Source organism: Miscanthus floridulus, chromosome 7, assembly GCF_019320115.1.
Source record: "Miscanthus floridulus cultivar M001 chromosome 7, ASM1932011v1, whole genome shotgun sequence".
In the NCBI taxonomy this organism is placed as follows: domain Eukaryota; kingdom Viridiplantae; phylum Streptophyta; class Magnoliopsida; order Poales; family Poaceae; genus Miscanthus; species Miscanthus floridulus.
Genome location: NC_089586.1, coordinates 107,967,931 through 108,029,386, shown reverse-complemented (window position 1 = coordinate 108,029,386; position 61,456 = coordinate 107,967,931). Strand labels below are relative to the sequence as shown.

At 48.4% G+C, this 61,456-nt stretch overlaps 3 protein-coding genes and 1 pseudogene across 3 annotated transcripts; 2 read left to right on the top strand and 2 right to left on the bottom strand.

Moving 5' to 3' along the window:
- The first annotated feature begins 26,111 nt into the window (after window positions 1-26,111).
- LOC136464194 (uncharacterized) lies at window positions 26,112-27,869 on the top strand. The gene has a single exon (XM_066463153.1). It carries the CDS (start codon window positions 26,670-26,672, stop codon window positions 27,576-27,578), a length of 909 nt encoding a protein of 302 aa, XP_066319250.1. The 5' UTR covers window positions 26,112-26,669; the 3' UTR covers window positions 27,579-27,869.
- A 5,111-nt stretch (window positions 27,870-32,980) lies between these two features.
- LOC136466025 (uncharacterized) lies at window positions 32,981-34,973 on the bottom strand. The gene is made up of 2 exons (XM_066464537.1): window positions 34,902-34,973; window positions 32,981-33,499 (listed from the first exon to the last, which is right to left on the bottom strand). Exons 1-2 carry the CDS (start codon window positions 34,971-34,973, stop codon window positions 32,981-32,983), a joined length of 591 nt encoding a protein of 196 aa, XP_066320634.1.
- Window positions 34,974-49,438: 14,465 nt separating this feature from the next.
- Window positions 49,439-56,196, top strand: LOC136467500 (leucine--tRNA ligase, cytoplasmic-like; annotated as a pseudogene).
- A 1,234-nt stretch (window positions 56,197-57,430) lies between these two features.
- LOC136467501 (probable purine permease 11) lies at window positions 57,431-59,620 on the bottom strand. The gene is made up of 2 exons (XM_066466230.1): window positions 59,436-59,620; window positions 57,431-58,718 (listed from the first exon to the last, which is right to left on the bottom strand). Exons 1-2 carry the CDS (start codon window positions 59,503-59,505, stop codon window positions 57,637-57,639), a joined length of 1,152 nt encoding a protein of 383 aa, XP_066322327.1. The 5' UTR covers window positions 59,506-59,620; the 3' UTR covers window positions 57,431-57,636.
- Between the last annotated feature and the right edge of the window lie 1,836 nt (window positions 59,621-61,456).

The window sequence follows — 61,456 nt, the reverse complement described above, 5'->3', positions numbered from 1 at the left end:
CAAAGCCAGAAACAACGCAGGCCATATTGCGTTTTTCACGACGAAAACGCAGGGCACAGCACAAAAGATTGTCCGGAGACAAAAGAAACACAAGAAAGGATAAAGAACAAGCAAACTGCCCAACCTCTGGCACAGTAGAGCGCAAGAGAGGTCAACACCACATACACAACCAGCCACCAGCAGTACTGCCCAATGTACCCAGTGCTAAACGCAACCCAAATACATCCCTCCACACTAGCCTCCGCCTATTACCCAAACTTCCTACCAGCATGGCGGTCATCACCCCGCAGCAGCCTCCGGCGGGCAACTACAGGTCGGACGCAAGCTTGACATACATAAACCCAAAATCTCCACATATAACCTACCTTGAAACAAGCACACCGGAGCAAAACCGAATAAGGTTCGAGCCTTCGCAGCCACAACAACACATGCAACAATTGCCTCCGCCACCACCGCACAACCAACCCCAAACACCAAAAAATGAACCAAACCCAGAAAACCAAGTCAACCCTCATGGAGCACTGCCAACAATTGGCATGATATTGCTAATCGCCGGAGGATCATCAATGGAGTTTCGAACGAAAAAGCAGAAAAAAGATCACCTCTGCCTGGTAAACAATGTAGCAGTCCAAGGCCTGGCCAAACACATAGACTGGTCCAGAGTCCCAATCACCTTCACAGAAGAAGACCTCCAGCTAGAGAGTTACCCTCACACAGACGCAATGGTGATCAGGACAAACATAGCAGCATGGGAGATAAGCAGAATACTGATCGACACTGGCAGTTCAGCAGATATAATCTTCGCAAACACCTTCGACCAAATGAAGCTCAGCAGAAATCAACTACAGCCCTCCGAATCCCCCTTAATAGGATTCGGAGGCAAGCAGATACATGCATTAGGAAAAATCTCACTCCCAGTATCGTTTGGAACACAAGCGAATGCTAGAACTGAGTACATAACGTTCGACGTCGTCGATCTGTACTATCCATACAATGCCATCTTGGGAAGAGGATTCACAACCAAATTCAACGTAGCCCTGCATATGGCCTACCCGTGCATGAAAATACCAGCACTCCACGGTATTATCACAGTCCAAGGTAGCCAGAAAGAAGCAAGAAATATAGAAAAAGCTATCTATAGAGCCCAAAGAAACATCAATGCAGTCGAGTCGGCGAACAAAGAACTACAGCCTCCGGACATGCTCAAAGGAGAAACAGATATGGCAGGACAGGAAGAGACAAAGCTAATCCCTCTAGAAAAAGAGTTACCAGACAGAAAAGTGACAATCAGCTCAAAATTGTGCAAGGCAAAAGAAGAAGAGCTCATGGCAACCCTAGTAAAAAACAAGGACATCTTCACCTGGTTAGCCTCCGACCTCCAGGGAGTCAGCAGGGACATCATACAACACGAACTGGACATCAACGAAAACATGAGACCAAGAAAGCAGAAACAGAGGAAAATGTCAGAGGACAGAATCCTGGCAGCAAAGGCGGAGGTGCAAAGACTGCTAGATGCAAAAGTAATCAGAGAAGTCAAGTATTTAGAATGGCTCGCAAACGTAGTCTTGGTACCAAAGAAAAATGGCAAAATGAGAATGTGCATAGATTTCACAGATCTGAATAAAGCTTGCAAGAAAGACCCTTTCCCATTGCCAAGAATAGACGCCTCCATCGACAAAGCAGCTAGATGCCAGAGGTTCTCTCTCCTTGACTGTTTCTCTGGGTATCACCAAATCTGGATGAAAAAAGAAGACGAAGACAAAACAAGTTTCACCACCCCATTCGGGACATACTGCTACACCAGAATGCCGAAGGGACTCAAGAATGCCAAAACAACCTTTGCCAAAATGACAAAGGAGGTTTTGGGATCACAACTAGATAGAAACATCATAGCCTATGTCGACGACATTGTGGTCATGAGCAAGAACAAGGATGACCACGTCTCCGACTTATAGGAGACCTTCGCCAACCTAAGGACAGCTGGCCTCCGCCTCAACCCAGAGAAATGTATATTCGGAGTCACAAAAGGGAAGATGCTCGGTTATATCATAAGCAGCGAAGGCATCAAAGCGAACCCAGACAAAACCAGAGCAATAATGGCAATGGGAGAGCCCAAAAACAAGAAGGAAGTACAAAAGCTAACGAGAAGAATAGCCACGCTCAACAGATTCATCTCAAAATCAGCAAAACGCAGCCTACCCTTCTTCCATGCCCTGAGGGGCAGAGACAACTTCGAATGGGGGCCCAAGCTGTCCGAGGCATTTCACATCTTGAAAGAGTATCTAGCAAACTCATTGATGGTCTCTGTCCTGGAATCGGACAGCCACCTATTGTTGTATGTGGCGGCCTCCGACCATGCAGTCAGCGTAGTCTTAATCCATGAGCTAGAAAAAGAAGTAGGCAAAACTCAAAAACCAGTTTATTTCATCTCAGAAGCATTGTCCGGAGCCAAACTAAACTATACAGAGGTAGAGAAAGTTGCCTACGCGGTGTTGATGGCATCAAGAAAACTAAAGCATTACTTTCAAGCCCACGAAGTCTCAGTTCCAACATCGCTACCACTACAAGACTTGCTCAAGAACAAAGAAGCCTCCGGCAGAATAGGCAAATGGGCTACAGAGCTATCATAGTTTGGAATCTCATATGTCCCTAGAACAGCAATCAAATCACAAGCACTAGCTGATTTTGTAGCAGATTGGACACCTCCGACAGAGCCCAAGACACAACCACCAACTCAAGGCTAGATAGCATACACGGATGGAGCCTGGGGCCAAGCCGGCGCAGGAGCCTCCGCTGTCCTAACAGCACCCTCCGGCGTCAAACTGAAATACGTAGCAAGGCTAGAGTTCAAATCAACAAACAATACAACAGAATATGAAGCCCTAATCTTAGCGCCGAGCAAAGCAAAGGCCTTAGGGGCAAAAACATTGACAGTCAAAACCGATTCTAAAGTGGTCACTGGCCAAGTAGAGAAAGAATACACAGCAAGAGAGCCAGAACTCATCAAATACCTATCCGTAGTCAGAAATTTGGAGCGGAGATTCGAGGGTTTCACCCTGAAGCACATCCCAAGATCAGAAAATGCAGAGGCAGATGAACTGGCAAAGGCGGCAGCAAACAACCTACCACTGCCTCCCAACACCTTTTACTAGACATTAAAGACTCCGGCAACTGCGGAGACATCAAAAGCACTAAAATCAATACTTCAACTCCACAATGAAGATTGGAGAAAGGTCATAACAGAATTCCTAGAAGGCAAATCCACCGAAGAAGATGAAGCAAAAGCAGCAAGAATGCAGGCCAGGGCAAGAAACTACACAATCATAAACGACGTCCTATACAAGAAGGGAGTAGTCCAGCCTCTCAAATGCATATCGCAGAGCGAAGGCATAGAATTGCTTCAAGAAATACACTCAGGAATTTGCGGGTCGCACATTGGCTCTAGAGCTTTATCAGCAAAGGCAATAAGGCAAGGCTTCTACTGGCCAACACACATACAAGACGCAGAGCAGACAGTCAGAACATGCAAAGCATGCCAAACATTCTCTCCAGGACAGTCGAAGCCATCGTCGGAGACCCAGCTTATACCTCCGATATGGCCACTACAAAGATGGGGGATGGACCTAGTCGGCCCTTTACCCCCATCCCAAGGAGGAAACAGATTCGCAGTAGTAGCAGTAGAATATTTCACAAGATGGATAGAGGCAAAGCCACTGGCGAAGATAACCTCAGAAACTATCAGAAAATTCTTCTGGCAGAACATCGTTTGTAGATTCGGTGTACCAAGGATCTTGACAGTAGACAATGGAAAACAATTTGATTCAGAGAACTTCAGAGAATTCTGCAAAAGCATAGGGACAAAATTAGCCTTCGCCTCTGTATACCACCCAGAGTCCAATGGAGCAGTTGAAAGAGCAAACAAAATAGTCTTTTCAGCAATATCAAAGACACTACTGGGCCTACGCAAAGGAAGATGGATAGATGAACTACCTAGAGTTATTTGGTCACACAACACATCCATCTCAAGAACAACAGGATTCACACCATTCAAACTGCTCTATGGAGAAGAAGCCATGATGCCAGAAGAGATAAAGCACGAAAGCCTCCGCACAACAAGCCAGCTGATGATGCAAGATGAAGAGTACGCAAAAGAAACAATAGAAGCCACCAGACTGGAAGTAGTCGACAACATTGCAAAATATCAGTCACAGACCAAGAAGTGGAGAGACTCTCAGGTGGTAAGGAAAGATATAAAACACGGAGACCTCGTACTCAGGAGAAAACCAAACGCACAACTTGTCGGCAAGTTGCAACCGAAATGGGAAGGCCCATACACAGCAACGGCAGCAGGCCGACCTGGTTCTTTCCACCTGACCAACAACGAAGGTGTCACAACAACCCACACATGGAATATCGACAGCCTCCGGAGATACTACATCTAGGCAATGTACCAAAGGGCAACCTCCGCAAAAATATAAACGGAGGCCCCTATATGCAATTACCTAAGTTTTTTCTTACTTCATTCGAAACAAAATGTAAAAGAGCCTGCACTCTTTTCCTCACAGGGGAACTCCAAACGGAGGTGAGGTTTTTAACGAGGCAGGCTCAATGTAAAAATCCTCTATAAGTATAAAGAGGTAATTCCCCAAAACAACGCCTCAAATAACACAAAACCGAAAGCGGCCAGCTATGGCGCCTCAATATTCGGTAAACAAAAACAAACAGGTCCTTTCAAAGCGCCAGCCATAGGCAAGGGCAATTTGAAACGACCTCTACAGCCAAACAGGCCTTCGCTCTCGACAAAGACCTAACCAAAGTCAGGCATTAGGGCAAAATTTTCCTTTGGCTAACAAGGCCCCAGACCCTAGACAAAGACCTGACCAAAGTCAGGCATCAGGGCAAAATTTTCCTTTGGCCCAAAAGGCCTCCGACCCTTGACAAAGACCTGCCCAAAGACAGGCATCAAGGCAAAATTCTCTTCTGGCAAAACAGGCATCCAACCCAGGAAAAACGTCTCTGCCATCCAAAACAGGAAAACCAATAAATGCCCTACAAAACACTGCCGCCAATGCGGTGCCAGACCTATTTACTTCGAAAAGATCTCAAGGGGAACAAATAAATAAGGAAAGATACAGGCCATCAAAGCCAAGATATGTTCCAACTAACAACGTACAAAAATGTTAACCCACAAAGGCAACCAAGACACTATAAAAAGGATTCCCCCCATACCCCAAAGAAACTCAGTCGGCATAAGGCGCAAGGGCGCAAGGGGGGAGCAAGGCACAGCACAGGCAAAAGCCATAGTGATAGCCATGGAGGCAGGGGTCTCCTTAAATATCCAAGCCCACTGTAGATATTGTACGAAAACTCGTAAGGGCGGAAGCAACGGTAGATAGTCGGAGACAATGGGAAAAGAGAAAGAGCCTACGGCACGGTGATGACCGACGAAGGTCTCTGGAAGCAGGGGGATATCGCATGAAAACTCGTAACATCCCCCCGACTCTGGAGACCTAACCTGCCATCTCCAAAGATCAACCATGTTCCACGGGAGTACGGCGTCGGAGACCCATGCCTCCAGACAGCTAAAACACCCAGCTAATGAAACATCAAAAGTCTCCACCGTCTACACAAGCTGCGCCAAACCTCCAATTGAATCAAACAACGATCTGGCCAGCCTCGCTAGGTGGACTTCAAGTACGCCTCCGCCGATCGAAAAACGGCTGGGACTTCTACCCCGGCCATCAAGCAAGCACAGAGAAGGAGAAAAAACGGGGTGAAGGTCCTAGCCACCACCTCTGTATCGCGCTCGATCGCCGAGGTGAAGGACAATGGTGCGTGGGCTCGGGACTAGACGAGATATGTAAACCACCACGATGGGATCAAGATATCGCACAAACAATCAAGAAAGTGAACCTGTCTTGTATTCCATAAGGTGTCGACAAACATTCTTACAGGACGCCAACTTGAAAATAAAACACTAACTATTGTGGCGGAGGTCCACGCCAAGCAAGCACGCGAGTAAACTCAGCGTGCTCATCGTCTATGTCAAACCTAACTGACTCAAAAATGTCGTGCGCAACGCTGCGGGGAAAGGCCGAACGCTAATACTCCCAGAGCTCTCCGCTCACATAAAGACCGTCGTTGTAGAGAGTCAAAGGAGCAACATCTTGCGCAGGCTCCCGGTTCGGAACCTGCGCAAGGTTAAAATTTTCCACAAAAACATTCAGAAAAAAATATACTTTATTCATAAAAAGCCCAGTTGGACTGCAAGATACAAGCCAGTACAACTAAATGCTACAAAGGGCCTAGACCTCCGGCGCATCGGCCGCAGCAGAAGTCCCTGGAGCGGAGCTCATATCAATGGTGGGCGGGCACGGCCCCCGACCACCGCCTCCACCGATCGTAGCCCCCCCTGAAACACCACTGGCGGCGAAGGCCACAACCGCAGTCGCCGAGCGCGGAACCGACGGAGGCCTGCCCCCAAGACCTTTCTGCGCATCCTGCAACACAGGCCAGAATGTCAAGAAACAAAAAAGAAGAGGAAGCCATACTACACAAACTATAAATACCTTTGCCCTCTTGTCCTCCGCCAGTTTTCGGGCTGCTAATCTCCCAAATGGAGCCCAAAAGTGCCCGATGAAATTTCTCAAGGCTTTTCACAAACCAAGAGAAGTCTCACCGAGTTCCTCCGGACCAGGCAGCGCCCCCTCCGGAATACCTTCGGTGTGCATACACCCGCCGTGGGCCAAAAGTTTGGCATAGTTCGTCACTCCCGCCAGCGCCCCGTAGTCTGTGCAACCGTTGATCAGACCGGGCAGCTTCGCAAGATGACGTTTTAGCTAGGAGGCGAGGGCGTAAACGCTGTCTTCCTCTAGAGGAGCGGAGGTTTCGCCTCTGACCTCTGTGACGGTGGCCCGATAATGACCAACGGTCGCAGCGAGAACCCCCTTGACCGAGTCCAGGCGCCTCGTCGTCAGAGAAAGCTGCTCCTTCACTGCCGCTGCGGATTCCTTCTCGGAGGCAAGCTCTCGGCAGAGACCCTCGGTCAGCTCACTCGCCCTACGGGCCTGCTCGGTGGACAATGCCTCCGCCTCCCGGGCCTTCGCGGCATCGGCCCTTAAGCCATCCTTTTCTCGCTCTTTCTTCGTAAGAGACAGGCGGAGAGCCACGACAGAGTCCGACAAACCCCCTTTTTCACCTTCCAGGCGCTCGACTTCCGCCTTGAGCGCCTCAATCGCGACGTCATGGTCCACGACCTCATGGGTACAGCGTTCCTCCATAACAACACCCATGTGATACCCCTGCGGCCAAAAAAAAACAAAGCAAACAACAGCGAAATCAACAACAAGTATACAAGCGAACATACACGAAAAATAGTAAAAGAAGGAAAGGGGCAAAACCGCCAGAGACGAACTAGGCACTGGTGTTCGAGGTGAACGCGGAGAAGCTAGAAGAAATCCATATCCCTCAGACGCCGTTTAAAGCAATCTGTCCAAACAAGAAGAAACAAACACAAAACGATAAGGTGAGAAGCAGATCTCACGATAAACACACCGACAACCAAAGACCACCTCCGACGTCTCCAAGAACGGCAAGATAACACTCCTCCCTACCTGAGATAGAAGTGTCAAAGGAACCTACACAAAAAATACACAACAACAACAACAGCTCAGGTCAGAGAGCAAATCAAAAACAAGCCAGATGATGACCAAAGTAAAAACATTTTCTACTTACTCGGACCCGGCTCCGTCGGCCCCGGTTGCCCCGGACCGAACCTAGCGCCCCTAGCGGCCGCTCGTTCCTCCGGGGTGAGAAGCCCAGCCATGACATCATCTGGAAAGCAGCACACGCACATTAGTGGTACTTAGCCCAACACGCAAAGGAATCAGACAGGCGAAGACAATAAACACAAAGGTGTGCGCCAGATAGACTTACACATATAAAGCTCTGGTAGGGCACCTTCCTGCGCCCTCCGAGCAGAAGTCTCCGCCGTACCATGCGGCGAAGGCCCAAGGAGCCGGACTTCATCAGCCAGCGGCGCGGAGGACGGAGGACTCAAGGAAGCCCGAGCTGCCGGGGCCTCCGCGGCAGGAGCGGCGCCCAGCCGATCGACGTCGGCCACAGGCACGGGCGAAGGCGCGACAGCGATAGGGGATGAAGGAGCATGCCGCGGGATGGCCTCTGTGTCCTCTTCAGAGCTCGAGCACAGCCCGCCAAGAACGTTGGGCATAGGCTCGATGGCGCTACCTTCCGGCTGTTCGCCGACGCTCGTAGCACCACGCGAGGAGCGCGCCGGGGCAACGCCGGTTTTCGGCCGCCCGACACCGCTCATGGCTCCACCCGCTGGGCACACCAGAGCGACAGAAGCGCCGCGATCCCCTCCGCTCACAACTCGAGCATCCGCTGATGGAGCGGAGGAGCTCTCAACATCTTCGCTGCCGGCAGAGGCAGCGCCCGCACTGCCAGCAGAAGAAAAGGCCGGCGCGATCAGCGGAGCTCCGCTTTTCTTCCTCTTCTTCACAGGCGCCCGAGAGCCAACGACGCCTTTCCTCTTTCTGGATTCAGCCTCCGCCGTAACATTCTTTGCGTAGGCTTCTTCTTTTTCTTCTCAATCGAGGCTAGGACCTCAGCGGGAACCTCACGCTCCCGGTAGATAATCCCGACCTCCTCAAAAACTCGATTAAGCCACGGCATGGTGCCTGCCACAGCCATCCGAGACGTGTACTCACGCTCGGAAATCTTGCCGACCAACGCTATCGCGGCCTCCTCGACTTCGGAGATGAAACCGTCCTCCGTTACTCCCTCCCCCAAAGATCGATCGAAGCGGGGAAACAGAATCCCGGCCTTCGGCCCAAAAACGGGAACCTTCACCTGTTCCAGCTGAAAAGCTAGGTTGTTTTTGCCCAAGGGCCGATAGTTAGAGGCCATGATCTCCTCCACCAGATCGCGACCGCTAGAGTAGCGGCACGCGGCCGCAAAAGCCCGATCACAGGACTCCCACGTCGAAGACGCCACCTCCGGCGGATCCACGCGCGTGTGTGGCGCCATCTCCTCCATCCGAGAAGTCAGTGGATATTCCGAGACTTCCTTGCCATCCTCAGTTGTGCTACAGACCCCATAAGTCTTCACGTAGAACCATTGCTCGAGCCAGCCGCAGTCCCACTTGCCCTTTTGGCAAAAAGATATCTCCAGACGATCCACACCTTGGTTCCTCTTGGACATGAAAGTGCAACTACCATACTGATAGGTCACTTCCACCTCCTTGCCATCTCGCACCTCCTTCTTCCTCTTCGGCTGCTTCTGCAGTTCATAGTACGTGCAAAAGGTGTCCACATCTAGCTCGGCACCATAAGAGACGCACGCCCAGCAAAACTTGCTAAGAGTCAGGAAAGCAGTGGGAGTCAGATGATGGAGCTGAACATTGAAGGCCTCCAACACTCGGCGGAGGAAGGGAATGTAAGGAAATCAGAGGCCGTAGGTGAAGAAGTCCCGGAAGACCACCGCGTATCCTTCCTCCGGCTCCGGAACAGTCTGACCCGGTAGAGGGATCTTCACCCGGGAAGAAGGAAAACACGACTCCTTCAGCATCTCCATGATTGCCTCCTCAGTAATAGAGGACGGGCCAAAATCCCAAGACTTTATCACCATGTCCCCAAAGTCCGTAGCGACTAGGTCTCCGATGGACGCAGAGACGCTCCCCAAATCCTCCTCCACCAGCTTTTCCAACTCCAGCACGGAGGCAGAGGCAAGCATGCACTCCTCAAAGCGTGCACCCCAGCCGACGGCCCTAACACCAAGAAGGTGGCGGTAGGGACCGGAGAAGGCGGGCCAGTGAGTTTGGGCGGAAGCGGAAAGGAGAGCCACCGCGACAGCAACCTAAGCGCGAGATACGAACAAAAAGACGGAGCGAGCAAGGGCAGCGAGAGGCGAAAGCGAAGAGGGCAGAGAATGTTTTGTCGGACACAATGAAAGCGAGTGTGCGGTGTGTGGGGGGACCCCGCCACCAAGAGCACCCTTATATAGGCGGCGGGCACAATGGTCATCTCCGGAAGTTTCGCCCGCTGCACAACGGTCACCTCCGAAAAAATCACGAAGAACGTAACGGACACTGACACAGCGGAAACAACCGCGACGTGGGGCAACGGCTACATTTGTCGCCCAACGGCTATTCTCGATGAGACCAACGGCTACGCCAGAGCGGGCCAGGGGGGAATTAGCGGGGTCTCGGTCGAAGACGCCGAAAGTGGCCTCCGCCCCCGCGCGCGCCGCCAGCTAAAGCGTTTTGAGCTCAAGGCACGCTCTGGCGAACCATGGTCTCAAAAGGGGGGAACTGTTGTAGCATGGCTCCTGGCGGGCGGCGAAGGCCCTTGACCGCGGGGTGTCGCCAAGGCGTCTTCGAGCGGGCGGAGACCGGGCGTTGACTAGGAGATTTCTCGACCATGCTCGAGGGGTCATCACGAACTCCGCCGAGGACTGGGCACGCACTCCGCCGACCGCTCAGGCGGGCGTCTCCGGTATTACGGGCGGAGGCGGCCTTATCTCTAGACTAACCAAATGAACTATTTTGCCCAAGTGTGCGAAGGTACTCAAGCGCGGGCACCCGCGGTGGGCGCAAGCGCGCCAGCATGGCCCCTGCTCGGCCGGGCAGAGACCTAGCAGATGATGTCTCTGCCTGGACCGGCGGGGACCCTCCAAGGCAACGGCGCGCCACTAAGGGCGAAGGCCCTGAGGCCGGGGGTCGGGCGGAGACCAGCAGATGATGTCTCCGCCTGGACCGGCGGGGACCCTTCAAGGCAACGACGCGCCACTAAGGGCGAAGGCCCCGAGGCCGGGGGCCGGGCGGAGACCAGCTGGCGATGTCTCCGCCTAGACCAGCGGGGACCCTCCAAGGCAACGGCGCGCCACTAAGGGCGAAGGCCCCGAGGCCGGGGGCCGAGCGGAGACCAGCTGGCGATGTCTCCGCCTGGACCGGCGGGGACTCTCCGAGGCAACCGCGCGCCCCCGAACGCGAAGGCCAGCGGTGCGCGGAGAGCGTCTCCGACCGCCCGGCGGAGGCCCACCGAGGGAGCGGCGCGCCGTGGGGATGAAGGCCAGCGCCGGGGAGCCGGGCCCTTGGGCCGAAGACTAGCTACAGTGGGCCAACCGCTTGAGGAGGCCCATTGCTTGGAAACAGTGTGGCGGGACTGCCCCGCGATTAAAAGGCTAGCGACGGAATATTCCAGGAATGTACTGTAGCAGTTGAGGGGCATTGTAATAAATTCTGTTAGGTAGTAGTTGAGCCCTATAAATATGTGACACTTGTAACCGAGATGAGGGTTGGTGGATGAATTAATGAAACCCTAGCTTTCCGTGCCATTCACTCACTCAACACTCTCTCTCTGCCATTTCCTTCCCGAGCCTCCGCCCAAGGCCGACCGTCCGCCCGGCGGAGGCCTTGGCCACTTCCACGTAGTTCGAAACAGCAAGTTTCAATAGGTGAGAACAGGAGATTGCTGTGTCGCGCAGTCGTGTTATGTAATAGACCCCTACTGCAGCCCTGCTCTTTTTTTTTGTTTTTCGGGTGCGTTAACGTCTTGCTCTGTTGGCCACTCGCCGTTAGGCTTACTCTTTTCTAACTTCTCTTAATGAAATACACGCCTAAACGCGTTCTCTAAAAAAAGCGGATTCTCGTTGAAAAAGAAGCAGAAGTTGAACCAAACGGTCAAACTTATCAGGGCTTCTTTCATAAACGTGAAACTACATAAGCAAAAAGTTGGGGAAGAGGCTCCATCTCAGCTCCCACAACTTGTGCCTCCTTACGCCCCCATTCGTTCGGTCACCTTTGCCTACACCGCGCACCTCCGCTTCCCCTCGTTTTCCTGATGATATTCGCCTCCTCTCTCCCCTTACACACCCCTGGCTCCCTTGGGGCTCAGCACACCTCTACCATCGAGCTCCCTCTGTGGCATCCTCCCGTCTCATTCGATGCTGGCACTGGCGTCGACTTTGACCGCAACGCCGCCTCCTCCGCCGGCGCGACCTAGACACTATATGGGATCTAAGCAAGGCCATTATCTGCATCGGTGACACCATTTCACTATCTGTTTACAGGACCGTTCACTGCTGACTCCTCTAAAGTTTGTAATTCAGTGGCACATACCCTGACAGCCATGGGCTTCAGTTGTAAGAAAAAAAATCTTTTGATGTAGGCGGTAAAGGTGATGTACTTGAAGTCCTGAACATGTTGCTGTAGCGGTGTCCGGCGACTTGCCTGGCTGATTAATCGAATGTGTTTCCGTCTCTGCGCTCCATGGCGCTCATGCAATGCAAAATGTCCCTAACAGCACGTATAGTGCAAAGATGTTTATATAGTTTAGGGCAATGCTACGGTACAACTATTACCTCATAGGAGGTAATGACTCAAACGAATCTGGACCATTGATTTATTGAATTTTATAAAATAAATGAAATAAATGAATGAATAAATAATAATCTAAAAAAAGGAAAAACAAATCTCCCCAATCCCCTAATCATCGGATAGAGGTAGCTTTCCTTTCTTCGTGTGCACCAGCCAGGGAGCGGGGGCGTGGCACACGTCACGGAAGCAACAAACAGTCTTTGGCATTTAATTAAAAATTCCTTTTGATGCATACTAACGTGTATTTGGAATTTGACCATTGACACGATGGATTTTACTAGCTGACATTCTGACACATAAATAAAAAAACATGTTATACAATCTTATATTTAAACTTTTTTTTGTTAATGTCCGCTTCCGTGGTCTACAATGGCAATGCAACGATGATGCATAAAAAAGTGTATTGATGCACAAAAAAGTACACGTTAATTAGATGGATAAAAAAGATTTGTCATGACAAAGGAAAAGTACACATTACATGTATGTCAGGTCCAAAGTTCCAAGCAAAAAGATTTGGCACGCTCAAACATATTATGCATGTATCAATTAGATCTAAAACAAATATTTTTTATTCTGCAACTTTTCTTCTTTATCTTATTTTATAAAATAATAAATAAACAGTTATTCAGAGATAACAAGTCATCGTAACCGTTAGATATAGTTAAATGAACAGCTCACAGTTATTCAGAGGTAAGCTAGGACCGTTTATATAAGCATCGCACAAGAGCTGTGAACCTACAGATACTTAGAATGAGATTAAGAACCTATTGAAACGTCTCAGTTGGGCCAACAAGAACGTCACGGTGCCTGGCATGGACTTGGGACTTGGCGCCTTGCCCCAAGTGGCCGCTATATAGGCATGTTTGGTTGCCGTCCTTGTCTGGGCTTGCCTGCCACTCTGCTAGGCAAGCGATCGCAGCCCCAGACGATCGAAATCCAAATGCCTGGGGTCGCTGCCTGGCGTCGGAGCTGCCTGAGAGGCAGCAACCAAACATGCCCTATATCAGGTGAGCTCAGGCGCGCCTTCTTCGGCCTTCCCTCGCCCCGGTCCGGTTCGCATCCAACATGTCCACAAATGCTATTGCGAACACAAGGTTGACAAGTACCCTTGTGTGTTCGTTTTGTGATGAGTGATTGTCAATGTGATCCACGAAATAGGTTGAGTGGTGACTAACCCTACCATGGCGAAAGCTATGTGTGCGACATGTCTTTTGGCTTGTGTTGTGCAGGTGTGGAGCTCGGATGCGGTGGTCGACGGCGAGGTGAAGGTCAAGGAGGACGTGCCGTGCCGATAGACCGGGAGCGGTGAAGGACGGACATGAGGCTTGGACCGAGGGACCTAGAGGCCGGGTGACTAGCCGCGGTGGCTGACACTTGGGACATCGACAAGTGCAAGAAGACATGGAGTGACGGTGTTGACCGGGTCAAGACGGCGGATGCGTGAGTCGAGCGAGGCTCAGGAGGACTTGGCGGGCCGGCCGGTCGAGGACGGCGGTGACACGCGTCGGATGGCGGGGGACGCATATGGAGTACGCTACTCGCGGACGGTTTGATGGTTTGGACCTCAAAACCATCGGATGGACGGTTTACGGGTTTGGGCCTCAAAACCCGGGCGGAGGTTCCGAGGAGGGATGGACGGCACGTGGCGGCATCGGGGAGTTCGCGTCGAGGCGAAGCTACCGATGAGAAGGCGCGGTGGCCGTCGGATCAAGATTACACCGGGTTGGATAACAACGCCCTTGGGCTTAGCGGTTCAACTCATTTGTATCCAGGGGCAAAACTGGGAATATGTAATAGCCCTGTTAAATAGGATGAGGGAGCCCCCATCTCCCTCACCTCCTCCAGTTTTCATTTTCTCCTTTAGGGTTTCTTCCTCTAGTTTGCTTCCGTGTATGAGAGAGGTCCACAACTCAAATTGTGACTTGGTTTTGAAGGAATCGGTGGCCGTAACCACCGTATGCCCTCCGGGATTCATGATTTAGTTGTGTTCTTGATGTGATTTTGGTGTTCTTCATGAGCTCCTTTTGTCCCCTCTTGTTTCCCCTCTCGTTTCTTTGTTTTGGGATGTTTTTGGTTCGTTCTTGTTGCCTTGGATCGATCAATGACATGAGTAGAAGCTTTCCACCGAAGGAAATCCACTAATTCCTCATGAGATCGCAGATCCGAGCAATTTAAGTTCTTGACCTATTTTTTAGGGGATTCTTCAATTCCTTCGATTCACAGAGTTAGAGTTTGTTTCGGGCCATGATCCTTTAGAGGTTGCCTTTCTACTCGCTTGTGAACCCTTGTGCAAAGTTTCAAGTCATTTGGAGTTGATTTGATCAAGTTATGGCTTGATTTGATTTTTCCCGAGAAACTGCTCGTTCATACCGGACGTGTCCGATATGATCTAGCACGTGTCCGATATTTCTCACTTTGGAGTTTTGAGCTGAAATTTGGTGGAGACCTTCCCTTGGTGTCTAAAGAGCTATGGTTAAAATTTCATGATTTTTGGACACTATTTGACGGGGTTTTGGATTTTTCTCTTTTGGTCAGCTTGCTGCTGAAAATACCGGACGTGTCCGAGATCATACCGGACGTGTCCGAAAATACCGGACGTGTCCGATATAATACCGGACGTGTCCGATATTTGCAGGAGCGGTGCTGTTTTCTTTTAGGAGTTTGCTCGTTTGGGCTTCGATTTGTGTTCCATTTGCTCTGTGGTGACCCGCTGTGTTCTGAGGGAGCATCCACCCTTCTTTAGGGTCGTGGTCATCAAGTCTTTCGTGTATGCTTTTTGGGGATTGATATTGGGACAGTGGTCGAAGATTTCGAAAGAAATTTGAGGCTCCCATTCACCCCCCCTCTGGTCGCCGTTTCCGGTCCTTCAATTGGTATCGGAGCCGGTTAAGGATCATTCCACCTTAATCGGTCCGTGATCCACAAAGGCGACATGGAGCATGGTTCCGGCAAACCACCGCACTTTAATGGGTCCAACTATCCTTATTGGAAGATCCACATGTCTGCGCATCTCCAGGGGATTGATTGGCTCGTCTGGGAAATTTGCGAGGATGCTACTTACGTTGTGCTCCCTGTTGCGGCCCGTACCACCCAGGATCACAAGGATCGGCACAATGCAAATAGCAAAGCTCGCAGTGTGCTTTTCTCGAGTCTTTCGCTTTCTGAGTTCGAGCGTGTCTCCGATTGTACTACAGCTCGAGAGATCTAGGTGAGGCTTCAGAGCTATCACGAGGGGACCGCACAGGTCAAGACCAGACTCTACGAGACGTACAAGCGCGAGTATGAGAACTTCTCTCAGCTTGATGGCGAGTCCATCGATGCCATGTTTTCCCACTTTCAGACTATCGTCAACAAAATGAAAGCGAACAAGGCCAACTTACCTTATAGTGATCATCAGAGGGCGCTCAAGCTTCTCTATGCCCTTGATCGAAAGGTATGGGATGTGAAGGTGTCGGCGATCATCGAGTCGGCCAACTACGACACCCTCACCGTCGACGAGCTTTTCAGCAAGCTCAAGTCCACAGAGATCGACTACCAAATCCAAGCCAAGCTCAAGAATCCTTCTGCACCAACCATGGCTTTAGTCTCAGGTAGTGGTTCAAGTTCATTGACTAACCCTTCACAAGCTTCTTTCTCTTTGTCGTGCTTGATGTCAGTCATAGAGGAGCAGCTGGAGTCTCTTGGGGATGATGAGTTGGCACTCATCATCAGTCGGTTCTCTCGGTTTCACAACAACCGTTTGAACCGCCGACGCAGTGGTGGCCCGAAGGAGGGATGCTATGGATGTGGAGATCCAGACCACTTTGTCATGCACTGCCCCAAGAAGAAGCCCTTCACCAACAAGTACGACTTCGGCAAGCGCAAGGATAAGCACGACTACACCTCCAGCAAGCACAAGGCCAAGGGCGGCTTCGACAAGGAGGCAATCAAGAAGGCGTACCGTAGGAAGGCCAAAGCTCAAGAACGCGCCTTCCTCGCCTCCCTCATCGACCTCGATGATGACTCCGACGATGATCACTCTTCTTCTCCCTCGACCGACGATGAGTCCAAGAAGAAGCGCGAGGACAAGCTCAACGGTCTCTGCTTTGTCACCGGTGCAAACCGTGGTGGGTTTTGCACTATGGCGGTTGACGGTGGAGCAAAGCTCAAAAAGGACGTCGACGTCGACGACGACGAAAATGAGGTACCGCCCACACTTGACTCACTTATGCTTGAGCTTGATACTATGAATGATACATTGATGAGTCAAGATAAGTTGCTTAAGCGTGCTGCCCGCGAGAGAAAAGAGTTTAAGGACCAGCTAGAGGTTGCTTTAAAGGAGTTGGAGCTTGCCAAGAGTGGTGTAGTGGTGTCAGAGGAGGAGGAGTGCGATGAGTGCGCTATACACATGTCTAACCTCTCTGACTTGCAATCCAAGTATGCTGTTTTGCTTGATGAATGTGATGAGCTGAAGTCTCGTTCTGGGTTGCTCGGTGCATGCAAGTCCTGCCCAGGCTTGCAATCTGAGTTGGCAGAGAAGGTTGCCAAACTTGCTGAGTTTGAGAAGGCCAACTCAGATAGCACCACCACTACATGTGTTCGATGTGAAGCTTTGGTGTTGGAGCTTGAGTCCTGCAGGCACGACAAGATGGGAACCGAGGAAGAAAACACACAACTTTGGTTCATCTTGAGCTGGGTGTCATGCAGTGAGCCCCAGTTGGGCATGATGGTGAGCCAGTTCAAGCGGGAAACTGACTCATCAGGAGTAGGCTTTGCTATAGGTGGGAAGGGTGAGCATGTCTATGGCAAGGTTGGTGAACATAGTGGTTTGAACCCAAGTGAGAAACCCACCAACACTCCCAAATTGATCAAGATCCCTCCACCAGAGCCTACCAAGCCTATGATCAAAGATGGTGTGTTTGAAGAACCACCAAAAGCTCCACCATCCAAGCAAGTTTGGGTTCCCAAACCGAACCACTTTCAGAACTCACTCGATACTCTACCCAACATCTCTAGTGCACCCCTTCCTAAAGCCAAAAAGCCTCAGAGAGTGAACCACATCCACAAGAGAGTGAGTCAACCACCATCCAAGAGAGAGGTGAGGTACCACTGTGACTATTGCCATAGAGATGGTCATTTGGCTGAGTTTTGCTTTAGGAGGAAGAGAGATGAGCGGCGCGAGTACGAGTTGAATAACCGGAACATGTACCGTCCTCCCCATGGTGTACATGTACCGCCTGTTCAGAGGCATAGTGTTAGGCCTAGAGGTGCAATGCCTCAAGGTGCTAGGCCTCAGGTGGCGAGACCACGTGGTTGTCGTGCCCGGCGTGGCCCAAGTCATGATCTATATGACTCTGGACCTTGCGACGGTGGCTTTCAGTCCCACACTCCTAGCGGACCAGGTTTTCCCCCACGTGGTGATTGCTTCTCTCCAATGGGGCATGGCATGTATGGTGTTTTTCCTAACATTTTTCCAGGGCAAATGACTCAACACTGGTATTCTCCTCATTTCACTAACCCCAGTGTTGTGCCATTTGCTCACCCCCTGTCTTTCTATTGATGCAGAGCGGAGGCCTGGAGAACACGTGGCTTGTTGATTCTGGCTGTTCATGCCACACGACCGGAAGTTCCAAATGGTTCTCCAGCCTCGACCCCATGCAATACAAGGAGTACATCACATTTGGGGACAATAGCAAAGGTAAGGTGCTGTCTCGTGGGACCATTTGGGTCAATGAGTCTTTTATCTTGAAGGACGTTGCTTTGGTTTCAAGCCTGCATTTCAATTTGCTCTCTGTTTCGCAACTCCTTCAAGATGGGTTTGAGGTGCGCTTTAAGACTGGACTTTCTCGTGTGCTCGATTCTCAGGGACATCTAGTTTGTCAGATCGTTCCTTTCGGTCGAGTTTTCAGAGCTGATTTCTCTCAGTCTTTTGGTTCTTCTCGCTGTTTGGTTGCCGGATCTTCTTCTGATTTGTGGAAGTGGCATAGGAGACTTGGTCACTTGAGCTTCGATCTCCTAGTGAGGTTGAGTTCTCTTGACATGATCCGAGGATTGCCCAAACTTAAGTTTGAGAAGGATCTGGTATGCCATCCCTGTCGCCACGGAAAGATGGTGGCTGCTTCCCATCCTCCAGTGACTCAGGTTATGACCACGAGACCCGGTGAGCTACTCCATATGGACACTGTTGGTCCGGCTCGGGTTCGATCAGAGGGAGGGAAGTGGTACGTTCTTGTGATCATGGATGATTTTTCTCGCTATTCTTGGGTGTTTTTCATGGAGGGCAAGGACGAAGCGTTTTCTCATGCTCGTGACTTGATCTTGAGGTTGCAAACTGAGTTACCAAAGAATGCCATACGAGCTATCCGCGGTGACAATGGCACTGAGTTCAAAAACTCTTAGTTTGACACCTTCTGTGCTTCCTTGGGTCTTGAACATCAGTTTTCTTCGCCCTATGTCCCTCAGCAGAATGGTGTTGTTGAGCGCAAAAATTGGACTTTGGTTGAAATGGCCAGGACGATGCTCGATGAGCATAGGACTCCTAGGCGTTACTAGGCTGAAGCCATCAACACCGCCTGCCATGTTTCAAACCGCATTTTTCTTCGTGCTTTCTTAAAGAAGACATCCTACGAGTTGCGGTTTGGGCGTCCACCCAAGGTGAGTCATTTTCGAGTCTTCGGTTGCAGGTGCTTCATTCTTAAGCAAGGTAATCTTGACAAGTTTGAATCTAGATCTTCGGATGGTATATTCCTCAGTTACGCTTCTCATTCACATACGTACCGTGTGCTTAATCTTGAAACTAACCGTGTCGTGGAGACTTGTGAAGTCACCTTCGACGAAACCATGCTCTCTTCTATTTCTGTCTTTGAACGTGCAGGTGATGAAGAGATGGGTGACAACATTTTCGTTGAGGATGACAATGACATCGATTGGGATGATCCCAAGCCATCTCAACCAGCTGCCCCGATTGAGCCAGCTTTGACCACTTCGGCTCACGGCCCCGAGCCCTCCACCTCTACTTCATGGGGTCCGTGCGAGCCGCTTCCTCAATCGACTGAGGAGGCCCCAGCTATGGATGAGGGGGAGGCGACTTCGTCTTTGGGTGCACCTCGACATATCCAGCGACGCCATCCTCCTCAGACCATGATCGGCGACATCGATGAAAGGGTAACGCGTTCCAAGTCTTATCATATTTCCCATTTCGCTCATTCTGCTTTCGTAGCTTCTTTTGAGCCTCGAGATATTGGACACGCACTATCTAATGCCGATTGGGTTAATGCTATGCATGAGGAGTTAGAGAACTTTGAGCGGAACCAAGTGTGGGTTTTAGTTCCACCTCCACCAGAGTGCCACCCCATAGGTACAAAGTGGGTTTACAAGAACAAGCAGAGTGAGGATGGGGTGGTGGTGAGAAACAAGGCGAGATTAGTGGCTTAGGGTTTTTGCCAAAAAGAGGGAATAGACTATGAAGAAACCTTTGCTCCTGTTGCCGTCTAGAAGCCATTAGGATTCTTTTAGCATTTGCAGCTTCGAAAGGGTTCAAGTTGTATCAGATGGATGTAAAGAGTGCCTTCTTGAATGGGTACATAGAGGAAGAGGTTTATGTGAGGCAACCCCTTGGCTTTGAAAATCCAAAGTACCCCAACCATGTTTTTAAACTCCACAAAGCCTTGTATGGTTTGAAACAAGCCCCGAGAGCCTAGTATGAGCGTTTGAAAGCTTTCTTGCTTGATAAGGGTTTTAGGATGGGTTCCGTAGATAAGACTTTGTTCCTCCTCAAGCAAGGCACAAACATCCTTTTGGTTCAAATATATGTGGATGATATAATCTTTGGTGGCTCTTCTCATGCTCTTGTTGCTAAGTTTTTAGATACTATGAGCAGGGAATTTGAGATGAGCATGATGGGCGAATTGACTTTCTTCCTCGGGCTACAAATCAAACAAACTCATGAGGGGACGTTCATGCACCAAGGCAAGTACACCAAGGACATGCTCAAGAAATTTGATATGGGTGAGGCCAAGCCTCTTTCGACGCCTATGTCAACCATGATGGCCCTGGATGAGGACAAGGATGGAGAAGGCGTGGACCAGAAGGAATACCGAAGCATGATCGGGTCCCTGCTGTACCTAACGGTGACGAGACCGGACATCCAGTTCGCAGTCTGCTTGTGCGCGCGCTTTCAGTCTTCTCCACGCACGTCTCATCGTCAAGCCATCAAGCGGATCCTTAGGTACCTTCGTTTCACACCCGAGTTTGGTCTTTGGTTTTCAGCCTCCTCCTCTCTTTCTCTTTGCGGGTATTCTGATGCGGATTATGCTGGTTGTCGTGTTGAGAGGAAGTCTACTTTGGGGACTTGTCAGTTTCTTGGATCTTCTCTTGTGTCTTGGTCTTCTCACAAGCAGTCTAGCGTCGCCCAATCCACCACAGAAGCAGAGTATATTGCTGCTGCTGCTTGTTGTTCCTAGTTGCTTTGGATGATAGCTACTCTGAGAGACTTTGGGTTAGAGTTTAGGCGAATGCCTTTGTTTTGTGACAGCACCAGTGCCATAAGTGTAGCCAAAAACCCAGTCCTTCACTCAAAGACAAAGCACATAGAAGTTCGCTTTCACTTCTTGCGTGACTACTATGAGAAAGGTGATATCGATCTGCACCACATTGATACCCAAAACCAGCTCGCAGATATCTTCACCAAACCACTTGACCAAGCCTAGTTTGCTCGCTTGCGAGGGGAGCTTGGAGTTTGTTTCCCTTTTTAGAGGAGGGGAATTTTGGTTGTTGTATTCTAGTTTTGCTTTTCTTTGTAGTTTAGCCTTTGTTTTTGTTTTTATATCTTTCTTGCATATCATATCATCATGTATCATATTGCATCCTGAGCTTCATCCTTATAGTAGCTAGATTGACACTATACTCTTGTTGGGGATGTTATGGATATACAATGATGTGCTTTTGGCTTAGGCTCCTTTTGATCAATTGATACATGTTATGAGCTAAGCTTGTTTTCCAAACTGTGAACTTGATTAAAACTTGTTGAAACATGAAATGTGTTCACCACTACTTGTGGCACTAGCATGTGTAGAATGTGTCGAGATCTTTTTCTTGCTTCATGTATATGCTTAGTTGCTACGGCTCATACTTTGAGTTACACACTTGCTTGAGAAACTTGAATTTGTGCTAAAACTTGAAAATCAAACTCAGTGATTTGAAAAGATCGGGATGGGTCTGTACTATCCTATGTCAGAGTATCGAGACAGCTCCAAATTGTACTTATTGGTGAACTTGAGCTCTGTAATGGATACCGAGATCATTGTCTTAAGTTTCTGATTGCCTTTGGCATAGGCTTGACATGGTCGCTAAGTCAGGTTTTGATGGCACAGATAACCTCCCGCACACACTTGTCTGACAAACTTTGGTAATAAGCTGCATAACTCTGATAAATTTCAATTGGTGTCTAAAATTTAATCAAACCACAAGTTTGTCTCATGACATGATGCGTGAACTTTGTTTAGGGTAGTTCACTTTGCATACATGTGTAGCACAAGGTCGATCTCCTGTCTATTTTTGCTATGTGCTCCTTTGGTGGTGAACCCTCTTTTACAATTGCTCAAACTTGATCAAATGCCATATTTCGTCTTATTTGGTCACTTTGAGCATTTGCTAGCACTTGTATGTGTTGCTATATATATACATGACAGCATCAACTAGAGCCTCTTTTCAATCTACTTACTATAATCTTGAAGCTTCTGCATTCGTGCATTTTTGCATTCATAGCATGATTTAAGGGGGAGATGCAATCTTTAGGCTCTAGCTTGATAAGTGCATGTGTCAACAAGGGGGAGAAGTTTTCCACACTCACAATGACACAAGGGGAGAAATATTTAGAAAAGGGGAAGAAACTTCCAATTTCACTTAAAGTTGAAAGATATGCATTCATTTGAGAGAGATTGCACTTGTTCAGGGGAAGTTGCATTTGAGGTGTTTTGCTAGATGTGTTGAGCCTTTGCCTCTTTTGGAGGGTCTAGCAGTTTTTCGGTTTTTCGAGCTTTGCTAGTGGTGTTGAGCCCGTTGCCTCTTCTTGAGGGCTAGCTTTGTTTCACTTGGTTGCGTCGAGCCGTTGCCCATGTCTTTGGGGACCAAGTTTTGCTCATTTTCAAATGACCCGGTTCTTGGCTTTTCTTTGGCTTTTGGTCATTTGGGTGAGTTCTTTCTTTTCTCTTCTTCTTCTTTTTCTTTTGCTCAAGCTGTTCGTGTATTGGTGTTGACAATGCACTTATCAAGGGGGAGATTACGAATACAAGGTTGACAAGTACCCTTGTGTGTTCGTTTTGTGATGAGTGATTGTCAATGTGATCCACGAAGTAGGTTGAGTGGTGACTAACCCTACCATGGCGAAAGCTATGTGTACGACATGTCTTTTGACTTGTGTTGTGCAGGTGTGGAGCTCGGATGCGGTGGTCAACGGCGAGGTGAAGGTCAAGGAAAAGTACACATTACATGTATGTCAGGTCCAAAGTTCCAAACAAAAAGATTTGGCACGCTCAAACATATTATGCATGTATCAATTAGATCTAAAACAAATATTTTTTATTCGGCAACTTTTCTTCTTTATCTTATTTTATAAAATGATAAATAAATAAATAAATATATATATTTCAACCATTACCTTCTACGAGATAACAAGTCATCATAACTGTTAGATATAGTTAAATGAACGGCTCACAGTTATTCAGAGGTAAGCTAGACCTTTATATAAGCATCGCACAAGAGCTGTGAACCTACAGATACTTAGAATGAGATTAAGAACCTATTGAAACGTCTCAGTTGGGCCAACAAGAACGTCACGGTGCCTGGCATGGACTTGGGACTTGGCGCCTTGCCCAAGTGGCCGCTATATAGGCATGTTTGGTTGCCGTCCTTGCCTGGGCTTGCCTGCCACTCTGCCAGGCAAGCGATCGCAGCCCCAGGCGATCGAAATCCAACGCCTGAGGTCGCTGCCTGGCGTCGGAGCTGCCTGAGAGGCAGCAACCAAACATGCCCTATATCAGGTGAGCTCAGGCGCGCCTTCTTCGGCCTTCCCTCGCCCCGGTCCGGTTCGCATCCAACATGTCCACAAATGCTATTCGTAGACGTTAGTACGTTTTGCTTCAACCTACAGTAATTCACGACGCCATTCATGTCCGCGGCTGTCGTGGCCCCGCCGATCGACCGCCGTGGCAGCGAAGGCAATGGCAGCACCACATTTTTTCGAGGTTTGGATTTCCCAACGGTGGGGTGAATCTGAATCTGACATAGCAGACTGACAGAGGGCCGTGACGGATGGACAGGGTCAGGGATTATATTTATTAAGAACGTTGCGATGGTGACACTTCCCTTGCCTTGTCAGTTTCCTTCGCGTTTGGTTTTTGAACAACTCCGGATATATGCTTGCTCGTGACGATTGTGCAACAGCGTCACCGCTTTGATCTTTCCAGGTGGGGTGGTGCGACAGCGTGCACTGTCACGATTGTGCACTTGTTCCTCTCGGGAGATAGGAAAACGGCGTCACCGCTTTGATCTTTCCACGCCCATCCCTTGACGGGATCAGCAGGCAGCAGGCAGCAGGCAGCAGGCAGCAGGCGTTTATTTCCCTGATCGAGCTCGTCGGAAGCTTCGAGGGCTAGCGTGCGCGTGTTGCCTTTCTTCTCGCGACGAGCACGGGCGACCGCGGGAGGGAGCTAGCGCAAAGGAACCCGGCGGGCGGACGCGACGCCGCCGCGCTTTTAGTTTCCCGTGGGCGCGACGTGACGACCGAGACCGACGACGCCACTCTCTCTCCCTGCCGGGACGGACGAAGGACGACGACAGGCCAATCAAGTCGCGGACCGGTGGCGCCGCCTGCCCTTTCTCCATCTGCCGACCCGGTTTTCTAGAAGACGACGAGGCATAGCAGTTGGCTTCCTTCCCGTGCGCCTTCCATGTCCCCGGAGACGACTATCCGCGGAACGACGGAAGCAAGGTAAGGTCGCGCTCGCTCGAGAGCCAAGCTCTAAAGAGCTGATGTTTACTCGTCTCACGGGTCACGAGCGCAAAGGCATATCTCAGTCAGGGACGACGAAAAAGCATGGAAATGAGTTGCCTGGTTTAAAAATACACACGTGGTCGTTTCGTCGGCGAAAGATCCAGCATATAGTCGTGGGTCCGTCTACGTCTGCGTCTGCCCCTAAACAAGTACGGACGGAGTGCTCCTACTTCATGTTCCCAGCAAGACTCTGAATGTGTAGATGTAGCAAGCGGCACTTATGTAACAGAGAATTATGAACCAATGTTTTGGTCTATATGCGTCCAATCATAATGGATAACATTTGTAGATTAAGGGCCCTTTAGAACCCAGGAATTTCACGTACAGAAATTTTCCTACCGTTTTCTAAAAAAAAAACGTACACAAATTTCACAGGAATACGTTCAATTTCATAAAAAAACACATAAAACAGAAAAAGTTCTCGCAATCCAAAGGGGGTCTAAAAAGAAAAACAAGTCTTATCACTACGTGTCAAAAGTGTGGGCATTAGAAGTACTAGCAAGACTTAACATGACCGTACTCCATTTTTCTTGTTACGTTGTCTCTGCTAGTTTGTCCTAGACGATGTTAGCTAAAACTGAGTTAACAACCTAGATTAAGGTATGGTGGAGCCAATAATACTGTATCTACAATGCAAAGTTTTCATATATTACTGCTCAACAAATTGTCACATCGACCACTAGTGCATCTCCCTTTAAGCACTCGCGCCTAGCTAAGCACCTTGGCAACAAAAACAAAAGGCCCATAAAATAGTTGTACCATGTCGTTAGCACACCCTGTGGCATGTGCATACGACAAAGAGAAAAACGGTTTTCTTACGCAAGCACCAAGGAAACGGTAAGAAAAAGAAAATGCCTAGCATACGGGGTTTATGAATCAGGCCAGAGTTCCTCGCTAGTATCAAGAAGCATGATTTCTACTATTTATGATTGGCCGCCCATAAATTAGACAATTATTTTTTTGTGTAACAAAGGAACATACCAAAATATATATATAGTGATAATAATCACAAAAGAACAGAGGTGGCCTTGGTCCATGTTGGCCTCAAGGAAGCTTTGGCACCTACTCGAGAGTATCCAATATGTTCTTTCTTTGTATGATATAGCTCCGCGGCGTCATGTATATATGACGCGATTCTACTATTTATGATATTATCACGAAGAAATTTTTATAGTTCTAGACAACAAGCCATGCACCATATGCATTGCAAAATAGGGCGATACGTCAAGCTAGCTAAGGAGTTCAACAGTTCACACCATCGAGTCATGCTCAACGGCTTTTCTCCCCAGCAGTAAATATTGAATCTTAATTATTCGGCAACTTATATGTTTTTATGATAGTACTAATCGTAATTAATAATTACTAATTATGCGTGTCAATATTTGAAACAAGGCTTTTTTTTGAGTTGAAATGAAGAGCTTATCCAACGGACACCACATTACCACAACTCTCCCCGGCCTGGGCCGGTCCACAGTGCTACACGCCCACACGACGCTTCCCTCTGGCACAGGCCCACAGTGCCACACGACGCCTAATACCAGTGGCCTGTTTAGAACAGGAATTTCACAAGGATCGTTTAGGAATTTTTACAGAAAAAACACAGGAACGGAAAATATTTTCCGCATTCCAAAATAGGACGACCCGCTCCGATCCGGGCCATGCCATGAAGCCAACGCCGAATCAACTACCCAGTGACGAACGAAATCATGAGGTCTCGACGGCTCACCCAACTCCGAGGCCGGAGGTCCCGACCCGAAGCCACAAGCAAACGAAACGCCGATGCCGTCAAGCCGTCAAGCACAGCATCGCGCGGTCGCCCCTCCAGGCCGGCTGCCGCCGGAATCTCATCAATTCCTCATCCATCTCCTCCGCCTCGTGCCCACGTCCACCTGACCTGCCGCGAGCCGCCTGCTCCCTCCACCGCCACCTGCCCCCGCATCGCTTCTCTTCTCCGAAACGAAAAGATCCTCTCCTCTGCCTCCCTCCCATCGCACCCGCCCGCCCAAACGCACGCGCTCGGCGCACGCACGCCCACCTGCAGGCTGCAGCTGCCGCGTAGCCACCAGCGCCGTCGCAAATTTCGCTTCGCTCCGCTCCCGCACCCGCGCCCGCCTCGTCGTCAATCCGTCCACCCACCCATCTACCGCGCCGAGGGAACGTCCCGCGGCGGCTCCGGCGACGTACGCGGGGAGAGGAGAGGAGAGGAGAGGAGATGAGACGAGGCGCGACGGGGTGGGCGGCATGAGGTGCAAGAAGCACCCGTACCAGGCCGGCGGCGGCGTCTGCGCCACGTGCCTCCGCGACCGCCTGCTCGCGCTCGAGGCCGCGCAGAACGGCGACGCATCCCCGCCGCCGCCCGTTCCTGCCCAGGCCCCTCCGGTTCCGCCCGAGCCCCTGGCGTTCCCGAGGTCGGTGTCGCCGTACGTGTCCCGCAGGAAGTCGGACACGTCGGGCGCGCTCAGGCACCACCCGAGCCTGCTCTTCTTCCGGACGCCGCAGGTCGGGCCCGCCTACGGCGGCGCGTTGGAGGAAGGCGACATAGCCTACGAGTACGAGAAGCGGCGCGCCCGCAAGTTCTCCGTGCTCGCCACGCTCTTCGGCCGCCACCACCACCCCCACAGATCGGAAGAGAAGCATCACCATCAGCAGGAAGGCGGCGCCAAGGAGCGCAAGAAACATTTTTCTTGGTTCGCCGGGATCATCCCGCGCCGCCGCAAGAAGCAGCAGGCGGGGGCGGCGGCGGCCTCGGCCACCTCGCCACAGTCGGCCCCGCGGAGGCGCTCCTCCTGCCGCCTCGTGGTCAGCAACAGGGGGCTCTCGCCGGAGCGGGACAGCCACGGCGGCAGCGGCGACGAGAGCAGCAGCTCGCCCGCCGCCGCGGATACCCCGTGGCGGCCGTCCCCGTCCCCCATGCGGAGGACCCCCTGCCAGCGCCGCCAGACCAACAGCATGCCGTCGGGTTTTGCCGTCTGCCTCAGCCCGCTCGTGAGGCCCAGCCCGGGCCGCCGCCACCGCCACGGCGTCCAGCCGCCGGACCCCGGCTCCTTCTCTTGCGAGCTCCGGCCGTCGCCGCTCCACAGCCTCTCATCCGCCGCCTCCGTCACGCGCTGTCGCTCCAGGAAGCTCGCCGACGGCGGCCGCTTCCGGTGATCTTTGCTTCCATTTTCCTCCTTCCATTCCACCTTATCCAGATTACTAGTCCACTTTTTAGAATTTCTTTTTTCCTTTTTGGATTTATTACATTTTGCCTATCCGTGAAGAAGAGTCTGTAAGATTGGCACACCCAAACCAAGTCCAAACCACTCCGTTGACATATACTAGTATTACTGCTTGTCGGCCCAACATTTTGTGGCAATGTAACGAGCTGCTTGTACTGCTATCAAGTAACTACATGTTCATGTTTTGTACAGCTACCTGTGTAATCTCGAATTTCTTCTTTTGCAAAATCGAACTACTCTAACCCATGATTCTTTGGCCCTGTTTGGATACTCTAGCACAGCTAGAGGTTAGAGTTAGTTTCTAGCTCAGAACTAGCTCTGAACTAACTCTAGCCTAAGAGATGTTTGGATACAAGAGTTAAAATGATAATAAATGTGCTTTCCAAATCATTGGTGCGAGTAAAAGTAGAGAGAAAACAGTGGACCCCACCTCAAATAGCCCCAACTAGCCTAAATAATCACCTCTTTGGGGGATAGTTTTTTTAGGGTGGGCTAGTTGCAAATAACCCACTCTAGCCCTCCTGTTTGGCTACTTTAGGGCTAGTTGAGCTCCAACTAGCCCAAACTAGCTCTAACCCATGGATCCAAATAAGGCCTTTGTCAATGATGTTCGGATTAGAGTTAATGATGTCTGTGGTACATGTTCTATGTACAGAATTAAATGCTGCTGGAGATAGACAGCCTGTTCGGGAGGCCGTATCGTATCGTGGATTATTTTGGTGTGAGAGAAAAACACTGTTTCCGGTTGGAAATTTAAGAGAAAAACACTGTTCCCGGTTGAAAATTTACGATCATTTACGAGCAAACGAACAGACTGAGACAGATGGAGGAGAGAGACAGCATTCGCACGGAGATTGGTAAAAGAAGTTTCTTGATCGTTTTGTTTTGTGTCTGAATGAAAGAGTCTGAATCTGAACCCTATTTGGCCGATGAAAACGAGATTCTACCACTATACTAGTATATTTCAATTCAATTCCATTTGGTCAGAGGATTCACATGGCGGCAGGCAGCATATTGATGGTGGATGGATGCCCAGTCCCTTCATTACTCTTTTGCTGGTACACCAAACCATTCTATTCAATGTTCCCAACCCCTTTGTGCGTGCTGGAGCCGTTCACTTACCGCTGGCCTGCCTGGCCATTTGTTCATTCCAATTCCAATCCTTTCAGAGACACAGACAGGTGCAAGAAACAGACCATGGACACAACTCACAAGCAGTAGTACGTCTTCTTGAAAAGATGGGACAGTAAGATTTTCATGAAATACTCGCTTGAGCTTATTCAGCACTACTTTTCAATCATGAAATAATATTTTTTTTCTCACAACATTCAGCATAAACATCAGCGTAAGTCAAATTTCAGCATAACACTAATGGCAGACCGCAATTTGGAGGAGATTCTCCTCGCATTTGGGCCTCTCTTAGTGACTTCCGGGCTGTCCACGATGTGACAAATGTGTAATGACGATGATCGATGATGATGTATTCCTGTGGGTATTAACGTGACTGGCTGATGATGATGTGTGAACATACACACCAGTGGTGCCTTGTGCTGTGTCTCCGTGCTCCGGATCGACGGATCCCATTGTTTAACTTGCGCCTGGTGCCAGTGTGCCATCACCGTATCAAAGCACCAGTACTAATTGCTAAACAACGGGGGTTATCACAGCTCACAGATAGCTACTGCTACCAATACACTCAATATAAGATACTGTCGGTTTTGGCATGTTGTTGGGAGGTGTGGTTAGCTCGTGTTAAGCTGACCTGTTAAGCGTAGTTTATTAGAGGAAAAGGTTGGACTTTTCAGCAAAGCTTTGTTTTTTTTTTCCTATCCCCTCCGTGTTTGAAATGCCAGATACGCTATTGTTATCCCAAACAGACAGCAAACACATAGATTAAAGTTTGTACCGTTCCCAGCAAATGATTTGCTTAATCGTTGGAAATGTTGCTGCCGAGTTCTGATTGGTCGGGAGTTCCTCGGTTTCAACTTGTCTTGCGTCTACCCATGGGATGCTGAGATCTCTAGGAATTCTACGTAGGAGTGCTACGTATACGTACTCGTGGTTAAGGCTTACTCGTGGTGTCCTGACGCCTAATCATGCGGATTTGTGCGCAACTGGCTGCCGCTGCGAAGCGCGAAGTCAACCTGGATAATTTGGCCCCAGCAAAGCCAATCATCCGATGAAGCAGAACACAAATGTTCATATTGCATTGGACAGAGAGAAACTGAAGAAGCATCAATCTAAACCCCCAGCTTCATTGACAGAGAAAGGCAGACCATGAGAGACCAGGAGGATTGATCAGTAGCAATTCTACCTGGTGAACCGTGAATGAAAACAGAAACAGCACCGGTGGAGGGAGCAGGCAATCATGTCGCGCGCACTGCCGGACCGGCGGGGAGATTTGCCAGTCTGCCATGCCACTCGTGGAGCTTTCGTTTTTCGCTTCGAGATCACGCTTAATGCCGGTAGTTTTCGCGGGGACGCCGGCCCAGCTAGCCGTGACGGATGACGGACGTGAACGGGGGCCGATGGCACTATGGCAGATGACACCCCTCACCCCTGCGCTAGTGGTGGGTGGAGCGGAGGCGCGATAGCGATGATGATGGCCAGGACTCGGGCCTCGCCGGGCCCCGGGCACTCGGCTAGGCTGGGATCGGTTGCTCGCTACTAGTGCGGTGTGGCTGACCGGCCGCCGCCAGCGTGTTTGTGTCGTCGCTGCGGGCTGCAGCAGAGCCGTAACTCGCACACAACCCTGTTGCTCTAGGCTCTAGCTTCTCGTCCTCCCGTTCCGCCTGCCTTTTCCTTTCCAGGCCCCTTTCAGCTTTCAGGAGTGGTGGTGGGATTGGGCAGCAGGTGGCGGTGCCGGTGGTGGTGACCCCTGTCGGATCGGCCGGGTTGGCGGCAGATGCATGCAAATCCATCTGGTCTGGTCGATCATATCATATATCGCTGCTCTTGTTGTGCTGTTTTCCCTTTGCGGCCAAGGATAATTACTAGTAGCGGCACAGGGACTGCTTCCTCGCAACAAACTTCTGTTCAGATCTCGAGTTCCATGAACAGGTGATCTGGTGGCGAGTGTTGCTTATTCTTGCATGCAGCTCTATCTTTTCGGATCCAGTCTGGTTTCAAAGGAATGTTTCTCAGGGCAGTTCCAATGAAAAAAACTAGTAGTTTCTATAACATAGGATACCGCACTAAAAAAAGTACTGCTTTCCAACCCATGGTTTCTATGAGTAATAATTATTTTCTCTTTCTCTCTCCCAACTCTATCTTCTTTCTCCAATAGAAGTGCGACACGAGCTCCCTAGAAACTGGTGGTTTCTCCCCAATGGCGATTTCATGGTTTCTTGGTGCATTTGGTCAAGAGTAGACCTGATTTCTTCATGAAGAAACCATTTCTATGATTTTTGCTCTCTTTCTTCATTAATTACATTGCCATGTCAGCGTTTTGTCTACGTAGCAAATCATTTAATGAGGATAGAAACCATCATCAATGCACCATTGGGACTGCCCTCACTCGCTCGGGGATGGAAATGGAAGGAAGCGCCTGCCTGTCCCCGACTCCCGGTTTGAACGGGAGCAGAGTGGATGCGTCAACACGCGCCAGCGGAGGTGAAGCGGATGGCTCGTAACTGCGTTCACAATGAACCGAAGCCGCTTAAATGAAGTGCCGTTAGGACTTAGGACCATCGTCCGTGGTACTCTGGCTCCGTGCTAGCCAATCATGTGTACTCCAGCTTCTAACTGACGCAGGACCCAAGCGTGGTGTGCACAAGAGGATGGTCAGGTCGGTCACAGGGCTGACCTTCGCGGCGTGTCAACGCGTAGTGTCATGAGTGCATCTGTCAGTTTGTAGGGGGTGCTGACCGGTGAGGTACTGTCAAGTGATCCGTATTCCGTTAGTCGTTAGATAGATTCGGCCTGTCTGCTGGTTGGTTTTTGGGTTGGTTTGGCCTGACTAGTGCTGGTTTGGTGCGAGAGAAAAATATTGTTAGTTAACTGGTTTGGGCTGGCTGAAACTAACAAGCGAAGGCTGACTAAGGGGACTAAAAGGATCATGGGCTCATTTGACCCATGAACGCTATTGATGCTAGAACACGCCGTCACACGGTCACGTCACATGCTGGCATATGGCTCCTTGCTCGTGCAACCTGGTTTATGCCCTGTTTTTTATTCATTATCTGCTAATAGTTAGCTGGCTATTTTGTGTTAATAGTTAGCTAATAGCTCATATCTAATATTAGCTACCTATTAGCTGAAGAGTGTTTGGATGTATAGCTAATAAAAAATGCTACTAAGATAACTTTAGCTGTTGTTTTCTAATTTGGTTCAACTAGTGAGACAGTTATTATCTAGATGTACAACTAATAATTAGCTATTTTATTAGCTGAACCTGTTTGAATCCGAAAGAAATAACTATTTACATATAGCTATTATGTATAGGGATCCAAACAGGGCCTTGGTCGGTTTTTGCAACCTGGCCTAGTCAGTTTCAACTCAGCTTAACCTGCATTGACATACATGCATCCGTCAGTTTTGAACGCTCACCTGGAAAGCACCCTATCAGGGCAAGTGCAAGCCAGTGTCCTAAGCTTGATAGTTGATAGGTTAACTAGGATGTCTTTAAACATCATCAAGATGAGGAAGAAGAACAACGAGGGGTTTGGTTGATTTAATAGGGTGTAAAGTGTAAAATGAAAATGTAAAATAGATAAGTGGTCCATTTGGCACAACTCTAGCTCAGAGATCTATGTTAGCTCTATAGTTTGTAAAATAAATTCAAGTGGTTTAAGTATTTTCATTGTAAAATATAAACGAAATGAGTTATGTAAATACACTTAGGACATGTTCGCTTGTCTTATGAGCCGTACTATTTCAGCGAACGAACAGTGTTTTTCTCTCACAACAAATCAGCGAACAGTACTTTCAGCCATGGCTTTTTAGCAAAGCAAACAGGGCCTTAATATGCCTGTAGCTATCCAGGATTTCCTAGAACTACAGGTGATCAGTTCTCCCAGACAAGACCTAGATTACAATTTTATCAATTGGATATCCTCAATTCAATTTGTTATGTTCATATTTATTTATATAAGATGGAAAAAGGTCTTACACCATGTACAAGTTGAATTCCTTAAATTGTGTCAAATTACAACTCCAACTCAGATTGATTGACAAACTCAGCTAAGCCAGTTTCCAAACCCGGCTAAGTCAAGTTTCTTAAGCGTAGATTCTCTCAATGGTCATAACTCCCTCGTTCAGCGGGTTGCACGTATAAATTTCATTCGTCTCGATGAGAACTACGCAATAGCGAAGTACATATTACGATTTGAGACTTCACCTAGGCCCGATCGCGCCTCCATCGACGACGGGAGCCGCCGCCGCGGCCGCCACCAGGCATGCCCCCGCCGGATCCGGTGCTGGGACGCCTCCGAGCGCTCCCTCATGGGCCGCGCCGCCGCCGACGTCGGGAGCCACCGCCGCGGCCGCGACCGAGGCAACCCTCACCGGACTTGGCACAGGGGCGGCTCCATCAACGCCCTCACCGCCGCCACTGACGTCGAGAGTCACCACCGAGGCAACCTCCGCTGGATCTGGCGCTAAGGCGGCTCCGTAGGCTCCATCAACGCCCTCGCCGCCACCAACGTCGGGGGCCGCCGTCGCTGCCACCAACGAGCCTGCTGCCACCGAGGTGGTGAACCTAAGCGGCGGGCCCCCAGCTGCACTGTTGGCGCCTTCGGCCCTGTGCCTGCCCCTGCAGCAGTCCAACGGGCCTAGATCTAAGGACGTTCGACCTGTCACCAGGGGAAAACCCCCTTCATCCAGCTCGAGACGCAGCTGATGGTGGAAGAGTCGCTGGTGGTTGTGGTAGAACCACCCGAAATAACACAACTTCAGAGGCGCTCGTCTTCCACCAAACACTAAGCACCCCTAAAGCAAGCTACATCGGGTGTATTCCGTCGAGCACACCCCAAGGGAAAACTCGAATAATCCATATTTTTCCTCTAGGATCCAATAATGAGAACGAATTTATAATACTTAGTCCATTTCATACAACCATAGTTCTTAGAAATACATTATTACAGTACCAAGTTTAGAGCGCAGAAACTAAATAACAGAATTAAAATAAACATATATCGATAATATACAAGGATCCATCTGTGCCCACTAGAAGAATCATTCACACAATAGCTACTCCTCAAGCCACACCTGCAACATGGGTAAATAAACTCTGAGTATACAATATACTGGCAAGACTTATCCGACTAGTGGAAATAATTTCCCGACTCCAAGGGATATGATAAGCTTTATGGTTTGCTAGGTTACTTTTTACGGAAAGCAATACTAATAGTGAATCCTTATGTATGTTTATTATTAGCAGTCATAATTAGTTCATTATCTAACCATTCTATGTAAGCATATGTTCTACTTTCAAGCAAGAGTTGAGTAAATAGTTTCATTTCACCACCTTTTATCTTTTAGTTCTTACTACGGTGCTAGACTGTAGACAAGCCGTACCGGATTGCCTAACGATTCACGAATAAATGTGCCCAGCTAGGTACCTCGAAACACACGTCCTGCTTATACCCTAGACACAAGCAGGACCAACCCACCACTCTTCTGTCAAGGGGTCTAGGTCTTCGTCCAAACTTGGACTTCAAGCCCCCACACATGAGTCCCGGACTCACTGTGGTGCTTAGACCTCCACCATCCCTGCATCCAATCAGTCTGTCCGAAAAGAGCCAGAACCCACGACAAGAGAGCAACAAGCCTTTCCTACTCCCATAAACAAGTATGTGCTCGGAATAATAAGTCTGTGACTTGCCTAGAACCCAATGCAACGGTCGGTCCTTAACCGACATGGATAGGGAAAACAATATAACCAAGCTCTGTCCCGTTGGCTGCAGGACACAACCTCTTACACCCACCAATACCCATACCATATCCCTGCCCGGTCTCCATTTTTCTTTCACCATTTTATTATGAAAGTGATAATAATAATCATCTATTGTGAGTAACGGTAGGTTACTAACGCTACAAAAAATCCTAAGCATAGCAGCTACTCGACCTATGCTAGTAGGACTCATAGGTAGGTATATCTATGCATCTAGTTTCCGTAAAATGCCTGTAATGTAAATGCACATTATATATATATCTAGTGATCATTCAAAATAAGGGTTATGCATCGGGGCTTGCCTTGGGCAGGCGGGGTGTCAGCAAAGTCAGTCGCTGGTGGCTCCAGAGCTCCCTCCTGTACGAGAATCTCCTTCCCGTACTCTTCAATTACCTCTTCATACTCCTGCTCGCCGGCAGTCATGAACTCTACCATCTCGTTATCTACATGCATGAAATAATGATGCAACACTTAGTAATACGGCAACAACAACTCTTAAAATAAAAATACATCTACCAAGCCAACTCTAATGACTACGATGCTAAGCTACCCATTATTCCTACTAACAGGTATGAAATATTTCATGTATTATCTTAGCAACTAAAGGCATCCTTATTCTTATTACCGATTTAATATATATACTACAACAAGGAGTACTTAGCCACCATATTTCTCAACCTATGCTAGGGCTACAAAAATTACAGTGAGCACATAATAATCTAATGAACCTACTGTAAAAAATTCATGGCTAAAGCTATTACCAATTTGCAACAAAAAAATCCTACAATTATTAATCTAAATAACCTTAACACTTCCAAATGATTTAATAGACCTTAGCATCAACACATACATATATAAACTAACTATACTATCAGGTAGACAACATTTTTAGGAACTTAACAGAATTTATTTCACAATTTTTGGATACTTATATGAATTGATATTAATTTCCAAAGTTCAACTTAGAATGTAAAATGTAAAGCTATTTCTACCTTCTATAAAAATGAAAAACGAATTCAACTCGCGTGGCCCACTAACGAGCGGTGCGGCCCACACACGCACACACGCATGCACGCGTGACCCATCCACGCGGAAATGGCCTATGACGGGGAGGCCCACGCGTGCCGACACTTTTGCAAAAACACCCCCACTCTATCTGCTATTCACATGACTACTATGCGGCCTATTCCTACAGTCGACACTTAAGCAAAATAGCCCTCGAAACAACTCTTCTTTACAACGGTCAGGTGAAAGCTCTAGTTTGGTTTTGGTGAATTGATGAAACCCTAAGTACTAACCTAGTTTATCAAAGTGTTCATGAGATAGGTAGCACATTCCAAGTGGTGAAGCAAGCGAAGATCATAACATGACGACGGTAATGCCATGGTGATGATCAAGTGCTTGGACTTGAAAAGAAGAAAGAGAAAAACAAAAGACTCAAGGCAAAGGTATAAGTGGTAGGAGCCATTTTGTTTCGGTGATGAAGACACTTAGCGAGTGTGATCATATTTAGGTTCGATAGCCGTACTATTATCGAAATACGGTTATCAAAGTATCACTAGATGCTCTAACTCATTGCATATGCATTTAGGATCTAGTGGAATACTAACACCCTTAAAAATGTTTGTGAAAATATGCTAACACACATATGCATAAGATGATACACTTGGTGGTTGGCATATTTGAGCAAGGGTAAGAAACTTCACCGGCGGACAATCCGACGGTGCCACCGGCGCACTGTACAGAAAAGATATGGTTTCACAGAATGAGTCGGACGCTGGCCTCAACTGGACCGGTGTGTTCGGTCAGTGGAAGCAGTGAAGACGCTGGCGTTGGTCTTCGACCGGACGCTGGGTCACTTCATGAACAAACGCTGGCGGGGTGCGTCCGGTCCTGCTGACATGGTAGTGCACAGAGGAGATAGTGAGTGACCAGACGCTGGGTGAGTCCGATCGGGCATAACCGGACACGTTCGGTCGCTAGTGGAAGCTTATTGGAGATGACCAGATGCTAGGGTCCCGCGTTCGGTCATGATCTAACTGACGCGTCCGGTCGCTGCTGGAACCTTACTAAAAGTGACCGAACGCTGGGGTCCTATGTTCGGTCATGGCACTGTGCTGCGTCCAGTCATCACTTGATCGTTGGGATCAAGCGCTTAGTATTTGAAGAGAGGGATGACGTGGTAGCCATCCATTGACCGAACGCTGGCAGGGTGCATCCGGTCGATCTGACCAGAGCGTCCGATCACTTCGAGTTGTGCCCAGTGAAGGGGTACATCGGCTCTATTTCAAGGGGGCTTCTATTTAAGCCCTATGGCTAGCTCTAGCTCACTCCCTTGGCTATTTGTATTGATATAGCAACCTTATGAGCTTAGCTAAAGCCCTCTCACTCATCTCCATCATAGATTCAACATCTTTGTGAGATTGGGAGTGAATCCAAGTGTATTGCTTGAGTGTTTGCATCTAGAGGCACTTGGTGTTCATGTTTCATTGCGGGTTCACTTGTTACTCTTGTTGGTTGCCCGTCACCTAGATGGCTTAGAGCAGCGAGGATCATCGAGCGGAGGTTGGTGATTGTCTCTGGCTCCAATCATGGTAATTGTGAGGGGTTCTTGACCTTTCCTCGACGGAGAGCTAAAAGGTACTCTAGTGAATTGCTCGTGGCTTGTGTGATCCGCATCTTGTGTTGGTTGTGCGGCATCCTATTGAGGGTGTGGCGTGTGATGCCAATTAGCGCGTGAACCTCCAAGTGAGTGAATCGTCACAACGAGGACTAGCTTGCCGGCAAGCAAGTGAACCTCGGTAAAAAATCATTGTGTCATCATTTGATTCTGAGGTGATTGGTCTTTATTGATATTGATTCTTGTGATTGATTGGTTTATTCCTCGACTCGGTGGTATAACCATCTTGCTCTCTCTCTCTTTGCATTACCACAAACTAGTTATCAAGCTCTTTAGTATAGCTAGTTGTGAAAGCTTGTTAGTTTGGTTAGTGTGGCTCTTTAGTTAGCCTTTGAGAGCACACTAACTTAGTGTAGTGACATATCCATTGTGTGGTTAGAAACTATAAAAACTAGAATTATGGTAGGTGGTTTACATTTTTAGTAGGCTAGCGCAACACTTGCTTCGCCTCATAATTGTCTAACCTGTTTGTTAAGTGTTGTTGTAGAAATTTTTAATAGGCTATTCACCCCCCCCCCCCCGCGTGCACCGGTGTGGCGGCGATGGCATTGGGTAGCCACATCGGCCAACTGAGACCCGCCCTGACCCAAATAGCGGGCCGATCAGCACCCTCAACCCTAGCGCCTACACTAGCCAAGGTTATAGGAGCGGCGGAGCTCGCGGAAGTGGCGACCACGACGCGCGACCATGCGCGACAGTGGTGCGACCACGTTGGCTAGCCATAGCCACTGCAGGGAGAGCTAGCTAACGCTAAAGCATCCCTATCATACCCTAGTTGTGGCTGTGGTGATGGTTTGGCTGAGGATTCCCTGAACCGGGCTGGCCATGTGCGGTGGTGGAATACGGTGGCGCACTATGGTGACACGGTCGTGTCAGCAACCAAGGCGAGCCAGTAGCGACTAGGCTGAGGTGTGTGGGGTGAAGGAAAGATCTAGGTGAAGGTAGTGGTACAACAAATTGGGCAGTGGGCAAAGGTAGTGCCAAGCGCAGCCTTAACGGCTCGCCAGGGCAGAAACGCCAAATTGGCGCTTGGCCGGCCATCATCAAGGCTGCGGGTGGCACATGAGGTGAGAGGACAAGGGAGCGTAGGTGCGGATGAGACGAATTGAATAGTGGTGACTTATCTCTGGCGCACTCGTGGGCGCAAGGCGATGGCGGTGGCAGCGAGAAAAGTAGGGGCACGCGGGCGGATGGGACGGCAGCGGGGCTCGATCTGGATTCGACTGGTATGCATCTTGGCGGGGTACGGTTGCCATGACCGAGGGACGGCAGCGAGTGCGTCGGCGACAGGCCATGGCCCATGCGCTGCAGCGCCATTAATGGCGTAGCGATGGCATGCATGGCCACGTGCGGAAAGCATCCACCCGGCGAGGGAGAGGCAGCACAGTTGAAAGGTCCTAATGGCTAGAGGGGGGGTGAATAGCCTAATAAAAATTTCTACAACAACACTTAACCAAATGGTTAGACAATTATGAGGCGAAGCGAGTGTTGCGCTAGCCTACTCAAAATGCAAGCCACCTACCATAATTCTAGTTTAGATAGTGTCAATTCACACAAGATCAATGACACTACCCTATGTTAGTGTGCTCTCAAAGGCTAACTAAAGAGCCACACCAACCAAGCATGCAAGCTCTCACAACTAGCTACACTAAAGAGCTTGTCAACTAGTTTGCGGTAGAGTAAAGAGAGTGATCAAGAGGGTTATACCGCCGTGTAGATGAATGAATCAATCAATCACGAAGATGAATAACAATGATGACCAATCACCTCGGAATCAATGATGAACATAATGATTTTTACCGAGGTTCACTTGCTTGCCGGCAAGCTAGTCCTCGTTGTGGCGATTCACTCACTTGGAGGTTCACGCGCTAATTGGCTTCACACACCAAACCCTCAATAGGGTGCCGCACAACCAACACAAGATGAGGATCACACAAGCCACGAGCAATCCACTAGAGTACCTTTTGGTGCTTTGTCGGGGAAAGGTCAAGAACCCCTCACAATCACCACGATCGGAGCCGGAGACAATCACCACCTCCGCTCGACGATCCTCGCTGCTCCAAGCCGTCTAGGTGGCGGCAACCACCAAGAGTAACAAGCGAAACCCACAGCGAAACACGATCACTAAGTGCCTTTAGATGCAATCACTCAAGCAATGCACTTGGATCACTCCCAATCTCACTATGATGATGAATCAATGATGTAGATGAGTGGGAGGGCTTTGGCTTAGCTCACAAGGTTGCTATGTCAATGAAAATGGCCAAAGATGTCAGCCACAGCCGGCCATGGGGCTATAAATAGAGCCCCAATCAAATAGAGCCGTTATACCCCTTCACTGGGCAAAACGCGCTTTGACCGGACGCTGGCCCTCAGCGTCCGGTCGCCTGATGGACGCCACGTGTCATCGCCTTCAAACGCTGTTCATCAGATTCCAACGGTTATGACGCTGACCGGACGCTCCGGTCAAAACTGACCGGACGCTGAAGCCCCAGCGTCCGGTCGTTTCCAGTAAGCTTCTCGAGGCATGTTTTTTCGACCGGACGCGTTCGGTCCACCTTGACCGGACACAGACCAGCGTCCGGTGCTCAACCCTACCCACTGTGCCGTCTGACAGCTCGACCGGACGCAACCCTTCAGCGTCCGGTCGCTGAGTGACCCAGCGTCCGGTTAGTAGACCGACGCCAACATCAATTCGATCAACTCCATTTCAACTCTAACTTCTTCACCCTTACTCCAATGTGCCAACCACCAAGAATTTTGCATCCGGCGTAATAGAAAATAGACATTTTATTTTCCCGAAAGCACCTGTGCACATGTGGTAGCATATTTTCACAAATATTATCAAGGGTGTTAGCACTCCACTAGATCCTAAATGCATATGCAATGAGTTAGAGCATCTAGTGGCACTTTGATAACCGCGTTTAGATACGAGTTTCACCCCTCTTAATAGTACGGCTATCAAACCTAAATGTGATCACACTCTCTAAGTGTCTTGATCACCAAAACAAAATAGCTCATATGGTTTATACCTTTGTCTTGAGCTTTTTGTTTTTCTCTTTCTTTATTTCAAGTTTAAGCCCTTGATCATCGCCATGCCATCACCATTGTCATGCTATGATCTTCATTAGCTTCTTCTACTTGAAGTGCGCTACCTATGTCATGATCACTTGATAAACTAGGTTAGCACTTAGGGTTTCATCAATTCACCAAAACCAAACTAGAGCTTTCAACAGTGCAGCGCAGCGCAGGCGTGCAGATGTGACACGATGGCAGCGGCAGTGACATGGCAAGGCAGAGCAGCCATATGGCAGCGAATCGGCTAGGGCGTCGGGCCCGCGATGGCAATGGCACCGTGCGGCCAGGCCAACTGGCCCCCAGCATCCTGCCAAGCGTGGTAGTGCGCGCGCGCGCGTGTGTGTGCCTACGTACATGCGTCGGACGAGCCGACGCTGTGATGCCGTGCCGCCGATGCACGGTGATCGCGCCCATGCGAGGAAATCGACCGATAGCATTTTGTGCATGATTTTTAAAGCGTTCAAAAAATCTAAAACGTTGATCCAATCGCCAAACCACCTTTGCTATACTTAAGAGGGTATATTAGGCTACTAAAACAAGCCATAATACAACACCACTCCTTAACCCAATTTCTCTACAAAAAGTACCAAACATAGCTTTGTCAATCAGTTTTCAGACTTAAGAAATCGACAAGTCTTGAGTTGGATTTGCTTCAAATTTGATTTCCAAGCTATTAGAAATGTTAGCTAGTGATATCATTTTTCGATCGCAGGTATTTCATTGTCATCTATAAAGTTTGTACTTCAAGCTTTATTCAAGTGTCACATATATGTTCTATAGCAGTTTTGCTTAATAAAAATTGGTTTTAAACCCTAAGTGATATAACATGACTATGGAATTAACTTTCGTTAAGTATTTCCGTTGATCGTTTTGAGTCACGGAACTTGATATACACTCTATATTACATGCATTAACACATAAACATGATGCTCATGACATATTTTAGCAAATGATTTATAGTGTAACACCGAGGGTGTTACAGTGGTCGTCGTCGAGGATGTCTTGGATGATGAGGATGAGGATGATGATGTTACCGACGAACCTACCCATCGTTGGCACCGCAGATGTTGGGCCCTGCAGCCGCGGCCACCTCCCTTTGTGTGGATGTCGGAGTCGAGATGGGCGCCCCCTAGATGCGTGCGAGCTCCATGGGTAGGAGCTCCACCCTATCACCTCTCGCCACACCTTTCTTCCTAGTGAAGTAGTCTACAGGTAGATCCAAGGCTCTATGATGGATGGAGGACTCCGATGACTCTAATTTTGACTGCACGTCCTCTGCTGCATAGTCGCCGTACCTAGAAGCCACTTGTTGGGCCATTAAGGTGATGGCCTCGCCCGTGCCTGCAGCGCCATGTGAGGGAGAGGCTCTGCCCACGTCCGGTCGTCATCACCAAGAAGAGGCGGTGGTAGTGTCGTCGAGCCAGTACTATGGACACCGACGGTCCTCCAGCGATGTCCCTACACCCGACTGCTAGGGTGCCCGCGCACCAGTGGCTCGGCCCACAGCCGGTCATGCATTGTCCTGTGCACCCGCGCCTCGGCCCGCGGCCTAGGGCATCGGCGCTTAGCGGTCGCTATCGTCATTGTCGTGAGCCAGGCCCTAGGTTCATGATGAACACTAGGCGACCTCTAACGTCGCTGCATGTCCATCCTTCAGATGCACTTCCTCGATGCCATGTTCCTCGAGCGTCCGTGCCTGTCGATACCAATGGCTTCACACTTGTTCAAAGCCATCGGCGCTGGTGGCACCATGCCCCGCCTCACCCTCATCACCAGCGGTCGGTGCCACCTTCGCTCGTCGATCTCTACTTCAACTATCTGGCTAGGGACCACATCACTGCCCGGTGTACCTTCCCATCCTACTCCCTTTTCTACCGCAGCATGGAGCACCGGGTGTGGAACTGCAAGCATGGTTGCTCGCCCCGGCGCCTCTCCCCGGACCTAGTGTAGGAGCCTCCAATACGCGGTGCACGGCGTCGTGCTGCTAGAGGCAACCATGGTCGCTTTGGCTCGTGCCCGTATTGGCTCTGTCTTGGTCACCATGGCAAAGATGACAACAATGGTGGTGACGGCTAGGAGGGTGTGCCGGAGCCGCAGCTTAAGCCTGGGTAGGACAAAACTTTTCAACAAGAGCCATCTATCATTATCGAAGAGATTGTCTGTCCAGCCCAACCGTATATCAGTCCTTCATCGTCTGGGCCACGCAGGCAGTGCCTACTGCTAAAGGGGGCGCAACGTCACCAACACTCATCACATCCATTGTCGTCTTGCCCCTACCAGTCACCTGAGGCCTCCCATGAGTTTGAAATTCAAATTCTATCATGGCCTCCACCCACCACTTCCATGGATGGATCCGATGCTTTGTGTCTCTGACTTGGACGCACTATTCATGCACAACAAAAGTTCATAGCCTTAGAGCAACTGTTTTCAGACTTGGAGCCAGACATGGCGTGGCAAAGTATCCCTCCACAGGCGTCTTGGGCATCAGGGCTATTAACACACACAGATAAGATCCGCAAGCACATGGATACCGATGTAGCTTTCACCCAGAAGTATTCCAAGTATCGTATCCACAGGGAAACATGTGAGACTAACTATGATCTAACTTAATAAGGGGTAGCAACAAGATTAGGATAAACAGGAGCATAAAGAGGATAACTAAGGTTCTCTAATTCTAACTTGGGTAAGCTATGCCTTCTATTGTTCAACTAGGTATATTACAAGAAAAAGACACCAGCAGAGGATGCTTTCCTTTATAACCGGGTCCTACTTGGCCAACAAACAGAAGGTGGACTACAAAGGATCAACGATGCTATATAGTACTCAACAAGGCTATATAGTACTGATGTCACACACGCGATCTACCATCGCTCCAGAATGCAGGGTGCATCCACGAGTAACCTAAGTCTAAGCACCACACTTACACTCACGATTGATACTTTACTCCCTCTAGTGCAGAAATAAAGTACTCAAAAGAGTCATGAACCTGATGAACAATATAAACACAATGCTTACTTGAATCAGAAGTTGATTACCAGAGAAATCTCAAAGACAAGCTCAAGTAAAACTTGGATCTGCTAAAGTACAAGACGTAGAGAAGGCGCCGATAGGCTAGCATCTCCTCCAAACTCTTCCCTCACTCTCCATCTCACTATTTCTATTTATAAGACTAGATCCTATGGAGAACTAATCTTCTCTTGATTGTTGGCTTGATCACGAAGATATGAATTTGGGTTTCAGGGGTCTGCTGAGGGAGGGGGGCAGGGGCTGATATATATAGGCCGGAGCATCAATCCTGAGCCCTCGAATCAAATTAACTTGAATAAATAGTGAAGAGTGGATCTCAATGGCGGTGGGGAACCGACTTTTGAAGTAGAGGCTGGCTGGTGGGATCCACAGACCGGCCACATATGGCAGCCCCTCGGGGTCTGCTTCCGTGGAGAGCTTCCTAGAGTCTTTTAGAATCTTCCCACGCTGTTTACATGGTAGAATTTCGTAATTTCCTTTGACGAATAGGTCCCTCTTGACGATTTTCTGGATAAATCCTGCTGAAAACACAGATTCACCCAAACTCATATAATTTATTAGTTTAAACCCCTATACCTATATTTGGTGATGGAATTAAGTATAAATATAGGTTATGTTGACGGTTTATAATTGGTGCTAGTGACCGTCAATAAGCTCCCCCAAGCTTACCTTTTGCGAGTCCCTGAGCAATGCTAAACTCAACAATGGATCAGGACTTGCTACAATAGTTTCATGCGTCAAAAGTACACATGCATTCAATAAAAAATTCTTCTCTGGATTAGAATAAACTGATCTGACTTTTAAACTTACCCATATTACTGTAACAGAACCGACCAATTATATGAAATTAAGTAAGAAAATCATCCGCCAGAGCAGACGATTTAGCAAACTTAAGCCCGTATAACCCGATAGTCCATGAAATCACGAAGGATTTCAAACCAACTCACATACCAACCAAGATCGTAATAAGTTTAGTGGTCACCATCACATATTACATAAAAGTTCGCATCATAGATACATCAGAGTTTAAATATAGTTGTTACAAAACGAGTTCAAATAGAAGTAGCGGAAGCCATTTGTTCAAAACCACACACACTCACACAGAGTTCAAATACAGTGCTAGCTAATGATCATCTCCAACAAAAGCATCAGACGAGATATAAGGAATGACCATGCCCATGGTCCTAAGTATCACCCATCGCAGGATAAAGGCAGTTGATACAGTAGCCGTAATACATCTGCCCATCTGCAACAAGTGGGAATAAAACCCTGAGTACGAGAAGATACTCAGCTAGACTTACCTGACATAACCGAAAATAAGATGACACCAAGGATTATGAAGGGCTTTATAGTAGGGTAGCTGACTCATTTGCAAAAGAGGCATTTTTAGCATTTCAAGAACCTTTCCAAAAGCATTATTGTCAAGTTAATTATTATTAACCTATCGACTATATTTACACCTATACTAGAGCAATTATGTGATTAAGCAAATAATGATAACCAATTATCATTAACAACTTCCATAATGTCATATTCATTATAACTGTCCACTTGTTCCATTAACATTACTACGATGAAGTCACTCAAGTCAAGTGCTCACTATCCAGGAGCGATGGCGATTCGAATCGATTCCTAACCAGCTGGTGATTTATTTCTTACACAAACCTCACTCACCTGCTAAATTGAGGTATTGGTCACCGAGTCAACTATCCAAAAATCTCGAGTTTGCCAGGAACCACATGTACCCGGGGGCTGACCGACTGCACTTTGGTCTTATCATCTCGCCCCCGTGTCCTACCACACCTGCTCCGGCACAGTGCGCTGCGGGCAATCTACTCGGCCCGAATAATCTCCCAGCTTCGCGATCGAAAGATACTTTATTCGGCCAGCTAAATGTAAGGCATGCGTTCAACATGATGAGGCCCAACAACGGTCAGTCCTTAATCGACACAGATAGAAAGCACTACAGTCCAAAACTCTATAAGTCTCCATCCGGTCTCAACTTCATTTAACACTTAGTTATACCATGACTACATAGTTATCCAAGTAGATCCAGGTAACCACCTATAGCTCGCAGGTGACAGGAAATCACCCGACTTCTACCGGTCTAAGCCAGCTAAGTATTGACTCGACTACGGATACCAGGGTAACAAGGATATAGTATAGCAAAGGTAGACAAGGTATAATGCAGCAATGGTTGCAAACAACTCCTGAACATAATGCATTAATTAAAGTAAAGCATTTAATTAATAATTGCAAACCGGGGAGAAAATGCTCCGGGGCTTGCCTCTCTCGAAGGAGCTCGGGCGGTGATCTGGGCACTCCAGAAGTTCCTCAACGTCCTCCTCGTCGGCTTTGGTCACTTCCTACGGCTGCACCTCGGGCTCCTCGGGTATGACGACTAGGCTCTCAGTTTGCGATCCTGTATGATGCATGTGCGTAAGTGCTTATGCAAAAGTGCATCGGATGAAATGAACACAAGGGATATGCTTGAATGCAAGGTAGTCAACATCATCCAAGAACATATACTACAAGCACATGCCATCTATTACATTCTCTTCTACTACTAACATGCTAAGTTAACACATCTCATTAAATGCTTCAAAGATACACCAAAGCTTCACTAATTTCTTAATCATACATAAAGTAACATTTGATTAACCCTAGTTAATAATAGGTTTGAATAACAACATCTATTTTTATAGCTCAGAAAAATCTTAGAAAATTACCATAGCTCAGTACTACCCTAAGTAGTCTACCATCAGATTTTTATGGCATTTGGATGAGTGGATTAGCCTACAAAAAAATAACAAGCTAGGGCTTGATTATGAACATGAAAATACTTTGTACTATGAAAAGTGTCAAACAATAGATAAAATATTTTTCCCATGTTCTACACAACAAATAATCACTGTACAAAAATTATCACATGCATGTTTTATACAAATTTTGCTCTCTAGCAAAAATAACAAAAATCGGCCATTAAAGGCACTTGAACTACACGTCATATTTTTTCTACAAGACATGCATGGCATATATTTTTCCTAGGAAGTACATTACACAAGAAGAATAACACACTTGGAATCATATTTTTCTGATACTTATAGGATTTATTAACCATTTTTCAAGATATCATCAATATCAAGAATTAATTAAAGCTCTACAGAAAAGTATCTCACAAACGACATGCAATATTTTTATCATGTAGAGGTGACAGGGAACCTAGCAAAATTTGTTTCAACAAATTTGGAGCCAAAATGAGTACACAAACATTTTCCAAAGTATTTAATAGAAATCTGAAAATTCATTTCTTAATTCCTTTTCAAAACCAGCCGACAAAAAGGCTGGGTGCACCCGGTGCTGTGCACCCGAAACTTCCACCGGTCACTGCAGCTGGGCCCTATGGCCCCATGGGTCAGCGACCCAAGAACAGGGGAGGAGCCCCGCCGACCGGTGCTCACTGGCGGCGAGCTCTCCCGGTGGCGCAGTCGGTGCCAGCATGCAGACCACGCCGAGCCACACTAACTGGGAGGGTGGCGTTGGCCCGGCAGCATGACGGACCATACGGTCATGGCAATGCACTCGCCGGAGAGGAAGGAGGCGGCCAAGCTCGGCTCTTACCTCGACGACGGTGGCCGCGAGCGAGCGCAAGAGAGGTAGGGACCCTAGGCGGAGCTGCTGGCGGCGGGAATCGAAGGAAGAAGGCGTGGGAGGAGGGTATGTCGCCGATGGGGCAGCGGCGGCGTTCGGTGGCGAGAGCGGGCGCGCGCTGCTGCTGTCGCTGCGTCTGAGAGAGCGAGAGGGCAAAGTGGGGCGCGCAGCGGGGGCAGCAGATGAAGGCGAGCGCGTGGAGGGCGAGGCAGGCCAGGGCTGCCGCGCGACATGCGTCGCCGGCGTATGGCGACCACGGGGCGAGCGCGGAGGCAGGCCAGGCGAGCGGGCCAGCGCGGAGCGGGCGAGCGAGCGGCGGGCATGGTGGCAGGCCGAGCCGGCTTCGGCCGTGGGCCGAGAAAGGAGGCGGCAGCCCGCGAAAGGAGAGAACCTTTTTTTTTAATTCTATTTTCAAGAAATTTTCAAATACCAGTTTTCAAATATCATTTTGAGCAAGAAAATGACATCTTTTGAAAATGTCCAAAAAATAAAAGTTGCTTAGAATTTAATCCTCTACAACTTTACTTTAGGGACCAACTAAAAATTTTGCATAGATTTTGAATTGGGAAGCAAAAGCTAAATAGGGAGAATTTTTGACCATTTTCAATAAAGAGTTCAAATGCATATTTTGTCAAAAGCTTGAATACAAACTTTGCTCCAAAAATTATACTAAATAATTCTAGATGATTTACAATTATAGCCAAACATATTCTACTAACCTAGCAAGCATAATTAGGGCAAAAACAACTCTAAACAAGGGTATGCAACATTCATGTTTCACGAGCATGTTTCATATGTTTTGAAGCATGGTTTTAGTTATTGTGTACATAATTAGACATGGATACTTAGGATGCTTGATGATGCACAATATGTATGATTTGCAGTGCCTAAATGCTGGCATAACACCGGGGTGTTACAATTACCTTCAACCATGGGGCTTCTCAGCCTTCACTTGGGTCTTGAGCAATTGAAAGACAGAATGATAAAGTCAAACACTATGTCTCAAGTTCTTTGTTCCACCATTGTTCCGGAGGTTTTATAAGTTTTTAAAATAAAACTCAGAGATTACATTGTATGACACTCTCAAGTCTCTCAATATATATGGTATTTGTGGATCCTCACCAAGGCAATGAAGATGTTATGTATTTTTCTCTTCCTACCACTAAGGCTTATATGGAGTTCATAGGTAGGGAGAAAGCTAGAGCATACCTGCAAATGCATACATTGTAAAGTCAAACCTCGAATCCAAAGAGAGTTGAGTCATACAATCAAATCAAGATGTGCATGTGTGTGGATATATGGTGGCTAACCTAATTTTACTTTGCTCCTTGAAAACATATCTCTAATTTGAAACTTGGAAATCATTTTGCAAGAGAACAGGGGCTATCTTATTCATCTCTTTCTTTCTTTCTTTTTCTTTCAGGCGAGCATCTAAGTACCCATTGTTTTAGATATCTCGGGCACCTGTCCATTTTTTCTCTCAGGCGGGCATCTTTTTTTATGAATAACTTTTGCATAGCCCCATTCCCCTTTCTTGCAACAAAACTTTTGAGAGATAGTAATAAGAACTTGGAGCATTTATTTGGTGAATGAAAAACCTATCAATCATGTTTTTGTGTTCACTCCTAATGTAGGAGTAAAACATTTTTGGGGTGGATCTAGATGAAAGGCATGTTTTTGCGCCTACCCCCAGTGTAGGAGTAGTGCATATGTGGGTGGTGTGTACGTGATCTTGATTTTGTATGGCTCTGGTGGAAATTTAAGCTTTGTCATATAGGAACTCATCATGTAGTATTTTTGTGCTTTTTAAAAGATAAATCTTTAGAACTTTAGTGTCACTTGAAACAAGATAAACAGTAGCTCAGACCTTCTCATATCATATCCGTCAATTACCTAGACTTAGATCAAGCAGTCGTATTCAAAGCTCGAGAGAATTTAAGGCTAAAAACTAGATATGTGAAAGGAATTATGACAGAATAACTATTCATCATTTCCATTCAAGAGATTATTCTTGAGTCTTCTTTATTTGCTAATAACTCTTAAAAAATAAAGCAAACTAGATGCACCTTTTATGTTGTTTTTAATTTTACTAGATCACACATTATTACTATAACTATATATATTTATTATAAAGGCATCTTTTTATTTTGTTTTTAGTTATTCATTTTTTTAATACTAAAAACTAAAATAAAGGGGAAAGAATACTTACCTGGATACACGAGGATGCTTCTCCCTAAGTTAGCTCTTTCGGTGAGGGTTCGGTATTATAAGTCATTCAAACTGGATTTCTCCTTGTGAAGTTCATTGATCAAGTACCTTGGTTTGCTCTAAAGATGAGAATTCTTGCGATAATGCCTCTAATGGTGATGTCACCTTCTTCCGTCAAATCCATCTTGGTTTTTGAATTTAATTTTGGGTTGATAGGTTCAGAATTTTCACTTGTAGAAATTGAGGAATTAAGCTTGCTGAAGCAAAAAGAATGACATATCTGAAGGGATTTACTGATGGAACAATGATTGCTGGTGAGTTCAGTGGTAAAAAGGTTCAAGAAGTGAAGTCGTTGATTAAAAGCAAGCTTTTGGAAGAAGGCACAGCCGTGTTGTATAGTGAGCCGGAGAAGAAGGTCATGTCTAGATCTGGTGATGACTGTGTTGTTGCCCTCACTGATTAGTGGTACATAATTTTTTTTTGCCTCTCATCTTAAGTACAGCTGTAGAATCTGTTCGGATACAGACACACACCACCATACACACGCACACCTCACACACACACGGTATACGAAAAAACCTACAACTATACCTAGATAACGAACGCAGCTGAGAGATACTTAAAGATCACCAGACTCCAAGTGTGACGGACACGTCGCTTGATCATTGTGGCACATCTGCGCGAGAGGAGGTTGAATGGAATTAGAAGGCAGTCAGATGTTTGGCCCGCATGAATGCATTCTCAGCTGACACCCGTAATGGTTTTGAACACACATTGGGCTGGCTGAACCAGTGGGCTTGTTCGCATTCTTTTGGCCTTGGTACTCGAATTCCATGGGATGAGCAGTTCCTTGTAGAATCTCTCTCTGATTCAACCCTATACATGGCTTACTATATAGTTGCACATCTTTTGCAAAATGGTAATATGTATGGGAAAAAAATCTTCAGTAAGGCCAGAAGAAATGACAGATGAAGTCTGGGATTTTGAGTTTTGTGATGGCCTGGCACCAAAAAGTGACATTCCTGCTTCTCTGTTGAACAAAATGAAGCAGGAATTTGAGTATTGGTATCCATTCGATATCCGTGTGTCTGGTAAAGACCATATTCAAAACCATCTGACATTCTGCATATACAGGCGCCCTCCCATGAATACGAGAGCCCCCGTGTCGCTCCCCCACGCGGGCGACATGGGCGGCCGTGCCCTCCCAAACCCTAGCAGCCACCCCTTCCCTCCCCTCCCCCTGCCACGCCGTCGTCGGAGCTGGCTGCCGGCATGGCCACGCGGCTTGCTGGGATGGCGGTGGCGGGGCTCCCCCTCTCCTCGCAATTTGGTGGCGCTGGTCACAGCGGGGCGGAGGCTCTCCTCCCACACGGGCTGCGTAGAGCCCGGCGGGGGCGTCCACCGCGGCTGTTGGCGGCTGAAAGGTCCTTATTTGGTTTTGATAATTGAGTGACAACTTAGGTGGACTAATTTTGTTTATGTGAGATACACAGGTGATTAGTCCACAGGTACATGTGTATGAGCAACATATGCCATGGAGGTGAAAATGGCTTGGAGATGTTGCAAAGCTCACACATGTGATGATGAAAGAGCTTAAATGCACATGAGACATGACATTGAGTCATATGATCAAGGTGGAGAAGATCAAGACAAGACTTGGCTTGATGGACCGGTTGCAAGCGTGAAGGGCAAGTCGAAGGCTTTGGAGTGATAGATCGCGTGGCGGTGAAGCTTGAGCAAGACTTGGCGCCGATGGACGATAGCAACAGTGAAGAGCAGGTAAAGTCAAGATCGATGAACCAATATGATCACATGATGATATGAAGTGGATCATATCATTGTTGATCGTGTTGGTGCATGTGTTGCATCGACGTTGGAGGAGATGGAATGGAATGCGCAAGGCAAAGGTATAACCTAAGGCATTTTATTTCACCGGTCATAGGTGTGTAGAGAAGTTTATGACCAGGTTTAGGATAGATGGCCGTACTATCAAGAGGGGAAAACTTGTTTGCATATCGGTCATCTAGTGCCACTCGAGTGATCTAACTTTGTATTGTCGCTAGGATCGAGTGGCGTGGCAAGTTGAGTGGCTAACATCCTTTGGGAAATGATTGTGAAAAGCTAACACACATACACATGGTGGTGTACACTTGGTGATGTTGGCACATTTACAAAGGAGGTGGTGTTTGCAGGGTTGAGATGGGTTTGGGTTTGGCACATTTATTCAGCGCTTTCGAGAAAATGGAATGCCTATTTTCTATTGCGCCGGATGCAAGTTCTTGTGGTTGGCACATTGGAGCAAGGGTGAAGAAGTTAGAAGTGAAAACGAGTTGATCGCGAAGACGCTGGCGTCGGTCAACTGACCGGACGCTGGGTCTGAAAGCACCGGATGCTGGCAGGCTGCGTCCGATCAGGCTGACGTACGGTGACGCAGAAGCTGGAGTGTGACCGGACGCTGGGCTGCGTCCGATCAAGTGTGACCGGACGTGTCCGGTCGAGGTCGGTACCTTACTAGAAACGACCGGATGCTAGGGGTTCAGCGTCCGGTCAGTTGAAGCTGCTGCGTTCGGTCAGGTCAAGTGACCGTTAGAATCGGGACACGTGGCCGTCTGCGGACGACCGGACGCTGAGGTCCAGCGTCCGGTCAACACGACCGGAGCGTCCGGTCGGCCCGATTTTTGCCCAGTGAAGGGGTAACGGCTAGTTTAGCCCTTGGGGCTATAAATAGAAGTGGCCTTCGGCCATGACTGGTGCTGAGCACCTTAGGGGACTTTGTGTCCATGCTTGAGAGTGCTTAGGAGCCCTCCATCTCACACATACTTGATAGCGATCATCCAATTGTGTGAGTGAGCGATTCTAGTGCGATTGTATCGTGAGGTTGCATCGAGTGGCACTAGGTGATCGAGTTGCAAGCCGGTGGTGCTTGTTACTCTTGGAGGTTGCCACCTCCTAGACGGCTTGGTGGTGGTCTCTGTCGAAGCGCGCAAGAAGCTTGTGCGACGCTCCGGAGAAGTGCTTGTGAGGGGCATTGTGCTCGCCCCGCGGGAGCCGCGAAGAGCAACTCTAGTAAAGCGTGTCATTGAGCTACCCTCACTTCCGAGGTAGGTTCTTGCGGTGCCCAACGTGCGGGCTTAGCGGGTGATGCTAATTAGCCGCCGAACCACCAAGTGAGCGGTCGACACAACAGGGACTAGCGTGTTGGTAAACACGTGAACCTCGGGAGAAAAATCATCGTGTCAACCTTGTTCTTCCCGTTGGTTTGCATCCCCATTATACAAGCTTGCAATTACTTTTATACATATTAAGCTTGTGTAGTTGCTCTTATAATTAGATAGCTTGTGTAGCTTGCTAATTACCTTTTTGCTTGTGTAGCATAGAAGTAGCTCCCTTGCGTGGCTAATTTGGTTTTAGTAACCTTGTTAGTCACATTACTTAGTTTGTGTAGCTAAGTATTTGCGCTCTCTAATTAGGTATTGGTTGCCTTGTTATTGAGCATTGCTAGTGAGCTTAGTTAGCTTTGTGCTTTTGCTTACTAGCATGTGTAGGAGCTCTCTTGTTGCTTAAAGTACTAGTGGCATATGTTTGTGTAACCTTGCTCCTAGAATTGTTTAGGAGAGCTCTAGCTAGCCCGGCACCTTAGTTGCATAATTAGTATCTTTGGAATGTGCTAGAGAACATATATAGAGGGGTGTTGTCTTGGCTAGACCAATAGTTTTAATTCCGCACTTGTTTCGGTTAGCCAACATGATTAAGTTTTAGAAAAGACTATTCACCCCCCTCTAGTCCGCCATCTCGACCCTTCAGCGACGCCGGCTGGTGTCCGACTGGTGCGTGGGGACAGCGGTGGATCCCTTTCTCCCTCGCCCGTCCCTTCCTCCTGTCTTGGCGGCGGCGGCAGTGTTGGCCCGGTTCACTGGATCCAGTCCTGGGCGGCTGGATCCGGTGCCCATGCGGCCGGATTTGGAGCTCCGGCACCTGGATCCGGCTCCCTCTCATAGGGCTGGAGAGGGCGGTGCCTGGCCAAGGCGGAGGCGACGGCGACAGCAAAGGGTGTCGTCACCGGTGCTCTATTGCCGGTTCTGACGCCGCTGGGCAGGGGCGGCGCCCACGGGGGTGGGGTACGTGTTTGGTGGTGGCTGACGTTGGGTTGCAGCATCGGCAGCACGTGCCAAGAGCCGGCGACTGCGGCCGCCTGAAGGCGTTGGTCGTGCGGCGGTGTTTCGCGAGCAGCGGAGTCAGGTTTGGCTCCAAGTTGCCCGGCCGGAGGGGGTGATGGGCGACGCAGCTGTGCGGCTGCTGCGTGCAGCCGACGCGTTGAGGCCCCTCTGAAGGGGTTACTGTGGAGCGGTGGGACAACGGTGATGGCAGTGAGGGATGGCTAGGGGCCTTGCTTCTTGGCCCGGCGTTCGTGCTTGAGGACTCCTTAGGCGAAAGCCTACCGACGGCGACACCTGTGGGTGCCGCTTTCCCTGTTGGGGGCGTCGTGTACCCCCTCTAGCACTATCATCCAAGGGTGAAAGCCCGGTCCACTTTGGACGTGTGACGGTGGCGCCATCGGCGTTGCTACCTTCCTGAAGGCGTCGCGTTTGGATTTCGTCGTGGCCTCGATGTCTCCTCGGTGATTGTTCTTCGCTTCTTGGCGCCTCGACGACGCGTGGAGGCGGGTCTTGCTGCGAGAAGTCGAAGCTGCTGCGTCAGGGACGTGGCTCGGCAACGATGACACGCGGCGAGCCCCCACCTTCATCTTAGGCTGGGGTTTGCTAGGGTCGGCAAGCGCTGGAGGTGAGGCGTGTGGCCGTGATTGGAAGTCGGAGCTGCTCTTTGCGGGGTGTTTGAGCTTGGCAACGATGACCGGTTGCGGCCTCTTGCTTTGGGCTCGTTGGTGGGTGGCTTGTGTGTGGACTGCCATGAGAAGTCGGAGCTGCTGGCGTTTCAGCCATGCTCGGCAACGATAACCCATGGTAGTGTGCCGTGTTAGTGCTCAGCTGCGTCGTGTGGGTTGATTAGCCTATCGGGTGTGCTTTTTGTCATCCCGTTGGCTAGCCCTCTTGTACATAAATTCTTTCTGTTTTAATTGAGCGGCAGAGCTCCTGCCTTTGTTTAAAAAAAATCTACATATACAATCATACAGCACTTCCATTGGCCACTTGGTTTCCGCTGCAATGGGCATCTTATGCTTAATTCTGAGAAAATGTCCAAGTCCACAGGGAATTTCCTAACTCTCGAAGATGCCATCAAAAAGTGCTCTTCTGATGCCACTAGATATGCCCTTGCTGATGCTGGCGATGGTATGGATGATTCTAACTTTGTAACTAAAACTGCAAACTCTGGTGTTATGAAGCTTACAAAAGAAATTTCATGGATGGAAGAGATTACAGCTGCTGAATCTAAATTAAGAGCTGGGCCGCCCACTACATTTGCTGACCGTGTGTTTGCAAACGAGATGAACATTGCAATCAAAGAAACTGAGAAGAGTTACAATGCTTTCATGTTCAAAGAGGCCCTGACGTCTGGGTTCCATGTCCTCCAATTGGCTAGAGATGAGTACAGGCTCTCTTGTGGCGCAGCAGGCATGAACCGTGATCTATTGTGGCGATTTATGGATGTCCAGACCAGGCTCATCACCCCCATCTGCCCACACTATGCCGAGCACGTGTGGCATAAGATCATGAAGAAAGAAGGCATAGTAATAAAAGCTGGCTGGCCAGACGCAGACACCCCACATCCGACGCTGAGAATTGCAAATAAATACTTGCAGGATTCCATAGTATCGATGAGGAAGCTGCTTCAGGAGCAAGAGTCTGGTTCCAAGAAGCCTAAGAAGGGAGCTGCACCAGCACCTCCATCCGAGGAAAAGAAGATGAGCATTGGCCTTATATATGTGAACGAGCACTACTCTGGCTGGAAAGAGCAGTGCTTGAGGGTGCTGCAGTCCAAGTTTGACAGCCAAAGTCGCTCTTTCGCACCTGATCAGGAAATAGCAGAAGCTCTGAAGGGGTGTCCTATCGAGCAGGAAATGAACTTGAAGCAAGTTCAGGAGCTGTGCATGCCCTTCATCAAGCTGAAGAAGGATGCGGCAAGGGATGTTGGTCCTCGGGCACTGGACTTGAAGCTTCCGTTCAGTGAGATGGATGTTCTCGGGGAGAACTTGGAGATGATCAAGAGGCAGCTGGGCCTTGAGCATGTTGAGGTGCTCCCAGCGTCTGATGAAGCTGCTCGCGCTAAGGCAGGTGAGCATGCTTCGCTGCTAGAGGAAAAAACACCATCACCCGGTAAACCCACCGCCATCTTCCTCAGCAAACAGAGCTGAAAACTGAACTAGCACCATTGCTAATAGTCCGAGCATATAGCCCTTTTCTTATTTATTTTACCGCACATTTAAGGGTAGTATGTTAAAAGATCGAGAACAGAGTATGTTTTCCTTTGGTTTGGTGAAACCAGTTTCGTTTTTTCTGTCAACAGCGTATGTTATCCTTTGGTTTGGTGAAACCAGCTTTACTACACCATTCTGTTCCGGTGTATTCATTAATGCGATTAGACTGCAGAAATAGAGGCGAAAGCTCATGATGATTACATTTTGAGTATTACAATGTTTGAAACAATGTCTTTTTGAACAAGATACATCACATTCATGTATGTTCGTGCATTCTCCAATGCGGCGCCGAAGCAGATCCCAATAGCGTATAGAGGCATTAAAAATTATACCTAAATACAAAAATTATGTCAAAATACACTCTAACTAGAAACCATGCGCAGTGCTGCTGCGCGCCTGCATGTGTTGAGCCAGTCCGCGATGCATAGCATGAGTTTATATGGAGACGATCAGTATGAGGACCAGCCCATGTGCCTCCACTACATCTGTGCCCTGTGGGATAGAAATCAGGGGTGGATCCAAAGGGAGGGCTGCCTACAGCCCCCTAGTGAGCCTGATTTTTTTATTAGACCACGGTTATTTAGCCTTAAATCACTATTAATCTCTAGCTCTAGCCCTAAATCTTCATTATTTAGCCCTCCCCCTTTGTCCTCATCCTGCATCCGTAGAAATGGTTGGATACATATTGACGTGTCTATTTAGTGATGTAAATAATGCGTATGAGATTGACATGGTTCTATTTGTAGAAGGAAATATAATAGTAGTGAGTAGTGACAACTCTATGTGTATGTGGCACTAAAAGTTAAGAATGCAGCTGAGACAAAAAAAAGAGTTAAGAATGCAGCTAGTTAATTTGTTGCATAGACAATGAAGCATATTAATTTGTTATGTAAAAAGGCGTAGATAATTTTTGAGTAAGGAAAAACTGAAGCATTGACTCAAGCCGTGTGTCTCTGTAAACTGAGAAGAGAAGAACAACGCAGGGCGTGGCAATGCCTTAAAATGAGGAAACCGAAGCAACTGAAAATGGTATTAATAAAGACTAAGTTCACTAAAAAGATTGAGCCTCACTTACCGCAACTTGGAGTGAATAGCACCAAGAAAATGTGGTACAAAAAAAAAAACTTAACCTACTAGTTGTCACTCAATTATCAAACCAAACGAGCGATTTCACCTAGAAACTCGCATGTGACAACGCAGAGCACGGTGGGTGCCCGTTCAGCCGTTCCCTCCTTGCTGGCGCCCGGGAGCACCGCGTAGCGCACGACATATGCCCTGTTCGCTTGGCTGATAAGCCATGGCTGAAAGTACTGTTGGCTGATTTGTTGTGAGAGAAAAATATTATTCGTTGGCTGAAAAAGTACGGCTTATAAGTTGAGCGAACAGGGCGATAGCGGATGCTCTAGGGAGGCAGATTGGGCGTCACATCGTCGTCAGACTCCACATCGGCAGCTAGAGAGGTCTAGCAGCAACGCAGGTCGAAGTAAGCAGAGCTGGCGGGAGCATAAGAGTTCAGGATAGTGAGGGAGACAGGCTGAGGAGGGCTAATTGCAATTTACACGCCATGTGGCTGCTGAATGTACGTGCCACGTCAGATCTAAAAGTCAAACGAATGGTTATACACCTCCTGCGAACCACTTAAAAAGCTTATGGATCTAAAACTACACTTTCAAAGTTCATGGACTTAGGTGATACATAGACAAAAGTCAATGAACATATAGTACATTTAACTCGTAGCAGAATAAGCAGTACCAGCATGCGCACCACCTAGAAATACTCTCTGTCAAACCATAGAATCACAGTACCACAGTTAATAACAACAACAAAAAAGATCAAGGCAAGTAAGTATTTACGAGAGAATTAGAAATCTAGAGAGCATGCCTCCGGAAATGTTATTCTTATTATTTTGGGGATAATACAACCGTACATATGACAATACTAACAGAAGTATATACCTATGAATTGTGCAACCTGAGATTCTTTAATGAGCTTCCTTTTGGCTACAATAACTAGTATCTCCTCAATACCAGCAACTTAAAGTGGTATAGGAGCCACAAAGAACAATGTAACAAGCCAAAAAGCACTTAGGAATTCTCCTCCACACTTACTAAAGTCTTCGTAGCTTTCTTGTCACTAATATATAATTGATATCCATATGAAACAAATCCCCAGATGGCCATCAACATAGCAATAATCTTCACTCCATCCATCTTGTCGTGGAAGAAAATCACAGCAAAAACTGGAATGATGGGTAGAGCTAGTGTGCTTATCACATTGGAAAAGAGTGATGACACAACAAAGATCAAACCCACCACTCCGACAGAAGCTATCTGCCAAGATACAGCAGTCCATAGAAGTGTCATCACATAGGACAGCCTCCCTGAGCTGAAGGCATGCATATCTCCCTCTAAAGTCTCCCACTCACCGCTCGCAAATAACCCGATAAGAGAAGCTATTGTTGCCACTAGTGAAGTATATATCTGCATATTCAACACGACTGAGAAAGTTTCCTTCTTAATAACCTTCTCGAATGCGACTTGCATTAGAGAGAGAATTAGTGAGTATGTGGCTGAGGCTCCTAAGGTCAATGCGAAACCCAATATGTACTTCCCACGCGATAAACCATTAGTACCCTGAGAATCTTCGTCGACTCCAAGAAGTGCAGCGGAAAAGGTAAGGAGGATTACCGAGTTGAAAATCAATGCAGTGAACTTTTGAGCATTTAGGACATATGAGAAGACAGCATTGAAGGCCAGCTGACTAGCGCATATGAGCGCATATGTTGATACAGGAAGGTACAAGAGGCCATAGGAATACATCAAGTCATCGGCAGCAATGATGAGGCCCAAGGCAATATATATAAGAGTAATTTTGGTGACAGAAGTCTCAGGGTTACTGGTGGTTGTTTGTGTAGAAGGTGATTTTGAACGGAACAGATATAGGGCGACGAACAACACAGGAAAGCCAGCAGTTTGGACAAATGTGGACATCCACTTGCTATTTCCACCTTGGTTGTAGTAGAACCTACCAAGGAGTGTCGATGCTGTCTGACCAGCAACGAGGAAGAAAATGTTCAGAGCTACCATCAGCCACCAGTGCCAATGCTTGGTATGAAAGTTTTGAGGAGCTGTTTCGATAGTGGATGAAGTTTCAGGTTTAGATGATCCTGCAAACAACATACAGAAGGCATTATGAACAGGTCATTCTGAAACTATAAATGCTAAGCACTCACGGTAGCAGGAAGTCCCAAATTGAAACACTCGTTTCTTAGACAAGGCTACTTTTCCTGACGAACGGGGCATAAACCCACAGTGCTCTAAAATTACTGCACACAAGGAATTGTCCACGGTATCTCCATGGCTTTTCTGACTTCCCCTAAAGCTCGCATTATTATTCCCAAACAAGAAAAGGATAATACAAGCCTGGTTATTAAAGTGCATATACTAAGGTTTCCTACACATCCTCATGAAACGTTGCAAATATTTGGAGTCGTAATTAACAGCTGAACCAGCTCTGGCGAACGACCAATCATACACATTAACTGAAAACGGACGCACGCGCACATGCCACAGAGCTCATGGGCAATCCTGAGCGCGCGCACTGAGGAAGGAAGATGACACAACGGGAACCAAAAACCCAACGACCCAACGGGGCGCCATACACCAGCAGGCAATCCATCGAACACCTCTCGCGCTTGAGCGTTCCAACGACGTACCGCGGATATAACCCGAGAAAGAAGAAGAAGAGCATGTATCGGGGCTACCCACACCACTGCAGAGCAAACCCAATCTATGATACTCATCCGCGTTCCTCTCATCGCATCCTCAATGATGACCCGACATAGTTCACTCGGTCATATAGAGATAACGAGCGGAGGACTGACCTGCGATCTGTACGTGGACCTCATCCTCCCTGATGCCTCCGCCGCCGCTGCTGCCGTCGTCGTCGGCCATGCTGTTCCCCGCGCGCGATCCGATGCGATGCGATGGGGGAATGGGTCTTGTATTTTAAGTAATGGTCGTTGGTGACAGTCTGACGGATTGGTTAGGTCGGTAGTACTACGCCGGAGTTGAGGCCGTTTCCAAATTTTTTCCCTTCTAAAAGAGCACGTTTGGACACATGCACGGAGTACTAAATGTAGACGAAAAAAAACTAATTACACAGTTCTCGACAAAATCGTAAGACGAATCTTTTAAGCCTAATTAGTCTATGAAAAGCCTTAAGTGCTACAGTAACCCCGCATGTGCTAATGACCGATTAATTAGTATCATTAGATTCGTCTCGCAGTTTACTTATGGGTTCTGTAATTTGTTTTTTATTAGTATCAAAAACCTCTCCTGACATCCTTCCGACACATCCAATGTGACACCCAAAAATTTTCATCTTTCCAACTAAACACACCCTGAGTGCCAGTAGTTGACCATCCAAACCCAAACCCAACACGGAATTTTTTTTTGTGCTTGTTCGATGATGACATGAGATGAGATGAGAGCTGCTAGTGTTGTTACACGATGCTAGCTGCGGCTATAGCGCTAACGCTAATTGCTACGTACGTGCCCGCGCAGCCTGTATATAAATCCGATCTCCACGGTGCTGCGGCGGGACGTGCTGGCTTTTTGCAGCCAAAACGCACCGCGAGACCGAGAAAATAACGTGAAACAGGAACAGGATGCGGCGTGGAGATCGGGCACGGGAATGTGATTCCGCAAAACCAGAGATGGCCGAGCTAGCGGCGCTGGTGCGTGGTGCCTACTATGGTTGCGTCATTTTTTTCTCCGTTGGATGCTCGCAGCTCCTGACCGCACGTTGGTCGCGTACGCTCCTGACCGCACGTTGCTCGCGTTCGCCGTGTCCACAAGCTCTGGCTTCGCCGGACGCCGCCCACTCAAGGAGTCGATCGAGACGGCACTTTTGATCCCCAAGCGACGACGACGGCCGAGAGCAGCGACCGAAAAGAAGACCCCGTCCACACCGGTCAGCTCTCGTGGGCTTCAGCTTCGATCATTGTCTTTTACGGGAGAGGGCATCTCTTCGAAAGAGTTCCTTTTTTTTTCCTCCCTCAACTGTCCAAGATTTCTTCATAGACTGCAAAATCAGCCATTATTCACACTTTTTTCACCTAATAAAACCATACAAAATACCTCTTTAAATATGGTTTCCTAGTGACGTGGTGCTAATGTGCGTGTGCTTTTGCGTTTATGGAGATGGACATGGCAAATCACCAAAAAAAGAAAACAAAGAAAAAGAGAAAAAAATCATGGGACTCACATGTTAGTCTCATGTCATACCCTCCTTCCTTGTTGACTTATCTTCTTCTGTTCTTCCTAATGCTTCTGCTCACCCATGACCCATGGCTTAAGCATGGAAGCCCATTCTCATCCTTGTGCTCCCTCTCAGGGTTGGATGCCTCCTCCAATGCGCAGCAAAAGCTGCCACAACCACACCTTTGTTGATTGCCATGCCCTCGCCACCGCGCGTTGGTATTGCTACAATAAGAAGAAATCACCGGGAGACTTATCTGGTCTACAGTGCTATGACAACCATGTCATTTCCTTCTTATTTTTCTTTGGTGTCGGGCTCTCCCTCCTCCACCGCTACAAGCCCGCCACCTACCTATGGTGCTCCCTCACCGGCACCCTATACATGCTCCACCGTGTCGCCTGTCCAGAGCCCATGCCCATCGCCTTCTACTTCCTCACCGCCTCGGCCTCCCTAGATCGGAGCTACAGTTGTATCCTGGCTGATCGTCTCATTCGAGGCGTTCTGTCGCCCATGACCTCCTTCATCGCTGAGTCACTAGAGGAGGCGAGGATCTTTGGGGGAGGGGGTTGGTGCTAGGAGGCTGAGGGCCATAAGGGTAGGGTGATGGGACTGTGGATAGTAGGTGGCTGGCATTGAGAGGAA

Excerpts from the sequence above, each read along its gene's own strand:
- LOC136464194 (XM_066463153.1), top strand. The coding sequence starts at position 26,670 with ATGAGGTGCAAGAAGCACCCGTACCAGGCCGGCGGCGGCGTCTGCGCC.
- LOC136466025 (XM_066464537.1), bottom strand. The coding sequence starts at position 34,973 with ATGGTAGAGTTCATGACTGCCGGCGAGCAGGAGTATGAAGAGGTAATT. Across the intron at positions 33,500-34,901 it reads AGTACGGGAAGGAGATTCTC|CGACTCTTCCACCATCAGCT; the intron begins GTACAGGAGGGA and ends CACAACCACCAG.
- LOC136467501 (XM_066466230.1), bottom strand. The coding sequence starts at position 59,505 with ATGGCCGACGACGACGGCAGCAGCGGCGGCGGAGGCATCAGGGAGGAT. Across the intron at positions 58,719-59,435 it reads GGTCCACGTACAGATCGCAG|GATCATCTAAACCTGAAACT; the intron begins GTCAGTCCTCCG and ends TGTTGTTTGCAG.